At 37.3% G+C, this 72,089-nt stretch overlaps 1 protein-coding gene, 2 long non-coding RNA genes and 1 pseudogene across 3 annotated transcripts; 1 reads left to right on the forward strand and 3 right to left on the reverse strand.

Annotated features, from left to right (window-relative positions):
- Positions 1–22,143: 22,143 nt before the first annotated feature.
- Positions 22,144–23,421, reverse strand: LOC148790765 (putative long-chain-alcohol O-fatty-acyltransferase 1). The gene has a single exon (XM_088890509.1). It carries the CDS (start codon positions 23,353–23,355, stop codon positions 22,312–22,314), a length of 1,044 nt encoding a protein of 347 aa, XP_088746635.1. The 5' UTR covers positions 23,356–23,421; the 3' UTR covers positions 22,144–22,311.
- A 2,680-nt stretch (positions 23,422–26,101) lies between these two features.
- Positions 26,102–27,167, reverse strand: LOC148790766 (AT-hook motif nuclear-localized protein 17-like; annotated as a pseudogene).
- A 1,626-nt stretch (positions 27,168–28,793) lies between these two features.
- Positions 28,794–32,252, reverse strand: LOC104608774 (uncharacterized). Its single transcript, XR_737156.3, has 4 exons — positions 31,402–32,252; positions 30,605–30,709; positions 29,229–29,336; positions 28,794–29,061 (listed from the first exon to the last, which is right to left on the reverse strand). It is a non-coding gene; the product is annotated as an uncharacterized LOC104608774 (long non-coding RNA).
- An 8,795-nt stretch (positions 32,253–41,047) lies between these two features.
- Positions 41,048–46,809, forward strand: LOC104608773 (uncharacterized). Its single transcript, XR_002023284.2, has 3 exons — positions 41,048–41,422; positions 41,802–45,939; positions 46,013–46,809. It is a non-coding gene; the product is annotated as an uncharacterized LOC104608773 (long non-coding RNA).
- The last annotated feature ends 25,280 nt before the right edge of the window (positions 46,810–72,089 follow it).

The following is a 72,089-nucleotide window of genomic DNA, read 5'->3' on the forward strand; positions in this document are numbered from 1 at the left end:
TAAATAGTAATTCGAGATAGTTTAGGAGATAATCTCTCTACTAAATTAGAGATAAATAGGAGTTAGAGATAATTTTGGAGGAAGTGGGGGAAAGTAGTGCCACTTAGCTAAACATTAGAAAAGCAAATACCTCTTTCTTTATGGTTGTTAAAAATAGTTAAGCATATGCGATTTCCTTATTGGTTTAATGGGTAATTATGTGGAATTAAAAAAATAAAAAATTCAGAAAAACAGAAAATTAGGAAGGGGGTTTGAAGCAAGGAGAGGTATGGTGACGTGGACAGACCAATTTTAATATTATATATATATATATATATATATATATATAAAGCTAGAGAGAGAGAGAGTGAGAGAGAGAAGTGAGGAATGAGCTCTGTGACATTTGAAATTAAATGGTGTTCATCTAAGTCCAATTCAAGCATTATTATTATTTTTGTTATGTGTAGTTTATTCAATCATAATTAAAGTTGCACTTTAGTGAGAGTGGTTAATTTCTTATACTCTAGATAAATTTGTATTATTTTTTCTGTATCTTAATGCTAAATTTTTATTAATTTTTAAATTTTATTGGTTTGTAATAATTTTTGTATTATTCTTAGGTAAAATTATAAAATTCCCCTTATAACAATTGTATAAAACCAGCCATGTGTTTTGACTCCTATGGTTTTGAAAAAAACAGTGCAAATACCTCATTTCCATCAACTTTTCAATAATGAAGATATTGAAGTTACAAAAATACCCCTATCACCGATAAATTGTTACAATATACAATTTAAAGTTTCAACTTTATCCTTCACTAATTTATTTTACCGAACAACTTTCAAAATGCAAATCTCTCTATTCTTCTTGGATGAAATAAAGTAAAAAGGTTGAAGTGAAGTAAAATGAAGAAAATCTTTTTTAAGGTATTTTAGTAAATTTACATCTAAATGAAGTTGGTTAAGGGTAAACTTGATATTTAAAAAATAATGCATTACATCAACATTTTCTATTTTGAATGATAATGAAATGAAGGTATTTGTGCCTTTTTTCAAAACAATATGAGAGGTTTGAGTTAAGGTCAAAACATAAGGAAGGTTCATAGGATTCTTAGAAAACCCAAGGAGGCTTTTATAATTTTCCTTATTTTTAAATAGAATTTAAGTTGATTTTAAATCAATTAAACTTTATTTAATATTAATAGTTTTTTATTAATTATTATTTTTTATTAATCCTTATTGAATTTAATTAATTAATATTAAATTTTTATTTTTCAATGGAATTTAAGTTTCTTAGTAAAAATTAACTACAAAACTATAATAATTGTTAGATAATTTTGCATTAGTTTTATATCATATTTAAATGGATATTAGTTTTTAATTTATCTTATTACTTGTTACAAATTTATTTATTTTTATTATATTAATAAAAATATTTTAACAATACTAATTGATAATTATTTTTATTTTATTTAAGTAAATAAATTATTTTTACTGTGGTTAATTGATTTTTATTATTTTCAAATGCAATATAAATGGATTATAATTTTTATGATGTTTTATTCATAACTTTCAACTTGTAGTTAATTCAGACAATTAAACTATTCGAACCATCACTTGGCCTTATTTCTAATTCAGGATTTGCTAAAACCTATTATTTTGTCAAAAATCGTAGATTTGGTCAAAACTCGTTCAACCTAGGCAATTGATTTTTTTTTGGGTAACTTTTCGCGATCTTTGCAACCCAATCATACAAAAAAAGTCATTTTGTGGCATCAAATTTCAATTTTTGACTCTTTTTATTTATATCATATTATACATATACAAATGGATGATGTGTCATGGTTTGACTCATCTAGTAACTTGGATAATTGAACTATTGACTCGTGACCTAGAGGCAAAAACTATTTAGCTTCCAAGTTAGTTATTTAAAAGCTAGTTTTATTTGTTGAGTTAATTAACTAAGGTAATTTAAAATAAAAATTACTTAATTTATTAACTTAAAAATTAATTCTTTTTAATTGGAAGTAGATTACTTAGCTTAATAATATATCATTGAGTATCTTTATTTCAATATAGTTATTTTTATTAATAATTATAATTTAATATAAATATATCTAATTTATATAAAATTATAGTTAAAATTAAATGAATGTAGATATAGACAAAGTTAATGAATTTTAGGTAATTTAATGTTGTAATGAAGAGGGGAAAAAATTAGTGCCATGAGTTATAGAAAGAGAGGGTTAATGGCATAATTATTGAGAAGAGATAATTAAAGTAGTTAATGAGAGAGAGAGAATTAATGGTGACTTAATGAGGAGATAAAAGCATGATTGGCAACTTGAGTTTTTTTTTTATTTTAAAATTAGAAAATTTCAAAAAAGTGAAAGAAAAGATAAGTGCCTTTTACAAACAACCACAAAGTAGGAAATTGCTAACTTGGCACATTCAGTTTTAATATAAATATAGATTACTGATGCTACACAATTTGGTAGCTCCCTATTGGAGGATAGATCGGATGTCGGGATGGTGAGGTTGGCAAGCGAAGATGCAAGAGAACAGTTAGAGTACCCGGGGTGGGAACTCAAATGCTTAAGTCAACGGTGAGGGTAAAGAAAGCGTGAAATCTAGAAAGCAAGAGAATCTTGAGTGCACAATCACACGCACCTTCGGTGTTTGAAGGAGGTGCCTTTGTATAGGCATGGGTAGGCGTGGGTCTCATGTAGTGTGCCCAAGATCTCCGGAAAGATGTGGCTTATAGTCCCACCACCCTAAAAGGTGGTTTTAGTGGATAGCAATAAGGCTTATCTGATTATCTCTAAAGCGAACAACATAGAATTCAATTTTATCGATCACGCGACGTGATCCCAGAGGACATGGAGGTGATACATCACATGTAACAGAAGTTGGTCACCATGTCAAGTAACTCACTACCTCGGGCCTCGGTCAGGAGGGTAAGTGCTCAATGGGAGGTCGGCCCTCTTGCCGAGGTTGCAAATCCACTCCACCAAGGTGCATACGCCACATAAGACCATGCTCTCCTCGGCCCTTGTTGATCGAGGTGATGTCGGGCATTTGCTCTCAAGATGTCCGAGGTGTGTTTGAGGTGAATACGAGGTGATTCCAACTGACTTGGTAAGGACACATCACTGCCTACATGTCGCCAAGGTGTTATGCAATGGTTCAGAAGTGCCACGTGGTGCGATGTCACCAAAGGGTAAATTATCTCTCATCAATTGCCCCCCATTCCCTTTGTTGACGTCTTAAGAGCAAGCACCTAGTATCACTTCGGGTAGAGGAGGGAATGACCTTATGCAGTGTATGCACCTTGGTGAAGCGGACTAGCGACCTCGGCAAGAGCATACCTAGGACTTTGGTAGGAGGGCCGACCTCCTGTCAAGCACTTACCGACCTGATCGAGGCCCAAGGTAATGACTTATGTGACATGGTGACCAGCTTTCCATTACGTGCGACTTATCACCTTTGAGTCCTCCGGGATCACGTTGCCTGACCAATAGAATTGACTTTCGTGCCGTTCGCTTTGGAGGTAACCAGATAAGTCTTATCGCTATCTTCTAAAACCACCTAAAAGGGTGGCAGGCCAATAAGCCATGTCCTTCTGAAGATCTCGGACACGTTACGTGAGACCCATGTCTACCCATGCCTATATAAAGGCACTTCCTTCAAACATAGAAGGTACGTGCAATTGTGCACTCAAGACTCTCTTGCTTTCTAGCTCTATTACTTTCTTTACTCTCATAATTGACTTAAGCATCAGAGTGCCCACCTGGGTACTTTGATTGTTCTCTTGTAGCTCAACCTACCAACCTCACCATCCTGACGTTCAAGCTATCCTCCAACAAGGAGCTACCAAATCGTGCACCATTAATTGGCGCTATCTGTGGGAACTGCTACGAAAAGCCAAATTCTCACCTTCTTTCTTCTCAACAAGTAACAACAACAACAACAACAACAATGTCCAGATTGATAACACTTCAGCCGTGGGGCAGAATCTATCTACCTAGAATGCATTAAGCCAGAATGTCCAGATCAGGAAGATCTCCAACCCCGAGCATCTCAGCATTGCCCGCTTCGACTATGCCTCTCCCGTAGGTCAAGCCCTCAATGGTCCCCACCAAGGTCAACAGGTAGTAATTCTAGGAGTTAGTGCAGTACATCCACGCCATTGACTTACGGATGTAGAGTTAGGAATGTCACCTTGCCATAATGGCCTAGATGCAGCCCTAGTTTATGCCTTGGCTGCTGATGCTGCAGGTCCCTCAATAGTATATGCCCTTGGCCAGAATTCTACTCAAATGTGGTGGTGAACTAACAGCTCGACAACCAAAACCAGATCCACGAGCCACTCCATCAGTAGAACATCTATCCGATGAAACATGCAAGCAACATAGGCACTTTGGTTGTTCTCTTGCAGCTCAGCTTGCTGACCTCAGCATCCCGAGATCCGAGTTGTGCTACTAGATCACGCACCATCAAGATAGGTTTAAAAAAAAAATTGCAAGTATGCAAGTAGGATTGACCAAGGCGGGGTGGGGCAAATATGGGGATCCCCATTCCCTATGGGGATGGGAATGGATTGGGATTTTTAGTCTTGATAAATGTTCAGTTTCATTGTCGTGTATTAAACAAATATTTTGTACGACATCTTCCCTGATAATCAAGAAAAGTGGTTGAAAAACAGTTTTTAGTATTTTTTGACATTAGGCGCCATTATGCGCCACATAAGTTGAATAGTGAAAAAACACAATTAGGCATTTCTCACACAATCCGAGAAAAAGCATTTATTTGATAAATGGTTTAACTAAACAACAATTCAAGCTCCATTGGGGGAAACATCTATATAGTACTCAGATGATGCCATTTTCAGATAAATGACAATGGAACCAAACACCATCTAAGTCAGCCCATGTAGGCATTTTTTTCCTCTCCTCTAGTTTTTCTTATTTGTTTTAATGTTTTTAAGCGTTTTTAAACAATTTCAAGTAACACTAATACCTTGGATTCTGTGCAAGTAATTTTTTAAAAAACATCAAAATGACATTTTTTTAATAAAGAAAATGTTTTTTTTTTTCATTTTTGCTTATGTAGCATTCAATGACACAATGACACCTAGTTGGCACCAAATAACATTTAAAAATGTGCATAGAACCCAAAGTGCTCTCTCGAATTTCAAGTCATTGTTGTTGCCTGAGAAACTTGCATTGATATCATACATGGTCAAGATATTTTCATATCCAAATTTAATTCTTTAATATTCAAATTCCAGTTGGATCTTATCCATTGGATTTAGATAAGACTTGGGTGGGTTTCAGATATCTAATATCATTAATAAATTAAATAAAAATAAAGAGAGTGTTATCTACCATTATAAAAAACTAAAATTGACTTTATTGTTGTCATGAATAAAATGATTTTTGGAAATAATTTCTAATTTTCTACTAGAAGAACTCTTTAATACATATAAATCCAACGTCATTTACTAATATATTCATCAGTTTTTAAAGCACACACATTTAAGGCCCATTTGGTTCACTGGAATATGGTCCTGGAATCGGAATTAGATGATCCATTCCAATTTCAACTGTTTGGTTGAGGCCTTGAAGGGAATTGGAATCTCATTCCCATTTTAGGTGGAATGGTATTCCTCAATTTGAAAGAATGTTCATTCCCTTTTCTCTTGTGAATGAAATTTCATACCAACTTATTCCAATTTTCATTCAAATTCCTGTTTAGAGCAAAGTCTATCGGAATAGATCATTTCAATTTCCGATTCCAATAACGAATCAAATGGACCCTTAAATTTTACAGCATGAAGATGTAAATGGATTCACTTTTGTAAATATATGGAACTTGAATCATCTTAATCGGATTGGATTCAAATTCTGATTCGGGGTAAATAGATCGCTTGAAACCCTAATATCTCTCTCTCATATATATATATATATAGGGTGATGAGTTATTAAATAATATTGCTTTGTTTACCATCTAGTTTCTACAGTTTAAAATGTGCTTTTGGTGAGGGAAAATGTTAAAAGTAGGTTTGATGAGAAAATAAAAATGAAAGGAAAGTTGGATAGGAGCATGCAGAGTGTTTGGACCTAAACGGTAATGGATGTAAAGAAGGTGCACAAAATATGGAAGAAGGTACAATGGCTACCAGAAATATTTAACTCATTAAAGTTCAATAGCATCCGTATATTTTCAAAAGATTGTACATGCATATAATTGGGGCCACCATAATTGTCCATGCTTTGAAGATGCTCTACTCTGGACTCTCCACCAAGGTCTGTAGTCTGTAGTGTAGGATTATTTTTTTGACATTTTCCACTGCCCAAAGTTGAGTTAAAGTAATGATAAAATAATGCCCAAAACTGTCAAATTGTACAAGCATAAATACCATCATCCATGAGTTTCTAGGATGATATGTTATTACTAAAAAGTTTAAGAGTATGGATTGATTCAGGGACATTGTGAATGAACCCTTTTAATTTCTATGGAATTCTAAGCTTACAAGGGGAAAATGATCAGATTTCCTGGGCTAGCTATATACACATTCTTTCAAAGTTGGTAACCAACTTTGGGTAAGAACTATTGATATTTTGATGCTTGTTCCACCTTGAATCTTCATGAACCATCTTATGGAAAATTGATTTATTAATGTTAGGATGATGGGTCAATTAATTCAGTCAATCATTAAACTCATTTTGTGGATTCAAGGAAGTTAATCAAAAGCTTGAAGAATCCAATGAACATGAACTATAGGTAGTACCTACCAAACAGGTCCAATCAGTCAATCTTCATAGATACACTCTTTAACGCATAAATCTTAGGTCTCCGATTGATCACTAATTTAAGGCATAGGCAATACTCTGCACGAGAATTCAATCCATTACTCAGTCCTCCTGGCTATCCGGATTCAGGACTGGACTTGTGGCAATTTAAAATAACGTAGACATAGACTTACTTCATAGGAGCTGCATCCTATCCTGCACATAAGAAGCTAGAACAATCTATCGGTCTAGGTATCCTAGACCCAAGGCAATCGTTGGTGTATTAAACTTAATTTCATTGGTTAGCAGCTTTTGGATTGTTAATGGGTTTTGGTAAATATGTATGCCTTTGTTTTCAATAGCTGCCACATTATTAGCAAAATAAAAGTTTTTATCTCTTTTACTCAACCTCTTATGTATATATACCTTTTTTTTCTTATTTTGAATTTAGTTTTTCTTTAAATAATTTTAAGGGTAAATTTTTTAAATTATCCTTATGGTTTAGTTAATTGACTAAGTGTATCTTTACTGTTTGAAAATTGACTAAGGCTACCCCTATTATTTCTGACAATTGATTAAGACTTTTCTTACTGTTAGTGCCCCTTAACAGAAGACTATTTTACCCTTTATTTTTTTTTCCAAATTTTTAAAATTAAACAAGAAAAAGAAGAAAGAAACGCTGATTCATCAAAACCCAGCGATCACTAACCTTCCGTCGCCCTCCTCTTTAAAAATTTACCTTATACATTACCTATGGAGACTTGAATCACCCGAAATTTTGTTTGTGAAGGTTGAAGAGGGATGCACCCCGCATCCAATTTTTCTTCTGTCCACACCTGAACTCCGACGGTGTTCTACACGGTGACCGCAATAATGACAGTGGAGCAATACACTCCAAGCGCCCCACATGCCTTAAGATCAGTTTGAATTCTAACACCAGTTCCAGAGCCGGAGCCGACGATGGTTTCTATTAAATGTTACAGTTACAACAATCTGAACTATGGAGCTTAATCTTAATCGGTGGCAACTAATGGAGGATGAATTTATTATTATTTTTGTTAGGAAGACAGTTTTAAATGCCAATGACTGCACGGCCTTGGATGTTTTAGCAAAAAGCTTGGGAGATGCAAAATACACCATAATCTAAGCAGATATTGGAAGGCATCGGGGCTCTGTCTTACGGTCTTACAGATCAAGCCCTCGGTGACTTGAACACTGAGCAGCATGAATCCACCGGTGGATTCAAAAGCGGCCACAACTTCGGAGCAGGTATGGGAGTTGTGCCCGTTGTTTCCGCACTGCGAGCCGCTGTATGGCTGCAACATCCTGGTTGGCGGATGATAGGGGTTTTGGTTTTTGAGATCTCCTGCTGCTTGCTCTTTCTTTCTGTAATTGTTCTCCTTCTGCTTTCTCAAAAAGCGAGGAAGAAGAATTTCAGACCGTACAACAAAGTCTGAAGTCCATAATGAAGAAAACCTTTGATGATGCTGGAACTGAGATCTCTTTGCCAGAACTAAGATCAACATATCTGCTCCTAGGTTTTCGTTTAAAACGGATAAAGAAGTAATGAAGAAGAAAAAGCCTTTGAGGATGTTGGAATTGAGATCTCTTCCTCGGAATTAAGATCTATTCCGCATGCTAGTTACGTCGAAAGCCTTTGAATCTCAAAATGTTGGAATAATGAAGAAGAAAGCCTCCCTACGAGATTGAGACGAAGACCTAAGGATAAGATAGAAAGGTTTTAGGATGGTATTTTAGGAAAAGAGGTCCTTCTCAGCAATGAAAGAGAAAATCTCTTTTTGACTTTCCTAAAATATCTTTTCTTACTGATTCTCTTCGGCAAGACGAAGAGCACGGTGAAACACTGAAACCCCTCGTATTGGTGAAACCCTTCCTTTCACTTTGTGCCTGAACCCAATAGGAAAAAGAAGGGGAGAGAGAGAGAGAAAGAGAGGGAGGGAGGTGGAGGGTAAAATTAGGTTTTAAAAAAATATATCTCACGTGAGAATGAGTTTTGACGGATAAATTACATTCCTTCTATGGGGTCAGAGCTTCCCCATACAATACCGGATTCGTTTCTCAGCACCAAGTTTCCGGTGTCGAGCATGGTAGTAGAAGTAACATCAGCACCATTACTGGGTTTCAGATTCCAAATCTCCTGGCCCTGGCCGTCCCTGAGATCAATTCCTCCATTAGTTAACTCAAGTCCAGACCCTCCCGGCACCGGCTGACCTTTATTTCCTGTCCAAACAATGGTTTTTTCTGGTACTTTATCAAACCAGATTGCCAGCAAGAAGCTATCTCCTCCGGTGAGGGACTGGAACCCAAATGCGAAATCACCAGAAGGTGAAGACCAAAAGGATTTTTGTTAAGGGTGGACAGAGAAGTTCCCTAGGTTATGTTACCATTGGTTTGTGCAGAAGTTGAAACAAGGATAAGCAGAAGAAAGAGACAGAGAAGAGGAAGCATGGAAGCCATAAGGAGAAGAAATATCGTAAGCTGAACTGATAGGAATTGAAGAAGGTTTGGGAGTAAGAATTGCAAACTCTAATTTTTTTAAAGGCGAATTGCAGTTGCAGCTCTAATTGAATGTAACAAAGGAAAACATATCATATATCGTAGTGAGTATTAATGAGGTTGCTATGATTAGTATATGTTGAGTGGCTTAATATTGCTCTTAATTAGATACTCTGTAGAGACGCCAGATCTTCTTCACATTGCAAGATGACTTGTGATCAAGTCCTACGGTGAAACAAGACATATCTGAGAGAACATTTGCTGCGTTTAGACTTGGCAATTGGGTTGGGTGGGTCGGGTTTGGGTTCGGGCAATACACTTGACGGGTCGGATTGAATTTCTGGTTAGGTTGCCAAATCCTAGACCCTAACCCTAAATGTTCGGGTTAGGGTTGACCCATGGATCAATTTGGGTCATCCCAAAAAACAACTGAATTAAAAAAAAATAAAGAAAAACTATATGAAAATGCCAAATTTTAAAAAATTAACCTTAAAAATTTTAAATATAAAATAAAAAAAAATTGAACATTTAAATAATAAAGACTAAATAAACAAAATTAAAGAGTGAAAACTTTTAACAATGCATAAATAATCCCAATTAAACTTGACAATCGGATCCACGGCTTGACTATGATTCAACCCAACTCAACCCAGTCTTTTCCAGATTATATCGGATCAGGTCATTCTCACAATCGAATAGCTAAATATGAGACCCTAACCCTATTTTTTAGGGTTGAGTCAACTTTTTGCCAGATTTAACTGCGTTCCAATAAAACACAGACACACTTCTGATGCTGTGGAGTTGACTGGGGTCAAGGTCATTGATCATATGGATCGGAGTTTGATTTTCCACATTCAGCGTTCAAAGCACAGCGCTAATTGCGCGGAAATTTCTGCTCTCCGGCCTCCGGGCCACGAAGACCAACGAAGTCTCCTTTATGTAGAAATTTCTGCAATGACTTAGGCCCTGTTTGGATCACGGAAATAGGGGTCTGGAATCGAATCGGATGGGCTATTCCAATTCCAACTATTTGATTGGATGGAATTGGAATCCCATTCCCATTCTTGTTAGAATGGCGAATGAATGATTATTCCTTGCCTCCTTTTTGGAAATGAAATCCTATTCCTGCTGATTTTAATTCCCATTCTCATTCCTGTTTAAATCAAACAGACTATATGGATGGTTCGGATTCTAATTCCAAAAGATTCCGATTCTAGCTATGACCCAGTAATGGTCGACATGGTCACTCTTCGTCCCTTCCAAATGGGAGGCGGTGGGTCAAACCAGCAACTCTCCGTAGTATGGCCAGGGCGATGTACTATGTAATACCAGAAAATATAAAAATACAAAGGGAATTTTGGGCTTAGACCCAGCAGTAGCTAAACGGTTTTGTGTCCAGTCCAACAACATTGGGTAACAAACTATGGTACCGGAGACTTGGGAAAAGCTTTCTCCATCCCTACGAATCTGTAGAAATGGCTTTCATGTCCTAGAAATCCAATCCCCTCTAATATTTTGATAGAATTAATTCTACTGGAATTCTAATTCTACCACAACCTCCAACTCCAAGCATGCTTGACTAGAAAGGCCTTATTGACAATGGAGGTATCTCTTAGGCCAAGACCTCCATAGTTTTTGTTGGTTTTATAACATGACTCCAACCGACATGATGATAAGGTTTCCTATTGTTCATTGTTCTTCATAGAAACTGTTAGAGGATTCGTTAACATTAGACACATTCATGGGCTGGGCCGGGCAGGCTCGGGCTGAGCTTTTACTCATCACTAATGGAAATACTCTAAGTCCGAGCCCGAGCCCGGCCCGACCAACGGGCCTATAACTTGGGCCCGAGCCCAGCCTTGATAAAAAGCTCAAAGCCCGAGCTCGAGCCCGAATCCCGACCTAATAAAAAAATTACAATTTTCCCTATTCAAATTAGAATTAAAAATTCAGATGATTTTTTTTCCTATTTAAATGAACAATGGGCCTACAAGATGGTTTTTTTCCCTTTCTTTTATGTTTTGAAACACAGTTTTACATTCTTAAATCAAAAAATTTATTCAAATGGACATAATCATATAACCCTTTTTAAGTCTAATTTTAGGTCGGGCCGAGCCGGGCTATTTTGACAAAACCCAAGCCTGAGTGAATTTATTTCGGGCCGGGATTTTTGGCCCGAGTTTAAGCCCGCGGGCCTATAAACATGTTCAAGCCCGTCCGGGGGCCGGGCCGGCCCATCGGGCCACCCGGCCCATGAACAGGTCTAGTGAACATTCAAGAGAGTTCCTTGCCAACTGGAGTCGGTTACCCCAACAGTTGGAGTTAGTTACAAGACTTCATTCCACGTGTATTGAATCTGTCTATATATCTGTAATTAATCACTGAATTCATTCTTGTCTTCTTGATCATCGAATACCATTTTACATGGTATCAAAGCTGGTGAGTCCCAACCGTCACTTCCCCTGTTTTTCCTTTTCTTTTTTTTTTTGCCTCATCTGTTTCTTCCTAATCGTCGACACTTTCACCAGAAATTCAATCGTCTGCCCCCATGGAAACCAGAGAGAATTCTCCATACTACTTACCTGCATCTAAGGTTCAAAGTATCGATACGATACGAGTTTCGGTCGTATCGCATCGGTACTTAGAAACGGCCGATACATACTTTTTTTTAGTTTTTTTTCAAAGTTTAGTTTTTTAGAAAGCTTATAAGATATTTTTTTATTATTAAAAAAATTGGGGATCCGGAACACCTGGAAATAGGTGTTTCAGACCATATCTTTTTCAAAAGATACGATACGATACACCTCGTATCGGGCGTATTGTATCGATACTTTGAACCATGCCTGCGTCTGATACTCCAGGAGCGGTTCTTGTTTCTTGCCTCCTCAATGGTGACAACTTTCCAATGTGGCAACGAGCTATGACCAATTCACTGTGGCAAAGAACAAATTCTCTTTCATTAATGGTTTGCTGCCCAAACCAGTAACTAGTTCTCCATATCTGAATTCATGGATCAAATGCAACTTGATGGTAGTTGCATGGATCTTCAACTCACTGACAAGAGAGGTTTATTATAGCGTAGCCTTCATAGAATCAGCCGCAAAAATTTGGAGAGAGCTTCAAGAAAGATTTTCGTAGGGAAACATCCCCTGAATATATCAACTAAAGCGAGATTTAGCCTTGTTGCAACAAGGTGATCTTTCTGTGAGCAGCTACTTTACAAGTCTGAAGACATTATGGGACAAACTCAGCACTATTACAGTATGTCTTGAATGCACTTGTGGAACGGCCAGGGTTTTCTTGGCAGAACGAGACAGAGAAAAGCTTCATCAGTTTCTATTGGGCTTGAACGAATCTTTTAACATAATTCATTCAAGCATCCTCGAATCGGAGCCCCTTTCGTCCCTGAACAAAGTGTATGCTCTCATCATACAAGAAGAACGTCACCAACAACTCTCAACTGTTTGATCTTTGCAACTTGAAGCGGCAGCATTAGCAATAGATGCATCTAAGGATAAAAGCATGGGAGCTCCTGATCCAAGCTTCGATGTGATCACTACAAGCGCACCGGCCATACGAAGGATAGGTACTATGCCCTTGTAGGTTATCCACCTAATTGGAATCATCGCCAGAATAACAAAGCTTCACCCTCTACCGATGACTCTTCAAAGAATACAGGAGCAGCTTCTTGTGTTTCCACAGACACCAAGGAATTTGTACCTTTCACTGATCACATTTCTTCAGTGGCATGCCTCACCATGCATCAGTATACGCAGTTGATCTCTCTCCTAAGTTGTGAACCATTTGAATTTGCAGCCACCGACTCAGCTGGTAAGCCTTCTTCCTCTAATCCCATAGAGTGGATCATTGGCATTGGCACTTCGGACCATATGGTGTCAAATGGTTCTCTGTTAAGCACACCCACCACTGTTACAACTACATCCATTCGACTCCCAAATGGATCCCTTACTTGCACCAATCATAGAGGCACAATCACCATTGGATCCCACATTCTTGATAATGTTCTACATGTTCTTTCCTTTAACTGCAATCTTTTATCAGTCAGCAAAATCACACAACAATTGAACTGTGTGGCAATTTTTTTCCATCCTTTTGTATTCTTTAGGACCCACACTTCAAGACTGTGATTGGGACGGGTGAGCTCCGAAATGGACTGTATTACTTCACTTTCCATTCCAACGCCAATCACTCATAAACTGCTCATCATTCCACCTCTGCCATTAGTTCCACACTTTGGCATATACGCTTAGGCCACGCCTCACAAGGTCGGCTTGCTCTCATTCCTGGAGTCAATACAGCTGACTTGGACAATTGTTGTGACATTTGTCACAAAGTTAAACAAGCTCACCTACCATTTTCAGTCAGCAATACCCATAGTAACTCACCTTTCTCCTTGATACATTGTGACATACGGGGCGGTTATAAGACCCTCTCTCATTCAGGAGAAAGATACTTCTTGACTATAGTAGATGAACACACGAGATGTATGTGGGTTTACCTCCTAAGAAATAAATCTGAGGCTGGTAATTTTCTTGTATCTTTCTGTGCTATGGTGAACAAACAATTCAATACTAATGTGAATCAAATATGTTCTGACAATGGTTTGGAGTTTCTTTCAGTGCTTGTTCAACAATATTTTTCACAACAATGTATTTTACATTAGACCTCATGTGTAGATACACCCCAACAAAATGGAGTGGCAGAATGTAAACACTGCCATTTACTAGAAGTGGCCCGGGCCTTGAGATTTCAAGTTTCCCTTCCTCTTCACTTTTGGGGGCAATGCATTCTTACAACCACATATATAATAAACTTACTACCCACTCCCTCACTTTCCAACATTTCCCCTTATGAAGCCCTTTTCCACCAACCACCCTCCTATTATCACTTAAGAGCCTTTGGATGCCTATGTTATGCTCAAATTCGTCCTCGGCCTCATGACAAATTTGCACCTCGGGCTACCCCTTGCATTTTTGTAGGTTATCCACATGGCCAAAAGGGGTACTAGGTTTACTCTCTTGACACACAAAATATTTACTAGTCATGAAATCATATTCTATGAGGACCACTTCCCCTTCCAGCATGGCCTCTCAATCATCTTCCCACATCATCAATCTGTTCTTCCTTTATCTACCTTTGATGATTGTGACTATCCTAGCCCAACCCAATCACCCACTCAGCACAATAATCCACTAACTAGCCCGCACATCTTCAAGACTACATTTGCCAACTTCCCCTTCCATCTCCCAGTCAAACCAAGCCTCCATTGAAGTTGAGCCCAAATCCTATTCTCAAGTTGCCCAAGACCCACGTTGGTGTCAAGCTATGGTGGATGAAATTGCAGCACTTGAACACAATAATACTTGGATTGTCACCCCTCTACCTCCTGGCAAACGATCCATAGGAGCTAAATGGGTTTATCGCATCAAATATAAGGCTGATGGAACCATAGAGTGCTTTAAAGTGCGACTTGTTGTGAAAGGCTACACCCAGGTTGAAGGCCTCGATTACCATGATACTTTCGCCCCAGTGGCCAAACTCTCCACTGTTCGTTGCTTACTGGCAGTAGCTGACATTAAGGGTTAGGATCTCCATCAATTGGACGTGAATAATGCCTTTCTTCATGGTGATCTCCATGAAGAAGTATACATGAGTATTCCCCAAGGTTTTGACTCAGCAAATCCCACTCGTGTTTGCAAACTACAGAAGTCCCTCTATGGCCTCAAACAGGCATCTCGCATGTGGTTCGAGAAATTTACTCAAGCACTTCTTTCTTTGGGATACTGTCAATCTTCTTTGGATTATTCCCTATTCACATACAGTTCTGGGAATTCTTTTGTTGTTGTTCTTGTATATGTCGATGATGTCATTCTCATAGGAAATGAAAATGTGTGCATTCTCTGTCTCAAGAAACACCTTGATGATCATTTTGGCATAAAGGACTTGGGTTCACTCAAATTTTTTCTTGGATAAGAAGTATCTCAATCAACTTCTGGAATTTTTCTCAATCAGCACAAGTATGTGCTTAACATTCGTCGAGACACCGGTATGACTGAATTAAAACCTTGCTCCACACCCATGGAGCAACAAAATCATTTTGTTGATAGTTCTAGTGCTCCATACTCCGATCCAGCTCAATATAGAAGACTTGTTGGATGGCTTGTGTACTTAATAGGCGCTCATCCAGACCTTAGCTTTGCTATCAATTGCTTGAGTCAATTTATGCATGCTCCCAAGCAAGAACATTACAATGCTGCCCTTTGAGTGGTGCGTTACATCAAAGGCACAATATCTCATAGCATCTTCTTCTCAGCTTCTAGTTCACCACAGCTCCATGGTTTCTACGACTCTGATTGGGCGAATTGCCCCCTCACTCGCCGCTCCACCACAGGTTACTTAACTTTACTAGGAGACTCCCCCATCACTTGGAAAACCAAGAAGCAACATACAATTTTCCGTTCATTTGCTGAAGCTGAATATCGAGCCATGGCCATCACAACAGCTGAACCCATCTGGCTAAAACGTCTCCTTGCTGAATTGACAATTACTTTATTTGAAGCCCCAACACTCCACTGTGACAGCAAGGCCGCCTTGCACATAGAAGCCAACCCTGTGTTCTACGAGCGAACAAAACACATTGAAGTTGATTGTCACTTTGTTCGTGACTACATACAACGCGGTGATTTCATGACTGCTCATATCTCCAGTGCCTCTCAACCAACAGACCTCTTCACTAAGGTTATCTCCACATATTACTTTCTATACCATTTACCCAGATTGGGCATCTGAGATGCTCCAACTTGAGGGGAGTACTAAGGATTCGTAAACATTCAAGAGAGTTCCTTACCAGTTGGAATCGGTTACCCCAACAGCTGGAGTTAGTTATAAGATTTCATTGCACGTGTATGAATTTGTATATATATCAATGAATTCATTCTTGTCTTCTTGATCATCGAATGCCATTTTACAGAAATCTTTCTTATATCTATTTATTTTATATGACACTGCCTTAGGAACCAGGAATAGTTGAGTTACATGATTAGGAATTCCCTCCATCACACTTTGGATCAGAGTGTGTCTACTAGCAATAGATCAAGAATCAATCTTCCATGAGCATAGTTTTGATCTGATTAGTGATAAATAAGTTAAACAGTTAGCCCCAAAACTTTTGATGAATTAATCAAAACTGATTTTTCTAAATTCACGGTCTCCCCCGCTTGAAGACAAAATTCATTTACAATATTTAAAACACTCTAGCTTAATTTGGTTATTAGAATAAGGTGAAAAGATTATCGGCAAAAAGAATGTGAGATAATGGGGGAGAATTTCTAACCAATTTACATGGCTTTAATTTTCTTTTTCTAAGGCTCTATAGATCATTACTGAAAGAGTTTACCCCTAGTTGGATAAAAGGAATGTAAAACCTCTACATTTATTATTAATTGGAAAAAGGAATAAGTAATACATGACATAATAAGATCAATCCATTGTCTTGAGATACCTAGGTGATTTATCATAAGCTGTAGTGAAATAACATCTAATTTTTCACATGTTTTTTTTTTCTAGATCAATCATTATGTCTAGGGGTGTCAACGGTCCAGTCCAATGTGAGTCCATTACAAATGGACTTGGTCCAATCCAGTCCAATAAATATTTTGGATCGGTCCAGAGACTGTCTAATCTGTTCAAATTCCTGTTAATTTAGGCTGATTTTAATTCAAACCTGGTCCATTGACACCTATGTTCTTATTTTCTATCAATGGACCAGATATTGGCTCAATCCAATATAAATTCATTATGGACGGATCAGGTCCAATCCAATATGTCATATTGGTCTCTTCAGTCTGTCCAAATTCATGTCTTATTGGTTTGTCCAACCTGTCCAAATGGATTTTGATTTGGACGGAGTCCAATCCAAAACTGGTCATTGACACCCCTAATTAGGCCGGCATATACATATTCTCCCCTACCTTTTTTCTTTTTGAAAGAATGAACAACTCCATGCATTATTCCAATGTTATCTTGAATATTATGCCCAGGAATAAAAGCCTTTGACGTTGTGTAATGATCAAAAAAATTGATTTAATATAAGTAATAGCAAGCAAATTCAAAAGTTTCCTTCCTGGGGTTATACATGCCACCCAAATGGCTTTTATCACCTCAGGAAGTATCCTGTATTTTGGGTCTGGTGATATTTTGGTCCCCGAACTTTAAAATGTGACAATTCAATATTTGAATTTTTAAAATATGTCAATCCAGTACCTACCATTTACCGGTTGTTAACTAACTGTAAAGTGGTATTTGAAAAGACACAAATACCCTTCGAGTGTTATCTAATTTTCTCGATCAGCCATCCAAACATTGACAAAAATTTAACAATCCCAAATTCTTGCTTCTATTCAATAATGTTGAGGTCACTAGAATGGCCACTAAGATGTGATGCTAACTTAAATAGAAGAGGCAAAGATTTGTGATTGTTAACTTAAATTAAAGGGTATTTATGTCTTTTTCAAATGCCACTTAACGAATGATTAACAACTGGTTAACTACAAATACTAGATTGACACATTTTAAAAGTTCGAGTGCTAAATTGTCGCATTTTAAAATTCGGGAACCAAAGTGACATTAGATCCAAAGTACATAATACTAATACTAATCATAAATTTTCCCAATAAACAATAACTATAACCCAAGGAAGGAAGTTCCCTACTACAAATTTGACTTACCACATTGGATTTTAGATGATTCTCACTATTCAGTTTTACTTTAACAATTTGTTTTTGTCTTCGTGTTGGGTTCTCCATGCCGGTCCCACCCATCGGACATGGGAGAGGTTATCCTAACCTCTTCTCTCTCCCTTCCAAGTCTTACCCAGTCTGATTCAGTATACTATAACCCCAGTTTCTGTCCAACCCATCGGACATTAGCAATTCATCAATTTCAGCAAACTAAACATTCACTTTCAATAGCAAAACTTCAACGATCCACCACATACTACTCAACAATAAATTTCCATGATACATTCATTTCTACAATAATATTTACTTCAAAAGCTTTCAACAAGCACATTAGCTTTGTTAAATCCTGTTGCTGGAAAATATCATGAAATATTAAATATATGTATATGCTACTAACACTTCTACCTCAAACGTTACTAATTTAGTCCTGCCTGAGGGTGTAACCTCTATGCGGTGTTGCATAGGATTCTGTTACTATTTCAGCCTTGCCCGAGAGAGTTACCCCCTCCACGGCGGCACTACACAGGGCCTTGTTGCCTAAAGGTGTTAACCCTCCACGGCGTTGCACAGGAATCCATTACTTCTTCAGCCCTGCCCGAGGGTGTTACCCTTCTGTGACACTACACAAGGCCTTACTACATGATTCTTACTCCTCAGCGACCTTACATATTTTATAAGGCCACCAAGATAACAAAGACCTAGTACTCTGATGGGGGCTCCGACTCAATGGTAATCCTGCAGGCATTGTTTATCAAAAGGCACTAAGCTGCCAAAGGCACCAAGCTGTTAAAAGATTTAGTAACTCCAGGGGGCTTTGGCTCAATGGTAATGGTAACCAAATGGTATATAGATGTGGGCCCCATTCTTTTAGATGAAATCTAACTTAAACACTTGTTTACTCTAGCTACTTTCCCTAATTATCTTTTTCTCCCTTTTTCTAATATATGAAAAATTTCTTACATTTTTCATATTTTGAATTGTTTTTAAAAAGGAGGTTAAAAATCATAGTTGGCCACGTTAGTTCATTTTACATGGGAAATTCCACTCGTTATTAATCACATTTGAGAACATTTGGCCATTAAATAGAGAATTCATTCTTTATTTTCCCTACCGAACAACCCATTTTTCTACAAAGGTTATGCAAATTGGCCATTCTAGATTACATCGTTCGTTCTCTCCATTGTAGATTATGTCTTCCATTCTCTCTATTCTCTCCATACTTGTGGATATATGATGCTATTTGGTTAATGGATCGTGACTCTTTTCCCTTTTTTTTGAACATCTTAATATTGTTTTCTTCTTCAACTTTACCCCATATATTAATGTTGATCGAAGGATCCTTCAACAGAATATCCACAATTAGGGGATCAAGAACTACTAGACTAGAAAAGGACCCGAACTCAATGCCAATATAGAACCAAAAGTAGGGTTTTTGTTTGGTTTCCCAGGTGGCTCCCCCATTGGAGTGAATATAGTTTTATATAATATTATTATATATTAATATTTACTAATCTATATATAATAACATATAAAATATAAGTATTTAGGCCTGATACATACAGCTTGAGCCCATAGGCCTCAAATTTATGCTTAAGCGTGAACCCGCAGCCAAGACCATTAGACTACTTGTCCCATTAATAGGTCTAATTAACTTTAACTTCAATATATAAATCACTATTATTAATTCAAAGTGGTGGTGATCTCCTGACTACTAAAAAGATCTACACAAATTGTAATTCTTCCATCATCTCTCATGGTTATAAGAATCATAAAACCCTCAACAACCTTAGGATCATAGCTCTCTTTTATTTCCTTATAATATCCTCTCGCGGTACAATTTGTGTCAACAACGTTAGATTTGGAGGGTTTGATATTAAAGGCAAGAATCAAAACCTTAATGAAGAGACTAATTGCATTCTCATTGAGATTTGATTTGACCTTGATGATATTGTTGAGATTGAGATCAATCTAAATATTACCTACACCCTTAGCTCCAAGTCAATGTTTGAAATTCCTCTATTTACTATTTTATTCATTATTTGATTATTGTATTAGTCATTGATCATTTTAATTATATAATCAATTTTTAATGGTTTCATCATTTTCATCTCTATTTTTTTTTCTTGTAAACAATTCATATTATTTTCATTTTCATTTCTATTATTAATCTAAGTTAATTACTTTTAGTTTATTAGGTTAACTATATAGTCATTTTAACAATTAGTTTTTAACTATTTGAACAATTTATATTCCTTTTATCCATTTATTAATTATTTGTACATTTTTTAATATTTAACCATTTTATTACCTATTTAATTATCTTAAAATTTAATCAATTAATTTTGAATAGGAGTGGAATGAACTTCGACAAGTCTAACTCGAGCTTAGAATGGCCTAATCCACATTTTTTCATGGATTGGCTTGGATTTTTGGTCCTTGGATTGGGCTTAGGCCCAAAACCTCAAGCCCAAGCCTAGCTCGAATCCAACCTGATACAGACCCAACCACACACTTGCATACATACACATTGATACATATATGCCCGCACACACACAAACATATAGGCGTGCATGCATATACTCAAAATAGAGACAACTCCTAAATAGCTTTATGGAACTTTTTAGTGCATTGGGCTAGATAGGCTCACTTGAGCTAACTTGACCAATCCGAATCCAGACCCAACCCGAGTACGTCAATTTTCAGTTTGTGTTGGACATGGGTTGGAAAGGTTGAGTTTGACCTCGGGCCCGGTCTAGATTCAGAGTTGGGCCTAGGTTTACCTTAAGAGAAAATTTAGGCGGGGTGTAGGAGAGAAAATAGAGCCTGTGGAAATATTTTAGAAGAGAGAAATGCGTGTAATCAAGGTGGGTTTAGGAGTGTAAAATATTTTAGGAGAGAGATTTTAGCAGTACTTTCAAGTAACTTGGTTGGGAATAATTAAGATCTTATATGTGTTTGAACCATTCAGCCTAGAAATTGGCCAGGCAATTAGTTCTATTTTACCATTGAGTGGTCAGAAAAGCACTCACCCAGACGGTTGAACTTATAAACCATTTGACTGGTGAATTTTATTTCTTATTTTAAATATGTTCTAACATAATCCATTCAAAACGGACAATTAAACCATTGACCCAAAAACCAGACACTTCAACAGTTCAGTCTATGGATTTGTTTTTAGGGTCATTTACTATAACATCTTGTATAGTTTTACGGATTTATTTAAATTTACTTTATAGTTTATATTTTACTAAAATATCTTTTTATAGATTTATAGTTTGCATCCTATTTACTTAATTGACTTTTTATTAAGAATTTCTTATAAACTAAATGAAAAATGTTCAAGAGTAGGGGTGCAACTTGGACAGGCCCAGCCTGAACCCGAACCGGCCTAATCCGGAATTTTACATGGGCTGGGCTTGGATTTTCAGTCCTCGGACTGGGCTCAGGCCCAAGAGATTGGGCTTTTTTATTTTACGGGTTGGGCTCGGGCCTAACCCTTAGGTAGCCCGAACCCGGCCCGAGCCCAAAATGTTGCATATATATTTACATATATACATACATATTTGTATATATAACATTTGTATAGATATTTTGCATACATATTTACATATATATATATATGCATAAATACATTTATATATGTATAATTTTAGAGTGGATTCATTGACCAACCCGAGCCCGAGCCCAACCCAAGTGCATCAAATTACAGGGCAGACTGGGCTTGGGTTGAAAAAATTGGGCTTGACCTCGGGCTCGGGCTGAGTTCGGGCCTTAAGCCCAAATTTTAGGGCTGGGCATGGGTCGACCATAAACCTGACCCAACCCGCCCGACTTGCACCCCTATTCAAGGGTATAGAACCATGGTTGTTTATTTTAAAAATATTCCTAATACTTTTCTTAGGAAAAAACAAAATTGACCAAATAGAAAAAAATAGAATGATTGTCCATGTTTTATTTGGAACAAAAATGATATTCTTGTTTTTAGTTTCTTTCTATTAAATTTATTTAAACGGATACTAATATTAAAACCGTCATTTTCCACTTTCATCTAGCGAAAGGTTGATTAAATAAATTAATTGCAAACTATCGGGAATATTTTAATAAATGATCCTTGTCATTCTACATCATTCTTTAAAGAATAAAAATTTAGAAAATTCAAAAACAAGAAAAAAAAAAGAAAAGAATGAAGATTTTGAAGAAAAACATGCTACGTGAACTGTCAAGTGGTTTAACATTTTTATTATAGTAATAAATGACATACCCTTACAAAGTAATAGATGATATCTCTCCCAACTTTTCTTTCACATAAGCGATTGCAACAAGATTCTCCCCAATGAGCCTAGCGTCCGCACCATTCCTCAGGGGCGGGGGGAAGAACAGCCACATGGCAGTAACCACCACAAAACCGACCGTTAACAGCCCCGAAATCGCCCGGTGCAACCGCAACCTGCCGTTGACCGTCTTCTTCACAACGACCTCCATCGCCGTGCACACCCCGTGGAGTAGAAAGAAGCACGTGACTTCCCACGTCGGAGTCACATGGGTGATGTAATAGAAAATTAGTTCGTGCATCAGACCTGATACCAAGAAAGCGGCCAGAACGCCTGCCAGTGGAGACAATTCCCTCCCCACAACACGCTCCGAAATGGACCTTACGGGATTGTATACGGTTGGCCGTAGAATGCCTGTGACCATTAGATTCCATCTCCTTCCCCAGAAGTCTTGCAGGGAGGTCGAGAGGTAGGGCTCGTCCGACTGCGGCTCGAGATCTTGGCCCAGCAGAAGCCGAGCTAGGAAGGCCCCGAGAGCTAGAATGAATTCGAGGAGAAGAAAAGCATGGCAACAATAGAGGAGTATGACCACTTTTCTCTGTAGATATTGCTTGTAGTCATAGATACGGATGAGAAGGGCAAAAAGAAAGGCTTTAATGGCGAGATTATTCAGAGGTGATTTGGTTTCGTTTCTGATGAATTGGGGAGATGGGTTTTGTTTGATTTTGATGGGGAGAGAAGCTATGGATATGAATCTGAGAAATGATTTTGGGGGGTGGGACGATAAGGGCCCTTGATCGAAAGCGAAGAGGAGGAGCTTGAAATTGGCTAACCAGGTGATAAAGAAGCTTGTGGTACCTGTCAGATGAACGGTAGATAGAAGTAGTGGGAGGAAAGTGAAAATGGAGAAGACAGGGAGGAGAGAAAGGAGCCTAAGTTTGCCTTTGGGGATCTTTGAAGCTACGAAATAGCAGTAAGTTAGAGACGAAAGAACTGATAATAAAACCTTGATAAAGCTTTGCAGCTCACCGTTCATCCTCTCTCTCTCTCTCTCCCAGTCTCCCCCTGTCTTTGCCTTTCGGGTTATGTTTGGTCTACTGGTTTCTCATAACTCTAAATCATTCATTAATTTATAGAATAAAAAGATTCGATAAGTTGCTTTTTTACGCAACTGGCTAAGATGGTTATTTTTCCAACCAAAAGTAAAACAATGAAAGGTGTGATGGATCTGCTGACAAACTGTCCCAACACAATCCCAACTTAATCTACATCCGCACATCTTACCGTGAGACTGAGACCCACTAGTACTATTCATATGATGTGTGGTCAGATTTTGTTGTGAGCAGATCCAGTTCCATATTAGGTCTGTCTGTAAGGGCCATTCCACAATAACTCTACCCACACTGTCCAACAGAAATGTTCTCAATGTACGAACTGCATTGCATTGTGTGGGTAGTACTAGTACATTAGTGCGCCAAGGGTTAAATTCGAGTTCACATCTCCGCCCCACAACGCCGCACAGCACATCCCCGTCATGTATTAAAATATGTTTTCAATATATGGCAGGAATGTGCTGTTGGGCGTTGTGGGAAGGAGATGTGAACTCATGCAATTCTGGAAAAGTGGGCTTAATCCAACACTTGGTTAAGTCCAAAGGTGGGTTTTGCCTAACCCTTGGTTAAGTCCAAGTTTATCAACCCAAACTCAACACAAGCTCAATCCAATACAATCCAAATTGGGCTTGAGCTGGGCCGGGTCATTTTATTCAAGTTTGGGTGAGTTGATCTGGCCTGAAAGAATTTATGTATATGTTTTTATATATCCATCTTTTACTGGGTTTTATGACCTAATTTCAGAATAGAATCAATTAAAAATATATATAAATTTAATTTACAAATGTACATGTACATATTTTATACATATGCATATATATACATAATTGAAAGAAAAAGATATTTTATATAAATATAATAAAAACATGTATGCATATTTTTTTGGCGGGCTCAGTTGGGTTGGGCTGGGATTTTCCGGTCATAGGCTACCTGAGGCCGAAACCAAAGCCCAACCCTAACCCAAATTTAGGCCAGGCCCTAGTTTCCCTCTCAGGCCCAACTCATAGCCCAAAACTCGTGTCCAATCCATACAAAAACTCAGGTTGGACTCGGGTTGAACTCGCCCAAATTGCACCCCTAAATATTTTTCTTTCAAACTTTGTTGTTATTTTCTAATTAAGAAAAACTATTTTTTAGTAAAATTTTTCCTTATTTGCTCCTTTTGTTTTCAAAATTCCATAACTGCGTCGAATTGATCAAACCAAACCAGTCTAATTCAGTATGAATTGGACCAATTGGTAATTGAAGCTAGCGGACAGATGGTTTTGGGGTATTCAAATTATCAAACCCTACTCTCTTTGTTTTGAAAATTGCATAACGGGATTGAAATGGTAAAACTAGATTGGTCTAGTTTGTTATGGATTGGCAATTGAAGTTAGTGGGTTGGATCGTTTTTGGGTATTCAAATAACCTGACCCATGAACTTCATCTTCTTCATGCGTAGTGCTTTTTAGGCTCTTAGTTCATTTCTTCTTCTGCCTTCTTCTCCTAGGAAACTGATAAACCTGGGGAGCTGATTGACAAAGTAATGGAGCTATAAACCAAAGGAGACAATTCATGTCCACAAAAAATATTTTTAGAAAATGAGGAGGGAAAATTTCACATAATTTATAAAAAAATGTTTAGTGAACTTTTAAAAGAAATTTTATTAAAATACAATAGAAAAATATTTTATTGAAAAATTTAGTTAATAGTTAAATTAATACTTTAACAAAACAATGCTACTTAATAGTGTTGCTAATATTAATTTTCAAGATATATTTTCTAAAAATTTATAAAATAGATTTGGCAAAACAAATTAGATCAATCAAAATCTGTTTGAATCAGTAACTAAATAAAATGGGACAATCACTTTTTGGGATTATGAAATGATCCAATCCATTTGAGTCATCATATTGACCCATCTTCTTATAACAATGTATGTTCGGTGAACACAAAAGGGTTTCAATGTAAATACATGGGTCCCAAAACGTCCTATAGAGAGAGAGAGAGAAGTTTTATAACTAAAATATTAAAATATTATTTATAACTATAATGATAATTTTAATTAACTATTAAATTTTATTAATTGTATTATTTGTCTCATTGCCTTATTTATTTTTTTCTCTTATTTTAGATACTTTTTACTTGCATTATTTCAATATTTAAGTTTTAACTTAAACATCAATATTTTAATATATTGATAAAAAATTAAATTCATGGATATGGAAGATGGAGAGAAATAGTGATAGATAGAAATAGGAGAAGGGGAAAAAGACATTAGAATGGCATTTAAGAGGGGAGATGGTTTAGGTGATTGAGAGAGAGAGTGTGTTTAGAAAGAGGTAGGAAAGGGGAAAGGGGAAAGGGGAAAAGGAGAAAGGATGATATGGACAATCTTACTTTATATATATAGTACAGATGCTCTCTAATGGCATTTGAGTAGTATAGCTTTCTTTTATTCTATAAAATCCAAGAGCAAAGAAACCTTAAATCCTGACAAACTTGCTTAGGCCTCATCTTGACTTGAGTAGGTTCAGCTATATTAGGATTAAATTTTGGCTAATTAATTCTTGAATTTAAACCTCAAGCCAGGCTCGAACCAAGATCTTGAGTGGAAGATGTGATACATGCCCGGACCTGCTAACCAGGGATAAAACAACCATTTAATCGTTTGAGTGGAAAATGTGATACATGCCAATGAACGTGTTGTTCAATTTAGAAACCTTATCCATATTTTTGTTTTCCAAAACAATGAAAGAAAAAGAATTAAACCTTAGCCTTAGGGAAGCCAAAATTTGGTCATTTTCTATTTGACAATAAAAGGCAAGAAGCTAAAAAGACCGAGCTCGCATTCTGTGCACCCGTGGGTGCAATGGACGAGTGCACTCGTGAATGGGTGATCGATACGTCGACCAGGCCAATGTTAACGTGCGTTTGGTCTGGTCCGGTTCACATGGAAACGAACCAGTTAGCATGAATACAAACCGGTCGATTATCCATCAAAAAGCCCCTTTTCCTTTCGATTCTTCTTCTTTCAGTTCTTTCTTTCGTTTCTCTCCACCGAATCCTACCCATACAACAGAGTAACCCTTGTTCATCAGCGGCGACAGAGCTCCGGCGTTGACGACAACGAATCAACGGTGACAAAGCTCCGGCGGCGGCGATGTATCTTTCTTCTCTTCTTCTTCGACTTCTCCAATGGTAGGTCCGATCTGAAGGACAAACAGGGTTGCAACCACCTTCCATTCCTCTCTTTTTCTGTTGTTTTCCTTTCTGGTATTCACGGTTCTCAGTATGGAGGACATGAGGTGGGAGGCCACAACAAGACTTCAGGGGGGATCTGGAAATTCTAAGGGCTCAGAACTGCAACACTGTAAACAGACATGGACATGCTACTCGTGCAAGAATCGCTTCCACCCACCATGTTACCAGCTTTAACGTCCTCACTTTCTTCATCTTAACCAGGAAGACAGTGGAAAGTAGGGTTAATAAAAGATGCTGCAACTAGAATTACGGTGCTCCCAGCGATGAATGACCCTGCAACAGTCCCTCCAAACGCCTACCTGTGACGTCCTGCAAGAGAGATAGTAAACAGAGACGACTTCGCAGAGGAAGATGAAACGGTGACCTCCTACAAAAATCCCTCCAAACATGGCACAGTCATTGTCTTGTTAATAACGATTGGTGGCTTGGGTTTGTTCTTCGACCCAGGTGGTCGACCTCTCGGTTTCCAAACAACTTCCGCTCGTCGTTGTCAAGTGCATTCGGTGGAGGAGAGTCAATAATAGCCGGCTCAATTAGATTATTTAGTGATTTAAATACTAAAACCAAAACCTCCAAATATACGTGATACCCATCATTCTATTTCTAACATCCATGCCCAACTTTTTTTCGGTTTAATAATAAATAAATAATATTCCTGAATTCTCCTCTCTCTCTCTAGATCTATCTCTTTTATTTTCAATAATCCTTCAAGTTGTGAGTTGTTTTTTGGTAGAAACCTTCTCATTATAAGTTAGCACGGCAAAAAATGACACTTTTTTATGTAATTTATAAATCATTCTGTATAGAGGTACTTAAGAAAGGAAAAACCTTCCCTATTAGTTATCTATAGCCCCAAGAAGCAGGTGGCCCCCCTTGGAACCTTTCAACGATAATTGATGTGTGTCCTGAAGCTGAATGTGTTTCTGGATTGTGGCCTTTTCTATCGCCATGTTTATCAAGAAGCAAACAAAGCAGCGGATTGGTTGATTTATGCAGCTTTTAATAATATTTTTCCTACCCCTTTCCCCTTCATCTTCTCTAGCTTTTATTTGTTTCTTTTGACTTCATTTTCTATTCTAACCCACCACCCCCCCCCCCCCCCCCCCCCCCCCCCCCCCCCCCCCCCCCCCCCCCCCTCCAATTCAAATCAGCCTTCCAGATTGTCCCCACAAGGTTTTACATCACATTTCCGTCGTGTATTGAAAACATCTCCCAATAATGATGTCATCATTTTTAGTATTATTATGGAAGATATTTCTAATACACGGCGGAATATGCTGTGGGACATTATATACACGGCAGGGATATGTTATGGGACGTTGTAAAGGCTGATTTGATCTCACCCACCCCGTTGTATACCGATTTATGCAGCTTTTAATAATATTTTTTCTACCCCTTTCACTTCCATCTCCTCTAGCTTTTATTTGTTTCTTTGACTTTTTACTTCACCTTCTATTCTACCCCCACCCCACCCAACTTTAAATCAGTCCCCCACAACGTCCTACATCATATTCCCGCGGTGTATTGGAAATATCACAAGAAATATGACCTTTAGCTACGGAAAACCGTGGCTAAAGGTCAATAAAACTATAGCTATAGACTATAATTACAGTTTAGTTATGGAGAAAACCTTAGCCTATTTTTGCGTGACTATAACCTATGGCTACGGTTCAATTAATCCATGGTTATAGCCCATTTATAGCTACAGTTTCTATCCATAGTTAAAGGACGAACACATAGGCTGAATTGTAACTAAAAGATGCATATAGTTACAGTTTTTATATTATCGGTAGTTATATATCCAAATCTATAACCACGGGTTTTTACAAAACTATAACTATAATTCTTCTATTTATAGCTACAGTTTGCTACAAAACCGTAGCTAAATGTACTAACCTATAACCACTCTTTTTTGCTAAAACTGAAGTTAAATACTCTAACCTATAGCTAGGTTTTTTGACAAACCATGGCTAAAAGTTGCAATATATGCCCAAAATATTTTGGAAAACCGTAGCTAATTGCTTCAATCTATGGAAAAACTGTGACTATATTCCAAATAAAATAATAAAATAATGACAATTAAGAATGCCACCATAAAGCAATACCTATTTTATTCATACAACACATGAAAATTATATAATAACTTCTAGCCAATACTTATATTGTCATAATAATTCAATATATGCCATATATAATTTGAATACATACATTGTTCTACCAAAAAAATTACATCCATTCTTTAAAATGTATTACAAATATCAAATTTTCCTCAATACATATTAAAATCTACATGACTTTCAAAAAAAAATAGAGAAATTTTAAATATAAAAGAATTATCCATTGTCTTCCACTATGCTTCAAGAGTCACTCGTTGCATCTTTAACCTACAAAGAAAAACAAAAAAAAAAAAGTTAGAACAATGATTACTTTGATGATCTAATTAAATATGCAATTACAATGAAAAAATGTGAAGAAAGATAAGTAACAAAATCCATTTGTTTAATGCAAGATAAATTTTGAAATTCTAATCAACATGCAAAAAATGTCTTACAAGTGTCAATTTGTCTTATTACATATAATAAATCATAATAAAAATGAAAAACGTTGATCTCAATCACTTCATCCATGTATGTTGTTATTCCTTAAATATGCATCCAACCTGAAAAGCAAAATAAAATAAAAATTAATATTTTGCATTAATATATATGAAAATCTATAATATAAATTAGAAAAATTACATAAATCATTGGTCATACAATACCGGTTAGCTTGTTAATAATCCATCCTATGAAAATACCATCCACCCAAATGGTTTAGAATAATTTAAAATAACACATGGTTTAGATTAGTACAAATCTCTCAAAGGCAAATCTTGTTAAACATCAAGAGTCCTAAATAGTTGATTGTTCTACAAGTGCCTACATACCAAAAACAAATACATTATATTGCAATCACATGGAAATAAGAACTTTTATCAAAATAGCCAACCTAGTAGGTAGTTAAAGATGACAAGTTTTCCATTGAGGAAGGCATTTGACTACTCAAATTGTTATTAAAGAGTTCACTACAACAAAAGAAATTATTAGTATACTAACAACTAAAAACCTACATTCTAATCATGGAAAGGAAATGGCACTTAAACTCAATAGAGAACCCTTAAATATTTGTAAATAGAGTAAGACCTTGAAATGCATTTGGTACTTGTCCAATTAAAAGAAACCTAAGAGAAGTAAGCCATTAAATTTATAATAAAATGATAAAATGTAACAACACCAACATGTATACCTCAAGATAAATATGTGTAAGTGTAACAGCACCTACAAATTACCAATCAAGTCCTTTTTAGCCATTAAAAACTTAAATCTTCACTATAACAAGGGAAAAATTAATATCTCAAATACCAAGTATTAGTAGAACATATTCTTAAAGCTCTACCATTAAAGCACCTTATTAAAATGGAACCATAGGCTTTTCTGCAGAACCAAAATTGGTTTCCAGCATCTTTGTGCATTTCTTCTACTGAATAGCACTTTTAGGTTTTCTAATGCAATTCAACATGAAGACGTCTTTCAAATAGGGACTATCCTAAAGGAGAGCAAGATGGAGTTAAAAGCTAAAAAATACTAGTTTTGCAATTCCAAATGTGTACAAACAAAAAATCACTTTGCTTCAAAATCCAAGAAGAAGAAAGTTTCTTATTAAAAAATATATAAACAAGAAGGTATTCATATTGTAATTGTTACAACACAAATTGTTTTGGTTCAATTTATTGGAGAAACAGAAGCACATTATAATGGTTGACTCAATTATTTCAAAATGCAATATTCAAATCCATACAAGATAGAAACCACTATATCCAAGGATAAAAGCAAATTTCACCTCTATTAGTATCCAAATTCAGAAAAATATAATAGAAAATAAACTTACAAGAAACATCTACTACAAAATCCTTGTCGCTGCCTTTGATGCTTATCCACATTCTTTCCCCATCTCCAAACTTCACAAGCACATTCTAAACCGTTTCCATTGTCTCTGTTCATTATGAACCCAAAAAGGGTTGGGAAGTAATCAAATGACTGTTAATTGGTCTTAACCGCTTATACCCGTGTTATTAAAAAAATCAGCTTCCGAGAGTATCAATTAATTCAAAGCTAACTCCAATCATATACCACTACTAAAAGGATGAAAACTAAAGAAATTAATACGAGCTAGATGGGCTTAGTACAGAGTGGGCTGAACAATAGCAAATACATCCAAAGACATAGGCCATGTCACTACCTCCTTCGAGCAACAAAATGTGAACATGAGGACTAGTCATCATAACCATGATTTCTTGGATTATCCAACAATAAAGAATTACACAAAATAGGAATTAATGAACTAATATTATCCATTAGAAATCAACCAAATATCTAAACCGAACTTAATCTCCAAGTAGAAGCTAAACAAAATAGAATGAAATAAACAACGATATCATTAGTGATATAATTAGAGAAGAGAAAAAACAACAATTAAAATAAAACCAATAAACAAGCCATTTCTTTTAAGAACTATCAAGCTAATGTCTTCTTTCAAGGGGTTTTAAGGTACAGAGCATGCACAAGAACGCAAGAAAACCACAGCAAGGGGGACAAACTAGACGGGACTGGGTTGGTGTTTAAAAGAAAAGAAAAGAAAAAAGGTAAAATGTTAAGGAAGACAAAGAAAACGAGAATAAAACTAACCTCGTTAATTGGATTTCAGCATTAATATGATCAACGTTGCAATAGGGGATATCACAGCCCGTTTCGATCTCTTTCTCTAAACTGAGATGATGACTAACAACTGGTCGGGCTTCGACTTTGGCTTGATCGATGGAATAAGGAGGTCCCAATCAGTTTCGGTCTGACTTGTCTTCAAACAACAGAGGTGCTTGTAGGTTGTGACCAGGAAGTTGGTGAGGATGGAAACGCTTGTCGTTCGAAGCTAAAAGGGGGATGTGGTCTTAAACAGTGAAATGCCATTACCAGTTCCGAAGTTCTGATTAACCCGCGGAAAAGACAGAGAGCAAAAGTTTGGGGGATGATTAGGGAACCGAAGAATGGTGACAAGGGGGTGAGGAATTAAAATAAAAGTTATCAAGAATTGATGGAGCACTGATTGGTTGTGAGTGGAAGTGGGAAACGTCACCGCTGAGAGCTCCCTGTTCTCGTCAGGAAGACGACGAACAGTGGACAAGCGACAGAAAGGATGGTAGGGACTAGGGAAGAATAGAGGAAGAGAAAGAGGGAGGGAAAGATCGAAGGAAGAGAGAAAATGAGAGAAAGAGAGAGGCTAGAGGTGCAAGGGGGACGCCGCTATGTCGAGAGATCCTTCTCACTGCCGCGGCCGCTCTGGTTTTGGGTTCGAAGGAAGACGCCGATGAATAGTGCTGAATGAGGGTCGTTCGCCACCGATGGATTCGCCGCTTTGCGATGAAGATGAACAGTTCGAAGAGGGGAGACGATACACCGGAGCTGGACAAGGTTACCGAACTGAGAACTGCCACCGCTCTGGTTCTCTATCGAAGGAGATGAATAGCGTCTGAAAAACGAATTCCGCGCGCTTTCCTTTCGAATGAAAGAAAGTGTAAATATTAGGTTTAAATGGCATTTTAGTAATTTTTGGAAAAACCCGATGACGGTTTTTGAAAATTTTGAAAGACTGGGTCAAACTGGCTCCAGAGGGTTAAACCTGGTCTTCTGGTTCAATGGTGGGGATTTTTGGGCCAAAGATGGGGGGTTGAGATGGGTTTGACAGGGGAGTGGGGTCGTGCATGTACAGGCCAGTGAGATTGGCCAAAATGGAATCTGTTTAGATGGAAGGATAAATGATGGTATTCTTGGCTGAAATTTTACAGGGTGGGGTTTTCGGACAGTCTGATGTGATTGGTGGGATCAAATTGGCCCAAATGGGCCCAGATTGGTCATATGTGGAAAGGGTTTGATTTGGTTAATTTGGAACATTGAAATGGAATCTTTATATAATTGAGGGGCAAACGAGGTCTATTTTGGGTGAAATTTCACAGAGTATGGTTTTTGGTCAATCTGAGGTGATTGGTAAGGTTAGATTGGGACAACTGGGCCCGGATCGAATGGACTTAGAATCGGGTCAATCTAGAGCCTTGAAATAGAATCTTGGCATGATTGAGGGTAAATGAAGGTGCTTTGGGTTGAAATTTTATAGGTGGAGGGTATTCGAGATCCGATGGTAATGTCTGATTGGTTGAGGGGGGTCACGATCGTAGGAATTTAGGTCAACGGAATGTTTTGGAACGGAATCTTGGTTTGATTGAAGGGCAAGTAGGAAAATCTAGGGATAAAATTTTATAAGCAAGTGTTATGGTATATCCAGAGTCTAAAGGTGTGGTATGATCGGTTTGGATATGTCAAGATCAAGGTAATCTGGGTTCTGAGTGTTTAAGCTAACAAGAGAGATCAAAATGGAATCTTTATTTGATGAGGAGATAAATAAGGGAATCTTGAGTTGAAATTTTACGGGTAGGTGTTTTGAGAGGTCTTGGGTTTGATGGTTGTGTTTGATTTAGTGGTTGAAGTGTAAATGGGGGTTGATCGGGGTCATCAGATCAGTATCAAAGAGGTTTAATGGTGGATTTGGGGGGCTTTTGGGCTGAAAGTTGGGATTTTTGGGTTTTAAGGTGTTTTAGAGACATCGGGAGTGTCTGATCGAGAATTTTGGGTACATTGGAGGTTCAGGTAGCAGACTAAGCAAAAATCAAGTGCTGACAACTACCCCTCTTTGTTGTAAGGTAGGAAACTATAATTAGCACGTAGAGATTTTTGCAAAGGGTAGGCTTGGAAGAGGGGCTAGAAGAGGAAGGAGGATTGAGACGAAAAGGAGTTCCCGTGCAGCATCGTTTCATCATGTTCAGGCCATTTTATTCTTGGCAAAGTAACCCTTCCAAGGTATCAAGAACCTTCGAAATCAGGGTACATTTGTCATAAAATAAATAAAACAAATGGGAAATAATAATGAAAGCAACTTATCATATGAAAACCAATTACTTTTGGGAAAGTAACCCCTCCTAGGTATTAGAGAACTTCCGGAATCAGGGCACATTTGTCGTAAAGAAAAGTAAACAAGTAGAAAACTGTGATGAGAGCAACTTATCATGTGAGAACCAATTACTTTTGGTAAAGTGAATAGAGAAGGAAAGGGTTTCTTGTGCGCGAGAGAGAGTTCGCATCAATTATTTTAGCGGTCTTTCAAATTTTTTACTTCCATTCAATCTTAACCGTTTAACTGAATTCAATCTCAACCATTTATAAAGAAAAATTAAATTTATTTAATATAGTCATACTAAGCCACTAGTGTTTTAGTCATTTAATTATATTAATGTATTATTAGTTCGTTAATCATTTATCATGGTTATTATATTATTTCAGTAATATTTAATAGTTTTTGTTAATTATTTAATTATTTGATCATTCAATCATTTAGTTATTTAAAAATTTCATTGAATATTTTATTTTATTATTTAATTATATTTTAAATATTTTAAATATTTAATAATTTTTACTAGTTATTTAATAAAAATTTTTAACTACAAATTTCTAGTGGTTTTCATTTAGTTGGTTTGATTCAATTCGGTTAGAACTAAGAACCTAACATTTAAAAAAAAAAAAAAAAAAAACTAAGAACCTAACTAGCATTTCAATTTATCCATTCTTATGAACCGGATTGAACCAAACTAGATGTCATAAGCAAAATGAAACACCAAATATGCCATGACCCATGCCTTTGGTTGTAGTGTGTTTGTTGTCTCTATGTCATTAGTGAACAAAGGTAAATGGGGATGTTTGGTCATTAGTGTTATAGACTAAACATTGGATTTTGATCACTATGATGTGAATAAGATAATGTCACAACACAAAAAGGTTTGACTAAGAGGGGAGGAGAAGAAATCTAACTATTGGGTCGGGTTTGAATCGGTTCAGGAATAGGTGGAATCGGTTACAAATCGATAATAATCAGGACAATATATCTGGAACTAGAGTCAACTCATCGGTTCCGATTCCTAGAACCATAACCAACCTAATTAGTTCATGAACATTGGGTTCGTCGGGTCGAACCTGACCCATTGAATGCCATATTTCTATATAATATAAAATATTATATTATCTATAATATACATATAGTTAAATATATGTGGGTTAAGTTAAGCCCAAGGCGGATTTAAAGTATTAGGCCTATGCCCAACCCTAAAATTTGGGGCTCTAATGAGGGCCCGAGCCTTGACTAGGGCTTAAACACAAATTTAGGTCCAAGAGTGAAATTTTCCAACTCACTAAAATGATCACCCTTATTTTATGGCAAAAATAGCATGATAAGGTGCCTTTAGTACTTTAAAACACATAGGTAGCAAAAAAGTTATGCAAGACCAATCCGTTAGCTCTTAGGTTAGACCAGTTTGGTGGATGGTTTTGGCTTTTTTTTTGTTTTTTTTTTAGTAAATAGGATTAGGTGTATGATCGAATTGGTTAAGGGTTGGGTCATGGTTTAATAATAATCTGACTAGCTGGTCTCGTCCAATTTTCTAAACATTAGTTAGTGTTATAACTTATAAGTTTGATTATATATAGAATAAATAACACTATTTTGAACTATGTAGATTATATATATATTGATTTATTTATATTTTATTTTAGTTTTTCATCTTTCACAAATAAAAAAAGTTAAAAATTACACTTTGAGGCAAAAAAAATTGGTAAAGTGGTTGAAAAAATTTATTAAATAAATTATTAGATATTATTTAATTAATAATTATTTATTTATATTTTATAACTATTACTATATTAATAATTTTGTTATGAATTTAAATAATTTACTTGAATTGTCAATATTATTTTCATTCATAGCTAATTAATTAATTTACTATTAGTGGTTTTCATATTTAGTTTATTATTTTCTATTAATTATTAATTTACTTAAATAATTAAATTAATTTTTGATGATTAGTTTTAATTAATCAAATAATAATTAATACTTATTTATTTCTATTTTAGAAATTATTTTCTTTTTATTAATGTACTTATGAAATTATTAATAATTTAATTTTCTAGTTTAATTGTTATTAAATAGAAGTCATTAATTATTATTGTTATGCAATAGTAATGAGCTAATAATTTGTTAATTATTAATTATTAATTATATTCATTTACTTTAATAAATTCTTAATTATTAATTTACTATAAAAATGTAATTAATAAATAATAAATATTTTAAATGAATATTATATGATTATTATTCATGAAATAGAAATAAAATAATTGTAGCTAAAGATGATTAACTTTTAGCCACGGACAAAATATCCGTAGCTAAAGCACAACTTCTGCTTTTGTAACTTATAGCCACAAATACATTATAACCGTGGCTATAAATATCTTTTAACCACGGACAAAATAAATTTTAACTACGGACAGATTACATTATAACCATGGTTATAAATATCTTTTAGCCACGGACAGAATAACTTTTAACTACAGACAAATTGCCCGTAGCTAAAGCTTAACTTTGTTTTTGTAACTTATAGCCACAGATACTTTATAACCATGGTTATAAATATCTTTTAGCCACGGACAGAATAACTTAACCACGGACAAATTGTCCGTAGCTAAAGCTCAACTTTTAACTATGGACTAATTGTTCGTAGCTAAAGCTCAACTTCTGCCTTTGTAACTTATAGCCACGGATACATTATAATCATGGCTATATAATCTTTTAGCCACGGACAGAATAACTTTTAACCACAGACAAAATATCCGTAGCTAAAACCCAACTTTTTGCCATGGACATCAAATTATCCCTATTATATCCCATGTTTTAGATATGGTTTTTTTTTATCATAGCTAAAGTTCCCTAACTATAACCCCATTTTCCTGTAGTTTATTCTTCAATGATGAAATCATTATTTTTGGTATTATTATCGAAGATATTTCCAAAAACACTACGGGGATATAGTGTGGGTGTGGGACGTTGTGGGGCTGATTTGATCTCACCCACCCCAAAAAAGTAACAAATAAAAATAAAAAGTTAAACAAAAAAATATTGAATCAATTAACAAGTGCTAGACTAGGGGTGATCATTTCAGCCTGGTCCGGCTCGGAAATATGCATGATGTCATGTAATATATAGATATTTAATGTTTTATATATGAGTGACATTGGCCCGAAATCAGGCCCGGTTCGTATAAATTTGAGATAGGATTTATGTTTCAGGTCCGGAATCTTGGGCCGGGCCGGGCCTGGGCCTAAGCTATAGCCCTTATCATAAGTGCAAAGCCCGGCTCGGCCCGGTCCATGATTGCCCCTATGCTAGATAGATAGAATCCTGCTCACGTCCACCTGCCCGAGTCCGGATCTCCTGCCCACGAGAACTCTATCCACGCCTACCCACAATACACTACCCCCGTGAATTGGAAACATCTCCCCTTGCATAATACTATGCATAGGATGAGATGTTCTCCATGTGTGGCTGCGATAAACGTGAACAGAGTTCTTGTGAGCAGGAGATTAGTAAGATAAAGATGAAAAAACTACTTATTTAACAAAAAAAAAAATTTTACAAAAATATTGTTCTAACGAGATTGGTAGAGAGACCATAACACAACGCGGATTTGGTCCTAAAAAATGGGTAATGGGTCCATTCCATATAATACTCTCTCTAGAGCATACTTGCCTATGAACTAACTCACAAGAAAAAAAATAATAAAAAAGAAAGAAAAAAGGAAAAAAAAAAAGAAAGGAGGCTTAATTCTCAAGGCGAAAAATAAGGCTGAGACCCATATCTAGAAAGATATTTCCTTCTCGTTTGTAAGAGTTACAAGGTACAGTCATGGTTTGGTGAAATAACCCAGCTGGAAGTCTGGAACTACTACCAGCAATCTTCCGATTGAATGAACGGTGCAATTCAGTTTGCACGTATTTCTATGTTGGTCTCTTTGATGTTCATGTGGATTAATGCTAATTCAATTAACAAAATTGGCAAAATAGCCATCCCCTACTTGAGATTTTTGAAGGTTCTTTTGTCAGTTTCAAAAATAAATCAAAATAATCTAGTTTGAACATTAATTGATTATTAAAACAGAAACACAGAAAACATGTCTTCATATAATAATCCTTTGTCATGTTTCATAGATCGTATAACCCATTTGGGAAGGTTTCAACTGTTTGGACTGAACTGCTTTGAAGAGATGAGAGTGTGGGTAGTCCTGTAGACAGGAAATCTGGACCCTTGTAGAACGTCTCCTAAGATAGAATGAAGTGATTTACAGGTGGTTTTATATGGTCCATGTATGCATCATTGGATTCTTCATTAAATAATTTTGTACATTCTGGACTGACTGGCATGTGGGTCATCTGGTCCTGTTTTTAACAGAGATAGCAGGTTTGCTTGGTAATGGTATGCATGGTTACTCACATGCAGACCAGACGTACTCCCTTGTGTTCTCTTGCAACATGAGGGCCGCTGATTTGAGGGAACGTCCCCCTCCTTTTCATAAACAGGGTGTCTCTGCTCTGATTGTCTCCTCCTCTTAAATACACAGTACTAGCCCCTCGTATCATATACCATGGTTTTTTAAAATCGAACCGGACAATGAACAAGTCAGAGGTCCGGTTCTTAGGTTGAATGGTCTGGTTGTTCGAATCAAACAGATGGCCTATTTTAACAAAAAAAAAATTAAAATAAAAAATGACCAAATCGTTGAATGGTTCGAACGGTTCGATCGCCTGAGTCAGCAGTTTGCTGACCAAATTAACAGTTTTTGGCGAAATAACGGTTTTGAGGTAAAATGGAACCAGTCACCTGAACGGTTCTCATTTTTTCCAGTTCGACCATTCGATTCGGTCCAGCCTGGTTTTGAAAACTAATGAGGGCGCATTTGGCCTTCCAATGACATCATGACACATGGCATCTCAGAACAGCTAGATGACACCCCGACACCACCTAGGGAATGACTTGCCTTAGCCAAAATGATGGAGTCCGACATGGAAACCTACCTCTGCCGTCGACCTGGTGACCTACCTCCGCCGATCCGGTGGAAATCTAGCTGGTGACCTCGTCCACAACTCAGGGTAGTTTGCAGCATCTTATCCAAGGCCAACCTGTGGTACCTCGTCAATACGACCGAAGTGACCTCGATGAGGAGAGACCTCCCTCGAGAGCTTGCTGACCTGATTGAGGTACAGGTGGCGACCTGCGAGACGTGCTTGCTAACCAATTCTGCATGCATCCCGTCACTCCTGGGTCTCTCGGAAGTTGGTTCCCGCATCAAATGTTTCAGAGGAAACTAAATAAGGCGCAAAGATTGGTCTACGTGCATGACTACTTCGAGGAGTTTGGACCGGTTAGGCACGTCCTCTCGGAGACCTCGGATGCAATGCATGAAGCCCACACCAAACAACGCCTATACAAAGGCACCAACCCTAATGATACAAGGGTAAGCCATCCCAGGTCCTTTGAGCATCCCTTGTCTTGCAGTTCGACTAGCCAACAGAGTAGACCGATGTCCAAGCTGCCCTCCAGCTAGGAGCTTCTAGATCGCGCACCATCAAAAACCATGTCACATACATCAAAGAGACTACCTTGTTCTTGCTAGTTTTCATTTCTCTATTGCATAGCAAGGTCCAAAGTATCGACACATATCAGTTGATACATATCATGCTAACTGCTTCTCAATATGCCCCTTCAGGGATTGTATCGGGCTAGACCATGGTTCGGAAGGTAGTCGAGACTTAAACCAAACCCTCTGAACTAGTTTTGAAAAAAATAAAATAAAACATAAAAAAAACACCAATACAGGCCGATACTTTGAACCTTGCTGCATAGGCATGGGGTAATTCTCAAATCAGAGGAGTAAACTTTTGTGTCAGGTTCAAAATCTTCTTCAAGCAAAAACTGACCTGAAAAGCTAGGTGGTAATTTGGCAAGGTTTTAAAAACCCGCTTTGGTTATTGGTTTTTTGGATCAGTGGTTCAACCGTCCGGTCTGAATGGATTTGTCTGTGATATTTTGAAAAATAAAAATAAATAAAAAAAATTAAAACAATGAAGTGATGCAAAGTTATCCACTGGGTCAAATGGTTTAGTGGTTCAACTGTCTGGATCAACGGTTCACAGGAAAATCAATGGTGTTTTGGAAACTTCAGGGTCAGCTATAAAATGGAACTGGACAATTGACCGATTTCCTGGGCCAAATGGTCTGACCGTCCGGTCTGATCTGATTTTCAAAACAGTAAATTGGGCAATAACCTGATAAACCCGTCAAAAACCAATGGCCCAGTTAACTGTGACCATCGATCCAACCACCTGGATCAGCTACAGTTTAAAATCATGGAGAAAGTAGGGTTGATAAGTTTTGGAAAGAGTAGTCCAGTGGTAATCTTCGGAAACACAGAAAATGTCCAGTGATAAGTTTTGAACGCCTCTGATTGTGTGGTACAAAATGACTTCTATCTCCACCTACTTCAGGACTAACAATTAGTGTTGAGCGAGTGAGCGTGAGGGAAGAAAGCAAAATTGTATTGGAGAAAGGAATGCGATTCAATTCAGTAGTTTACCACATCGAATTGACTGATTTACCTGATCAACCGGTTCAACCATTCACTTCAATAGTTTTCATTCAGATTGTCAGTCAAACTTGGCCCACTTACGACTTACTATACTATTCTCATGTCAAATGGCGTACATCGAATTACTGTTACAACTAATATATTAGGGTGTAAACGGAACCTTAAGGTCAAATCCAACACCCATGCATAACCAGATAAAAATGGCTGATCTTGGTTCTGTCACGGTCGAAGATGATAAACTCCGGCGACTTTGTGCTAAGTCGTTTTCAAAAGCTAAAGCCTTGAAGAGAGTACAGCCAATTATGGAAGTCATAAAGGGGAAACCAACACGTCTGAGATTGGTTCCTTTCACACGCCATGACCATGACAAGACATACTCGCACATAGCTTTCTCCATATAATAATTTGTAGCTGGTCTCGTTTCTATCGGATTGAGCTTCTTTCAAATGGAACTTCTATTCATTTGGTGGAATTAGATGTACTTGGACCTTGTATATTGGCAAATACATTACCCACTTAATTAGTTAGTATAGGTAAAAAGAAGAAGCGTTCAAAGGATTTATTTTTTTTCCTTTTATTTCAAGTTAATTAATTATACATTACGGCCCACTTAAACAGTTAAAGATCCGGTGTGGGATGGTTAAGTGTATATTTAATTTTCTTTTGCAACTTTGATTTCGGATTAACTTTACCGGTTGAACCGGATGTCCCCTGAAATAAAGTGCCTATGACAGTTGAGCTTGAAGGAAGAGGTAGTCTTTGGTCAAGCTAATCACTTGATTCATCAATGATTTTAAAACCCTTTCTTGTACTGGGAACCAGCTAACTAGTATTGGAGTTACAACCATTTTTTATAGGATTTGGACTCATAAACTGTTAGGGTCTGTTTGTTGACTGAGAAAGAGATGAGAAAAGGGAATATTCCTGAATGATTCTTCATTTTCTGTGTTTTTTTGTTGGTAAATAGTGTTTTGGGATAAAAAACGAGAGGGATGCAGGATCCCAAAATGAAGTGAGCAGGACCGCACCAAAACAGTGCGACCACAGTGGGAAAAGAAAAAGCTAAGAAAATTTAGCGGGCTTTGTTAGAGCAAGAAGCATATCTCCGGCAGCTTCTCTGTCCATCTCTCTGAAAGGTAACACAAGATCCATGAATATCTCTTTCTAGCGGTCTTGTTCTACCCTTTTTTGTTGTTTTTCAATCCATGGTTCCTTCTTCCCCAACCCCATGTTTTTCCCCTTAGTGGCTGAAAGCTCAACCATTTTCTTCATCGTCTCCGGCAAAGGTTTTGTCAAAATAAAATCACACTCTCCACAAGCATGCATCCATGTCTAAATCTAACATTTTAGCCACATTTGTGTACATCACTGAGAGTGTGAGGTTTGAAACTTCGAATCCAATAGGCTTTCTTTCTGTCATTACTCACTCTTTTTCTCTCTCATTTTTGTAAGAAGTGAAATGCTGAAGAATGAAATTGGTTTCACTGATTTACTATTTTTTTTTTCGAGTTTCAGCCTTGAGGAGAGATTTACGAAGAATCCAAGTTTCTCACTCTCATCGGGTATAGGATACAAAAGGAGCCAGTTTTCCTCCTAGGTGAAGAAGCTTCCACTTCCGCTCCAGCTTTGGACAACGCTTTCTGTCTGTAGTAAGAAAATTTTGACATTGAAGTTTTCCTCTTTTCAATTTTCTTTTGCAAAACAAAATTCATAAATCATCTTTTGAAAACATGAACTGCATTTGTTTTGTCTTGAATAAAGTGCTCATGATGGGGTTATTCTAGTTCCAAAAAAATGTGTTATGTATAAGACACCAGATGACATGCAACCTCAGCTTTTGCTTTCTCTGTGAAGCACTCCCCTTTCCGTTTCTCCCCTTCACTGTATCACTTACCATTAGCCACCTCTGCTCCTCTTGATCTCTGAAAAAATGGCCTCAGGTATAGCCTCATTTATCAGAAAACACACAGATATAAGTTCAAGAAAGCTGTGGGAAAACATGGGTTGATACAAAAACAAAAACAAAAATACTGGTTGTTACAGTTTGGATTATTTCTCCTCTCTTATTTCAATTGTTATTTTCTTTTGTAATGCAGTGTTATACTGTGTGGTGTGATACAGGGCCTTGTTCTTCCTTCAATAGACATTTTTTATGTTTATATTTCTACATAATTTTAGTGCTTATTATGTTTTCTTGGATCTTAACCTGTAAGCATAAGTTTACCCATCAAAACAACACACACACACAAAGAAGATAAAGATCTTAGTAAAGCTTTTAGAGCTTCAGATTTTTATGGGGGCTACAGAAAAATTAGTTTCAGAAGAGCAGATGAAGTGATTCAGAAAGTATAAATGTCAATGTTGATATGCCTGTCCCTCCTGATCCAGTTATCCTCAACCTGTGGTGGTGTTCTCCAAAATTACACTGTTCCAATGATCTATTGGGGTTACTCTCCCTGAAAATGAAAGCAAAGTCTTGCTCTCTAATCTGTCCTCCCCGTGGAAAGCTGGAAACTCCCTTCTTTCTCACACAAAAATGTTAAATATAGCTCATGAACAAAAATACCATACATGAATTCTGAAATGAGACTCATTCTTTATCATGCATATGAGTATGCATGCATCATTATGATGATTTGGCTATCAAAAAAGAAAAAAAAAAGTGTAATGTGTGCTTTCATGTAGCTTTGATTAATAACAGTGAAGGAAGTAAAGGAAAAGGACAAACAGGTCACTTACATTTACAAGCTTAATAATATTCGAGTCAATGCCTTGATATCATTAGTAAGCATTTAGATGGATATGGAATTTGGGAGTTAATGACTTCAAGAAGGGTGAGTTTTACTTGAGTTATTATAGCAGTTTTTTTTTCTAATCCTATTAGGCTCAGGCCAAGCATGCATCAACCATCAATATGACTTCTATTTTTATTGACATTATCTGATATGTGATTTGTGAGCTTATTTTCTTAGTTGGAGGCTACCCATGCAGCGCCTTACATGTATTAGACAGCAGATGACATTCTAAACAATTTGTAGTTGAGTTTCTTTTAAACACTTGTACAAGTCTACATGAGATAAATATATACTTGCAACCTGAAATCAATATTCATATGCAATAAATCCAAGATAATATTACCATAGAAAAGCCAGTGTATGACTTTTTGGATGAAATAGGTTATTTAATGCAAATTCTTTGATGTACCAACAGGTCAAATAATGGAGCAATTTTATTTCCTAGTAGTTTCTTTTATGAATGCAAGCACATGTTTTTTATGGATAAATACATTGAATAGACCTATGAACAAATTCTATGATGAATGAGCAAGTCCAAATAATGAAGCATTTCTTACTCTTAGTAAAATTTTTTCTATGATGAATGAGCAAGTCCAAATAATGAAGCATTTCTTACTCTTAGTAAAATTTTTTCTATGATGAATGAGCAAGTCCAAATAATGAAGCATTTCTTACTCTTAGTAAAATTTTTGAATGAGCAAGTTTAATAATACTATCATGCCACATGGCAAGTTTAATCGCACGTGTCATACATTTGAGTGATGCAAGTTGTCATAGAAGTAAATTATATGCATTTTTATAATTGAACATGATTTTTCTCATATAAATTTTTTTGCAAAACAAACACTGGAAAGTGGATTTTCTCACAAAAAATTTATCAGTAAACAAACGCATTACATCTAAATGAGAAAATAATTTTTCCTCTTCTCATCCCAACCTTTCTCATCCCATCCTTTCTCAGCCCAATTTTCCCAGCAATCAAACAGACCCTTAGTGTTAGTGAAAGAATTTCTCTTTTCAATGTATTAGAGAATTCTACCAGAAAAAAAATGTATTGGAGAAGAAAACTGTATTAGAGGTCCATGCCACCATGTGGCTTAGAATGGACGTTAAAGAAATTTGTCGATGACCCGAATGTTGGGATCAATGGCCTTATCTAAGAGGGGCCGAATTGTGTTGAATTCTAAAAAAGAAATATTTGAATTCAAATTTGAATTCTTTGATTATGAATCAATGGAGTTCAAAACCCTTTTCACTGAAACTAAGCCCTCTTGATAATAAAATCAAGATGTAATAGAATAGAAGCTTAATCAATTTAGTTCAGTAGTTAATCAGGTGGTTACTTTTTTATTAACACAACTGTTGAACAAAAAATCTACAGCTACCAAAACAAACAAGCAATATGATCACATGAGCGACAAGGGTTAGCAATCAACAAATACAAACAATAATATAATGGAGACTGCTAACAAGATGATAGCGGGTAATGATAAATGAAAACAATATAAATCTACAACCTACTATTCAGTCAAGTGGTTCTATAATTAATTTAGAGGACTTGTTATAATATGATGCATGAGACGAGAACTAGCTATCCAAGTATAATTAACTTAAGATTTTGATGGTGCTCAGATCGCCTATGCTCCTGTTAGATGACAGCTCGGACAAAGAGATGTTGAGGTCAGGAGACGATCTGCAAGACAGATGAAGTCAGAGTACCTGAGAGTTTGGACCCAAGCTGGGCACTACAAAGCTTAAGTTAGTAGAACTGATGTTCACCCAAAACCAGGGCTAGGCACTACTTAGGAATGGTAAGGTTCCCATAAGGAACTTCAACCACCTGATGTCCACCCAAAACCAGGTCAGAGTTTGGTCCACAGAGTTAATAGTCAAGGACATCCTTGAGCTCATAGCTCGGTATAGGATTTACACTTCACCCCCAAGTATCCTTAGGAACATGAAAAGGGGGAAGTCTGTGTCTTCAAGGAGGCTTTGAAGGCTAGATTCAAATTTACTCTTCACCCCTTCATTCCCGAGGTCTTAAACTATTATGATATCTCCTTTGCTCAGCTTCATCTGAAATCCATCAGGACCATGGTCGGCAACATCTCCTTTTGTCATGACGTCAATTTCCCCTTGACCATCTAAAACTTTGTTGGCCTCTGCTAGTTGAAGAGGAACCCCAACAAAAAATATAGTTATTACCTGTCCTACCACTCCAACTATAAGTTGTTAGGTGGTTTCCCTTCCATGGTGTCGACCTTGAAGAGGAAATACTTCTTCCTAGAATGTGACAGCGGGTGGCCCTTCACCTCAGAGTGGAAGATGGACCTTAGGGATGTTGGTGAGGAAACCTTGAGTGAGCATTTGCAGCTGAGGGTACAGGTCCTGGTCAACAGGTCGTGGTACTTTTCTTGTTAATTTTGCACTTTGGTAATTCAGCTCAGTTCAATTTACTTGTGTAGGAGACATGTCGGGAGTACCAACCTCGAGGCTCTTCCAGGCCATGAAAAAAAAGAAGAGGAAGATAGTCCCCAATGAGACTCCTCAGGTTACAACCAATGAGTAGGTCAAGCAAGTTGTTGCCGAGGTCATTAACATCATCGAGGATGAATAGCAAGAGGCCGCCACTATGGAATCTAGCAGCGTCCGAGCTCCTAAGGAGAGTCACCCACCTCCTAAAGTCGAGGAAACCAACACTTTGGAGGCTAGCTCTAGGGCATGGCACTCAAATGATCCTAGACCCAATGACAACGCTGGAAATGAGTAAGGCTGCTATCATCCCAGAGGAGGTGGAGACATAGGCTACGTGGAGGCTTGCTTAGGTCGGTGACAGGATACATCACCACCTCATTGTGGTAAGTAGTCTTAAGACCCTAATGTTCATTGTGTGCTTTTCCCCTTCTAATCCTCTTGGGGTTTTCTTTGCAGGCGAACTCCTTAGCACACACATTGATGGGTTAGGTCAAGTAAGGTTACTATAGCGCGAGGCCTTGACGAAGGACCTGGAGGAGTCCCGAGGTTGCTTGGAATGGGCCTCCACACTTGTCTTTGAGCTGAAACACGACTTGGAAGAGGAGAAGGTGAAGGCGACCTTGCTAGTGAAGAAGGTTGTTAAGAAGGCCACTAAGCCAAAGCAAAAGGAGACTGAGCTCACAGAGCGAAGGTTGAAGTTCTCCAAGGAGATCTGTGCCACGAAGGCCAAAGGCGTTGCTGAGTACCATGCCTCTCAAGAATTTCATAAAGAGATGGTGGACTTTGGTGCTAGTGCATTCCGTCAAGTCTTCAAGCCGTGTCATATGCTTGTAGCAACTCTAAGCCTAGAGTTTGACCTGGAAAAGTTGAGGAGCTCGGCCTGCAGTGCCGAGATGATGGGCCAAGTTAACCAGAACCCGATTCCAAGGAGGAAGAAGGAGAAGACAACGTAGACAAAGAAGCTGTTGACATCGAGGAGATACAGACCGGGGGTGATGATGTGCTTTGAAATGATGAATGATCATTGTCTCTTTTCTTGAACCCCCGTACATACATCATGTATCCTGAGCCTTCGAGCTCAATTTTCTACTTTGTTGTTTTTGTTCTTTCTTCTTCTTCCTTTTTTATAATAGTGATGTACCTTCTCTTTTTTCACTAAGTTGTGAAAGTTTGCCTTCTACCCCATGTGCCAAAGTGTTTTCCTTTCTTGCACCTTTACATTTCCTAAGTTGGTAAAACATTCTATAAATTTAGGGCCGACACCTTGATCTAGATTGGAATAACAACCTCTATCCCAAATGTCAGGTTGAATGGCGTTTCGCCAGTGGTCGTTATACTCGTTGTACAATATGCCCAGAGAACTCTATGGAGCTCATCAACCTATAGACCCTTGTCTCAGGAGAGTTAGGCCTCCAAGCTCGCAAGATGGCCCTATTTACTACCTTGGCTTGCCCATTTTCCTAGAGGTGCACGACCGACATGAAATTCTGTTTAATCCCCATCTTGTCACACCAATCCTAAAACCTGGTGTCTTCAAACTGCTTCTCATTGTTCGATATCAGCACCTAAGGTAGTTTGTATTGACATATGATACTCTTGCAAAAGTTTTGTACATTTCAAGCCATGATGGTCACTAGTGGCTCGACCTCCACCCACTTAGTGAAGTATTCCATTGCCATGACCAAGTACCTCCTCTGCCTAGTTGCCGAGGGAAGGGTCCAAGAATGCTTATCCCCCACTAGGCAAATGGCCATGGGCTGGTGAGGTACTGCATGTCGGTTGTGGGCTGTTGAGGTATGTTGGTGTGCCTCTAGCACCTATCACAGCGCTGCACGAACTAGACCACTTTGGTCTTCATGGTTGGCCAAAAGTAGCCTTGTTGGAGGGCTTTATGAACTAGCATCCTACCCCCAAGTGTTCACTACAAAGACCTTCATGGATCTCGTGGAGTACATATTCTGCCTCGCTAGGTCAAAGGCAATGCAAGTAGTGAAGAGTGAATGGCTTCTTATACAACTACTTGCAAATATGACGTAGCGAGCCGCCTTGTGCTCGATCTCCCAAACTGTATTTTTGATTTGATGGTAGTGCTCCACTACACAGATATTTGAAGATTGAGTCCATCTAGCTTGGTTCTGTGATTTGCATATGAGTGACTTCCTCTTTTGTCGGCCTCTCTATGCTGGGGTGTAGCAAATCTTCTATGTGGACCATCCACCTCGAGTTGTCCATAATGCTAACCAGCTTTGAAAGTGCACCAGCTTGGGCATTCTCAGACCTTGGTATCTGGTGGATGGAGAACAAATCAAACTACCTAATGAACTCTCAAATCTTTACTAAATACTTGATAGTTGCAGTCTCCTAAGCTTTGTAGTGGTCGTTCACCTGGTTCACCTCAAGCTAGGCGTCACTGCATGCCTTTAAATTCTTCGAGACGACTTCCTATACAAGTGACAAGCTGGAAATTAACACCTCATACTCAGCTTCGTTATTCGATGGCTGAAATCCAAAGTAAAGGCCATATTATCACCTCGTCAGGCCCCAACAAAATCAGCCCAACTCTGCTGCCTCTTTGGTTGGACGAGCCATCTACATGCAAGATCTAGGGTGTAGGAAACTGTGGACCCTACATTAAGAGTAGTCATGTGACACTCTAAGATGTACTTAGATTCAATTGATTAGGATCAGCTTTCCTAGTAGGATAAGCTTTATTCTATCTTATCTTGGATTAGTAGATTTAATTGATTTGGATCAGCTTTCCTAGTAGGATAAGTTTTATTCTATCTTATCTAGGATTAGTTTTATTTTAATCTTATCTTTTATTGCCATGTAAGTATTAAAGTTCTTTTACAATTAGGAAACTATGTATATAAATTAAGGAGTGGGGTGACTGTTTTAAGCACTCCAACCATTCTCTTCTTTCAAAGCTTCTCCTACGAGTGCTCCTTCTCTATCTCTCTTATTCTCTTTTATTCTGTTCAAAACCTAAAGAGTCTCTATAGTCTTGTACGACTACTTGGTATCAGAGCCAAATTTAGGGCTTCTCATGTGAGTTTGATCCAGCCGACCACATGAGAACTGCCTAGAGCTAGAAGAATAGAGAAAACTCCCTTCGGCTGATTCTTGGAGGTTATCTACAACAATAGTCCAAAGATTGGATCAGATCTTTGATAACCAGGAAGAATCAGAGGAAGAGAAGAGGATCAAGTCAAGTCTTGATCAAGACTACAGGTGGTGATCAAAGTTTTAGAAGAATTCTGGTTCAAGATCGGTTTCTTCTATTCAAGACTGGAGCTGATTATCACGATTAAAGCTTCTCAGAATTTTCTGGTAAGTTTTCAAGCCTTACAAAAATCAGCCAGCAGCAAGGATCTCTTGATATAAGAGGTATGGTTAAGAAAAAAACCCTTCCTTTCTGCATTTTTTTAGGGTTTAAGGGAAAACCCTCAAGTTTCTGGGCTACTATTGCTTCAGGGAGGTAATCAGATTTGTCTCCCTTGTTTTTTCCTGTGCTCTTTGGAAGATCTAGTAGTTCTTTTTTAACAGGATTGATACAATTCAGCCTCAATAGGTTGACTGTCACAAAATTAGGGTTTTTGAATCAGAACCCTCCTGTTATCTGCTATAGACCCAATAGGCCGATTGGTATAGTAATTAGGAAGCATTCTAATGGAGTTTAAAAGCCAAGGGGAGGGTGTTTTTGGGGCTGGTTCAGGTAGCATGGTTGAAAACACATTCCATATTATAATTGTAAAGTTTGATGGTTCAAACTCCTTAGAGTGGGCCCAATCAGCCATGATGGCCATTGGGGGAAGAGGAAAGCTAAACTATTTGTTGGGAGATGTGAAGGAACCAACCAAGGAGGATCCCACTTATACTAAGTGGATTCAGGAAAATTATTTGGTGATGATATGGCTATGCAACTCTATGCAACCACACATCAGCCGAAATTACTTATGGGCAAAAGCAACTAAAGAAATTTGGGATGTTGTGAAAGAAACCTACTCTCATCCCCTTAATGTTGATAGGGCTTATGAGCTGAAATGTGATGTCAAAAATCTCAAAAAAGGGGAGAAACATGTCTCTATTTATTTTTCAACCCTAAAATCCCCGTGGCATGAGATTGACCACTTTGAGACAATTGAATGGGAGAGTCAGAAAGATGCACAGACTTACAAAAAGCAGATTGAAACTAACAAAGTTTTTGAGTTCTTTGCTGGTCTAAATTCTGAATACGATATTGTAAGACAACAACTATTGACAAGAGAAAGTGTGACTCTATCTCAAGCCTATTCCCTAGTGCATAGTGAAGAGACTAGGAGAAAGGTTAGGTTACAGTAACAACCTTTTGAATCTGCCCTGTCAGCAGTTAAACCCAAGCCAAGGGGAGATAAGGAAAGGGATATGAAGAAATAGGCTAAAAAGGACATAATTTGTGAACATTGCAAGAAACCTAAACACACTAAAGACACTTGTTGGAAGTTGCATTAACATCTAGTTTTAGCAAAACTCAGAAAACAAAAAGGGTAATGCCAATATGCCTGTCAACACTAATAGTGTAGCCTCAACGACTTCAAGAGGTACCCCTCTTGATACCCTAGCTGCTCTGACACAATTAGAAAGTGAAGTTAGTAATTCAGTATCATATCCTCAGCCATCATTAGCTCCTTCAACCTCATATTTTTCTCAAATAAGTAATCGGGCCTTAGCTTATCATGCTTCAGCTCCAGGTAATATAGAACATTATTGGATAATAAATCCAGGAGCATTTGACCATATGACTGGCTTGCCATCACTATTCTCTACCTATCGTTTATCTTCTGGTAAAGACAAAGTGTCCATTGCTGATGGATCCCTTGTTCCTATTTTTGGCAAAGAAGACATCAAGTTGTTTAATGCAATTTCCTTATCCTCTATCCTGCATGTTCCTAAGCTTAATACTAACTTGCTCTCAGTTAGTAGCATTACAAAAGGGCAAAATTGTTCAGTAACATTTTTTCCTAATCGATGTGTTTTTCATGATTTGGAAACAAGGAAGGTGATTGGGACTGACCGTGAGACAAATGGAATCTACCTACTTGAAGGAAGTGCTCATCAGGAAGATAGTGAAACTAAGAAATCCTTTGTTTCTCAATCTGTTGATTAGGTGATGCTTTGGCATAATAGATTGGGCCATTTATCCTTTCAGGCTTTGAAAAGTTTGTTTCCCAGTATTTTTGAATCTGTCCAGATGATTAGTTTGAAATGTGAAAGTTGTGAGCTTGCAAAACATTATAGGACTACCTATTCATTAAGTAATAACAGAAACAATATTCCTTTTGAAATTGTGCATACTGATGTTTGGGGACCCTATCATACCACTGCCATGGGGAGTACAAATATTTCCTATTATTTGTTGAAGATTACACTCGATTTTTTTGGGTTTACCTTATACGTTCTCGAGATGAGGTTCCAGCATTAACCCAGATATTTCATCAAATGATTTTAACCCAATTTGCGGTCAAAATTAAAATTTTTAGATTAGATAATGCAAAAGAATATTTTGCAAATCCATTAGCCTCCTACATGCTTGATCATGGGATTATTCATCAGAGTACCTGCCCACATATACCACAGCAGAATGGGGTTTCTGAAAAAAAGAATAGACACATATTGGAGGTAGCCAGAGGCATTGTGTTTACCTCAAATGTGCCTATACATTTCTAGGGGAATGCTGTTCTTACAGCTGTTTATTTCATCAATCGGATTTCCTCACGGGTTCTTGACATGAAAACTCCATTTACCCTTTTATACCCTGATAAAGAATTGTTTACCATTCCCTTCAAAACTTTTGGTTGCACTTGTTTCATTCAAATCCTAGGCCCTCATCATTCCAAATTTGATCCCATGGCTTCCAAATGTATTTTCCTTGGTTATGCCCAAAATCAAAAGGGATATTGTTGTTATGAACCGATTTCTAGAAAAAGATTTATCTTAATGGATGTCACATTCTTTGAGGATAAATCTTATTATCCAAGGGTTTCTCCTTAGGGGGAGAATAGTGAAGCCGGGAGTAACTCATCGAAAGTTCCTTTTCCAATCCCATTAAGTGAAGAATGATGTAATGGGGAAGGATGTCAAAGGTGCAAGGATGTAAGAGTCTATCACAGACGATGGAGACAGGTCGATTTTGGACATTAGTAGTGTAGGCCAGTCCCAGTCCCCGCTACAGATCTAGATCCCGGTACCACAGTAGCCCCAATTCCTTTTGTAGATCCAGATCCAGATACCACAGTAGCCCCAGTTCCTTCTACAGATCCAGATCCAGGTACCACATATACTACAGATGAGATACATTCAACCATGGAGCCTTCACCTTCATTCAATGCCTTGATCTCCCCATAGCAGTCTGTAAAGGCAAACGCCGTTGCACCACAACTCACTGTATTTCTCAGTTCCTATCCTGTGATCATTTGTCTCCCTCCTACAAGTCTTTTCTTGCATCCATTGCTGATATTCCCATTCCCAGAACTATACAGGAAGCATTGGAAGTACCAGAATGGAAAGATGCAATAAAAGTAGAAATTGATGCCCTCATCAGAAACAATACCTGGGAGACAGTTGATCAACCTAAAGGAAAGAAACCGGTTGGATGTAGATGGGTATTCACTGTGAAACATAATGCTGATGGGTCTGTTGAAAGGTATAAGGCCCGATTAATTGCAAAAGGATTTACTCAGACATATGGTATTGACTACTTAGAAACTTTTGCACCAGTAGCAAAGATAACCACTATTAGAGTACTATTATCTCTTGCAGCTAGTTACTCTTGGCCATTGTATCAAATGGATGTTAAAAATGCCTTTCTCAATAGAGACTTGTAGGAAGAAGTTTACATGCAGTTGTCTCTAGGATTTTATGGTACGGAGATAGGAAATGTTTATCGGTCGAACAAAGCTCTATATGGACTAAAATAGTCCTCCAGAGCATGGTTTGACAGATTAAGATGAGCCCTTGATAGGTTCGGATATGTGCAGGCTCAGTCAGACCACACCTTGTTTATTAAGAGAGTGGGTTCCTCTATAACCTTGCTTGCCGTGTATGTGGACGATATTGTAGTAACCGGGAGTGATACTAGTGAAATTGAGTCTCTTAAGCAACTCCTTCATCAAGAGTTTGAGGTAAAAGATCTGGGGGAACTACGATACTTCTTGGGCATTGAGGTAGCTAGATCCAAGCATGGGATTTTTGTCTCTCAACAAAAGTATGTTCTTGATCTGCTAGAAGAAACAGGAAAATTGGGAGTTAAGCCTGCGGACACACCTATTAAACAGAACCACATGATTAGTGCAGAGGGTGGAGAGCCTATTGAAGATAAAGCTATGTTTCAACTGTTAGTTGGAAAGCTTTTCTATCTTTTCCTTACAAGACTTGGCATTAGTTATGCAGTCAGTGTAGTTAGTTAGTATATGCACTCTCCTAGAACTACTCACCTCCTTGCGGTTGAAAGGATATTAGCATATTTGAAGAGGTCCCCAGGCAGATACATTTTGTTTCAAAAAAATGACCACATGAAGATAGAAATCTACATAGATGCTGATTGGGCTGGGAGTGTTGATGACCGAAGATCTACCTATGGATATTGTGCCTTTGTTGGAGGTAATCTGGTCTTTTGGAAGAATAAGAAACAAAGTGTTGTTTCTCGTTCAAGTGCTAAATCTGAATATAGGTCCATGGCAAATGGTGTGGGTGAGATTTTATGGTTGAGATCATTACTTGAGGAATTGGGTATTGTTTATGAAAAACCCCTAATGTTGTACTGTGATAATCAGGTTGTCATCAATATAGCCCATAATCCAGTACAACATGACAGAACTAAGCATATCGAAGCGGACCGACATTTTATCAGAGAAATTATTACATCTCAAGAAGTATGCCTTTCCCTACATCACCTCCAACATGCAGCTTGCAGACCTTCTCACCAAGGTTGTTTCAAGAAAGAAGTTAGAAGAAAATCTTTGCAAGTTGGGAATGACAAATATCTACTACCCAACTTGAGGGGGAGTGTAGGAAACTGATAAGAACGAAAAATATCATATATTTTCTCCTTTAATATTTAGTCTTTTATATTTATTTTATGCCCAAATGCACTTATTATTCTTTTATTTTGGTTTAGGGCACGGAATGAGGCGTTAAGTGAAAAACAAGGCTAATCGGGTAATTTTACATAGTTTTGGTGCCGTGTAGTAGATTGAGCACAACTCTCTCATCCAGACTCCGATTGAGATTATTAAAGATGTGTTGGAAAGATAAGGAAAAGTTCTACAATTTTCATGTTTTGAGTTTTGATAGATTCGAATTGAATCGAGGTTAAAATCGGGCCCGAATTCTCTGCTACCTCATTGGTGATGTGTTGGAGACATTCCTTAGCCTTGAAGCTTTCATCTGCGAATTCACCACTCTCCCACTCACACAAGAACTTTGTTTTATCTTATTTTTGAGTCTTTTCTTGATAAGTCAGACATGGAGATTGATTACCTAGAGAAATTTTAGGAGATTTTGTAGGCTTCATTTGGGGGAAGTAGAGAGAAAGAAAAGAAGAGGAAAAACAAGAAGGAAGGCAATGAAACACAAGGCAGCCGAACCTCTCTTCTCTTCTCTTCTACTCTCTTCTCTATTCTCTGATTTTCTTAAGTTTTCGCCATGACCATGTGTGGCTAAACTCTCATACTTGGTTGAAGGAAACAGAAACCTCATACATGGAGATTGATTACCTAGAGAAATTTTAGGAGATTTTGTAGGCTTCTTTTGGGGGAAGTAGAGAGAAAGAAAAGAAGAGGAAAAACAAGAAGGAAGGCAATGAGACCCAAGGCAGCCGAACCTCTCTTCTCTTCTCTTCTACTCTCTTCTCTATTCTCTGATTTTCTTAAGTTTTCACAATGACCATGTGTGGCTAAACTCTCATACTTGGTCGAAGGAAACAGAAACCTTAGAATCCACCAAACTGTGAGATCTAATTTGATTTTTATTGTTTGATTCATGCTTTGAATGTCGAATGTTCTTCTATGTTTATGTCTATGATTGTTTCGTTTGATTGGTAGGAGGCCTACTAATTTATTATTTGTTACAATCTATTACTAGATTAGATATCAAATCTGTAATTGTTTGATCCATCTAATCTGCGAAGCAACTAGAGTTTAATGATTTGCTGCGTCAAAAATCGTTAGATCCCCTAGGAAGAACACTCGACTGAATTAATTGCAACCACTTGTGTTTGTGCTGTTTAACTTCATCGATCTCTAATGCTTAAGGCTTTTGCTGGATTAAATCTTTAACGCTTATTTAGGGGTTGTTTAGTAGTAAGGATTAAGAGGATCGCTTGTTTTCTGATTAACTATGATAGGGAGATGTAGGAAACTAATTCCTACGATGAATATTCGAAGTCTGAATTGATTAATTTTTGCATCGATGAGCAGTAGTGAAATTCTGATGGTGGATGTTATCCTATACCAAGATTCGCTCTTTTGGTTAGTTTCAACATTCTAAATTGCCTTGCTTCTCATTTAAATTTTGTTATTTTTAATTATGTTTTTCTTTCTTTTAATTCTGGTTTTCGTTACATACACCCCCTCTCCATCTTTGATTCACATAGCACATAATTTAGGTTAGATACTCTTTGTGGGAACAATCCTTACTCGCACTACTGCATTTTATTTTTATGAGTATAGGTTTTATTTTTGGGTGCCTATGACAGCACGCCAGAAACTATGGACCCCACATTAAGAGTAGTCGTGTGACACCTTGAGATGCACTTATGTTTAATTGATTAGGATCAACTTTCCTAGTAGGATAAGTTTTATTCTATCTTATCTAGGATTAGTTTTATTTTAATCTTATCTTTTATTACCATGTAAGCATTAAAGTTCTTTTACAATTAGGAAACTATGTATATAAATTAAGGAGTGGGGTGGCTGTTTTAAGCAGTCCAACCATTCTCTTCTTTCAAAGCTTCTCCCACGAGTGCTCCTTCTCTATCTCTCTTCTTCTCTTCTTCTCTTTTTTTTCTTCTCTTTTATTCTTTTCAAAACCTAAAGAGTCTCTGTAGTCTTGTACAACTACTTAGGGCTCTTCTTCCCAGTTAGAAAAAGGTTTCACACTATTAAATGTCTCCAAATTGACCTTTGGCTCACTTCGTCAATGTTCCCAAGACCTCAAGCTTTTGTAGCGCTTGTTAAAAGGGTCGATCAGTGAGGACGACGATAGTATAAGCTTGGAAGTAAGGCCTCAGCTTTCGATCTGAGATGATCAAGGCGAAGGCGAGCTTCTTGATGTCCAAGTATCTAGTCTCGGCCGCATGCAAGACCTTGCTCACATATTAAATAGGTCACTAGGTTTTATCAACATTTTTGACTAGTACCAAGCTGACTACCTCATCGCTTGTGAAGTGATACAATAGAAGTTCACCAGACCTAGGCCTTGTCAATAATGGTGGTGAACTGGGGTACTATTTAAGCTCAGCGAAAGTGAGCTAGCACTCTTTCGAAATCTTTGTTCTTTTTAATGGCCTTAAAGAAAGTTAGGCACCGCTCAACCGAGATGGGCATAAATCGGCTAAGGGAGGCTATCTGGCCTGTTAATTTCTAGTCTTCTTTGGTGGACCTCAGAGGTTGCATGTTTGAAATAGTTTGAATTTTCTCAGGGTAGGCTTCGACGTCACGTTGGGTCACCATATAACACAATTTTTTACCCGACATGACACCAAAAATCCATTTTTTCAAGTTAAGCATTAAGTTTTATTTTCTTAAAATTATAAAAACCTTAGTTAAATTAGAAATAAGAGAGTTTGTCGACCTACTTTTTGCAACCATATCATCAACATAAACTTCAATTTTATTTCCAATTAAACTAGAAAAAATCTTGTTTACAAGTCATTGGTAGGTCGCCCCAGCATTCTTCAAGCCAAAGGTCATGACCTCATAACAGTACAGGCCGGTCTCAGTTACAAAAGAAGTTTTTTCTTGGTCTTCAAGATCCATTTAGATCTGGTTATACCAGGAGTAGGCAACCATGAAGCTCAATAGCTCGAGCCCTGAGGCGACGCCTATCAGTCTATCTTTTTTGGGTAGAGGGAATATATCCTTTGGGTAGGCTCGATTCAAGTTAGTGTAGTCGACGCACATATGCCACTTCTCATTTGCTTTTTTTACGAGCATCACATTCACTAACCAGATCGGGTACTCTACTTTATAATAAATTCAGCATTGAGGAGCATGCCAACCTCCTCGCCAAAGGTCCACTTCTCTGGGGTGAAGTTCCATTTTCTTTGCCTTACAAGTCTAACTAAGGGATTCATGTTAACCCTATGTGTAATAGCATAAGGGTCTATGTCGGGCATGTCGGCAGCCGACCAAACAAAAACATCTATGCTAGGATGTAAAAAACCTACAAGCTCAGAGCATAGATGTTCCTAGTTGTTACTTGATCTGGACCATCTTCTTGGGGTCGGTGTTTGAGATCGACACCAGGATGACATCTTCAATTGGACAAGCTTGGTCCTCATCGAGCTTTGGGAGCAGCTCCAAGTCTACCGCTATTAACTACTTGCCCTCCCCTTTGAGAGCTTCCATGCAACACTATCTAGACTCCAACTAGTCCCCTCAAACTACTTTGAACCCATAATCGATTGGGAACCTCATTGCGAGGTGGCATGTGGATCCCACGACTCGGAGGGCATGCAAGATTGGGTGGCCTAGGATGGCATTATAAGGTGGATTGGTACTAACCATAAGAAAGTCATGATTAAAACTTACTTGATTCAGCACGACCCCCGCTGTTACTGATAGGTTGATTCTCTCTAATGGACGAATTACTTCCCTATTGAAGCCAACTAGGGGGAGGTTGGTGGGGATGAGGTCTTTCTTCTCCAAGTCCATTTTCTCGAAGGCTTTCAGGAACCAGATATCTTCCAAGCTGCCTTTGTCCACCAAGATGCATTTGGATTCGTAGTTTTGGATTATTAGTTTCACTACGGAGGCATTATCATGCAGGTAATGCACTCCATGTACATCTTCTCTGAAGAAGATTGCATGTTTAATTGTCATCCTCTTCAATAGGTTCTCCGCATCAAATAGGTCTTGGATGGCGGCCTTCCTAGCCGATGAACTATAGCCGACCATGATGGACCCGCCAGTGATTACATTGATTACTCTGTGGAGTGGCAGATCAGGCTCTTGGTTCCATTTCCTTGGGGTGTCCCTTGGCTGGTTCTTTGGCTACCTTCTAGGTTGCTCCCTTCTCTAGTTGATGGCTTGGTCTTCTCTTTTGATGAATTGCCTCAGGTATCCTCGACAAATCAACTCCTTGATCTCGTCTTTGAGATTGCAATAGTTCTCTGTGTTATGTCCTTGTTCCTTATGGAAATGACATTAGTGGTCTTGGTTCTGGTTGGCTGTGTTCCTCTTCTGGCGAAGTGGCTATCAACCAACTTGATCTCCATCAAGATATCCACTCTCCTCACATTCAATGGTGTATAGTTCTGGTACCTTACTGGGCGAGTTCAGTATCAGTGGGACGATGACTCTTGGATGACCTACTGTCTTGTTGTCACCTCTTTCTACTTCTTTCATTGCAGTCCTCACCTCGATCATCCTCGGTTCTCCTTCTTTTCCCACTTAGTTCACTCCGGGTGTTGACTGACTCCTCGGCCTTTATGTACTTGTTGGCCCGATCAAGAAAATCCTCCATCGTCATAGGAGGGGTCTTTTCGATAAACCAACATAGGTCAAGATGTCGGCTGCCATTGATTTCTAAGGTTAGTTAGATGGCAGGGTCGAGGTTCAACACCTGTAGACACTCTAGATTGTATCTCTTGATGTAATCATAGAGTGATTCATTGCAATGGTAAGTGACATTCATAAAGCTCATCGCAGATTTGGGGTAGTGCCTACTAGTGGCGGAGTGAGTAGTGAAAAGATCGAAGATTTGGTTTCAGGTCTTGGTAGAGCTTGGGGTAAACCCTAAATACCACATCTGAGTTATTCCTCAGAAGGTGGTTTGGAATGCCATGGATAGGCTGGACTCATTTGCTTCAAGGAGCTACATGAGGGCCGTGAAGCTCTCCACATGATCAATAGGATCTCTGGAACCATCATAGGACTCTAGGTTAGGGGACTTGAAGTCCTTGGGTCGAGGCGCTGCAAGGATCTTGGATGAGAGAGGTAACACTCTAGTGACTATGGATACATCAGAAGCATTGTGTTGACAAGCTCCTCACTCTAGTTGGTGGACTTCGCGATCCTTGGGTGGGTTGGTGAGTTGGTTTCCTTCCTTGGGGGTGAACCTGCTTCGGCTGGGTTCACATCTAGATCACCTCCTATGCCTGCTCCGCTTGGATCCCTCAGCAGCCTAATTCTGTAACCTCATCAAGGAGGTTGCGTGGCTTGTCTCTTCATTGGGGACATAGGTAAGGTCCTATTGCTCCAAGGTGTGTGTCATGACTTGGTCATTAAGGGCACCACGAGGTTTATGGTAATCGTTTGGCAGGGGAACTTGGTGGTTTATCTATTGGTCCTGAGTTGGGTTCGAGTTCTACATTGGGTTTTGGTTTTGTGACGGCAACTACACGGGTCCCATGAGTTGGGGATGCATTGACTAAAGGGAAACCATGTGCTGCTCCCAGGACTGCATATGTAGGTCCATGCTCCTTATGTAGTTCATGAGCTCAATGAACTATTGCATTCTAATGCTAATGGGAACAACAAAAGGCTCAACCACCGAAGTTCCCCCTTAGATGAACTTGTGTTGACTTGGGTGTCCTTGTTTTGTGGAGAAGACATCACTGATAAATGCTTGAAGAGAGAGAGAGCTAGCTTTTCGCTCGTGTTCCCATAGACGACACCAATCGGTGGTGCTCAAATCACCCACGTTCTTGCTAGATGACAACTTAGACAAAGAGATGTTGAGGTCAGTAGACCGATCTGCAAGATAGATGATGTTAGAGTACCTAGGGGTTTGGACCCAAGCTGGGAACTCTGAAGCTTAAGTTAGCCGAGATGATTGCAAGAAAGTAGGGAATTTGAGAGCAAGAAAGTAAAGTTTGCTTGCACTTAATCGTACATACCTTGGGAAGGAATGAAGGAGCCTTTATATAGGATTTGCGGGTCCAAGATCCATGTCATAGATATCCGGGAGTGAAAGGCCTTATCAGCATGTTATCTTTGAGGCGAGCTGCACTGGTGTTGGCGATAATCCTTATCTAGTCTCTCCGAAGCGTGGGGGGACCAAGGTCATCCCTGCTAGGTAGGTGACATGTTGTTGTCAGTTTCAAAACTGATAGGTATGCTAACCAGATAAGGACAACTCACCACGTAGGTCGGTACCCCAGAGGTCGGCTGGCTACTTGATTCGTTGGCTTCCCAAGTCGGGGATGTCGAGCCAACATCCAAAGTCATCAGTTTGTTCTCCTAGGGTGATGGACTCCGCTCAGCTAAGGGGTGACCTGTGTCCCCACATGGTGCCGATGTCAGTAGACGGTTCGGATTAGCCACATGTCCTGTCGTGATAGGTCAGCCAAATCACCCCTCATCGGACTCAATTAGTGGCTACCAAAATCTTATGTACAAATCCAAATGCTAAAATTTAAAAACTATTGAATAATAAATGAACAACAAAGATAAGAAACAATAAAAAGTAAATGCAAAGCAGTTATAATAAATAATTATTAGTTAAAAAAGATCAGAAGATTAAGCCCAAACTACTAAACTAGAGAGCTAGTGCAGTTATTAAGGTTAATAAGATCTTAGTAATTGCACTAAATGACCTTGTGTCTTTGTAGACAAAACAAAGAAAGACAAAAGAAAAACAAGATTTGCAAGATCTCAAGGAATCAAGTTATTGCAATTATGAGAATGTTAGCAAAGAAAAATAAATTGCATAACTTGAAAGAAAAGAAAAGCAAACACACAAGGCACACTGGATTTTATTGAGGGTTTGGCTAAACCTACTTGCATCCTCTACCTCAGATCACCATTGAGGATTTCCATTAACCGACTAGACTTCTCGGACACCAGCTAAGCCTTTACAACTAGAAAGACTTCACAGGTGCCTACAATGCTTGAAACCAGTTGGACTTCATGGGCTCCAACACAACTTGAACCAGTAGAGCTTTCAAGAGCTTGCAATGCCTTATAGTTGGGATTAATAGAGGTTCTATCAAGAACTTAATGGTGTTCAACAAGTTGAACACCTACTTGTTCAAGGATATTACTTTCTTTATCTTAGGAGCATGTTTACAAGAAAGAGAAGATTCTTGATAGATAAACATAAGCAATACAAGCTCAAACTAAACTCAATTGTTAGAGTTCTCGAAAGATGCTCAAATCAATGAAAAGACTTCCAATAAATGGGTGAGATTGTACAAGCTCAAAAGGTTCTCCACTTTGCTCAACTCTAACACTATTGAAGCTTAGGAATGAAAGTTATGGCAAGCACAAGTTTGGATTTTTGAGCTTGTACAAAATTCAAACAGGAGAAAAGAAAGATCACATACGAGAAAACAATCTTTTATCCTTAAGATAGATTTTGGGATTTGAATAGATCAAATTAGATCCAAAAACAACTGAAAATTTAGAACTTTACCTGATAGAAGAGTCCTCACAAGTGCAAGAATAGCTGTGATGTTCATGCCCAAGAAACCAGTCTCCTCTCTCTAGCAATCCAATCAAGATGAAGATGGTGCAACATTTGGTATTGGAGAGAAGAATTCTTTAAGATCACAATATTTGCATTACCAAATCACCTCTATTAATGGTGGATTTCTACTGTAGAAGATACCTAAAAATCCCCTCTTGAAGCTGGTCCAAAGTGGAGAACAATGGAGGACAAAATTACAATATCAACCCTAGAAGAACAATTAGGGTTTGGGACTGAATAGTGTGATATCTAATGCTTGGACGTGTAACTTCTATTTCTAGCCCCTAATTGATTATATAAAGACTTCTTTTAAGTTTCTAATAAACCATAGAAAAAGTCCCAATCAAATTGGTCTTCGAATAGTTCTAAATAGAGTTCTAATTCATCCTAACTTTGACTAGTCAAAAGTAGTCAAGTTTCTAGTCCAACTAGAAGTCTTGCAATTTTGTTCTAACCACTTATAATAGATGTTTAATTTCTCAGACACTCTTGTATTGCATGGGACCCACATATCAATTGGATCGAACCACTATTGGGCCCTCTCACTCACTTGAAGTGAGTTGGACCGATTAGATCGAATTTTCTCTAGTTAAAGTGTGAATGACCTAATACTTAATTATTAATATCAGATAACAATAACAATTACTTGGGCCTCAGCCACCTTATGAGTCTAAGTCTTAATGGTCCAATTCAATTATATGTCCATCAGGGTATTGGGCCTAATAAAACATTTGCTATGGGATCTTTTAGCTATTAATATATATCCACCATTGTGATTTAGGGAAGGACTTATTCCCTTAACACATAGAACAATGTCACACCCTCTCATTGTTAGTGGACCCCAAGAAAAATTTTGCAAATGCCTTTTCAAAATAAACTATTTATAAATATATATATGTATATATATAGTTTTTCAAAACGATTTCAACAATCTTTGAAATCGCTATTGATAGTTTCGATTATCCACTGAGGAGGGTATATTCACAGATATACTCTTTGTCTAACAAAGTGGCTGGTGGGAATGGCAATGGGGCGGGTATGAGTCAGGGCATCTCCTCCCTATCCTCGCATTGTGGCTAAAATCCCCTAACTCATTTTCGCCCCATCCCCATTATTGGGGCAAGGATTCAATACCATTCTCAGCCCCATCGGGCACAAGGAATCCCTAACATTTCCCTGCCCCGCAACCACTGAAACTAGGGATGGGGAATCCCCTACTTTTCCCGCGCCCGCAACCATGTATTAGACTTGTAAAAATTAATAATCATCTTAATTTCAGCTTTCAGCTTCATTATTAAAGAGCTCACGGCCTCTTTAGAAACTCATCCACTAAAAGGCAAAGAAATAAGTGATTCAACAAGTGCACACTTTTGCTGATTTTTTTTTTTTTTTAAATGGACCCATTTTCTTTTATTTAACTCATAACAAAGAAAAAAGATAGAGCCAAACACATTACAAGACTGCTATGAGGTTCAACGTCCAGGTTGATCCATTGACCCAGAACAGATTGTTGAATAGTTGATCCATTGAGGTTCAACCTCTAGGCCAGGTTTTAATACAGAGTCAAACCAGATTGAAAAGCTGAACTCACCAGTTGGTATAATCAACTACTAAATTAGATTCATTGAAACCTCATCAAGTTAGAAGTCAACAATAACAACAAATTGGCCACTATGCTTGGTGGTCTGACCACATTGAACATGGCCCTTAATAGAGTAAAATGGTTAGTAGCCCAAACATATATAGTTGGAATAACCTTTTCAAATTGAGTTGGATAGAATTCTACATGTATAATTTCAATGTAAGGTTTGTAATTTCGATTCACCATTAATTCTGACATTTGAGTTTTCTTGACTTAGTTGACAAATATGTGATATAGTTGGAAGGCATGTACTATGCGACAGCTCAGTAGTAAAGCAAATCCAAATGAACCTTTGAACTAGACTAAAGAAGCAACCAAATATAGAAAATGGATGCAAATATTTAGCAAGGGATTTACCGATTAACTACTGCCATGTGAAAATGAAATAATATGAGAGCTTAAATTGATTGTAAAGTAAAAGTGCATGCCCAAATATAGCAAGATTGTCACAAATGCCTCCTTTTTATTTTCAAAAGATTGATGCCCATCTGCATGAACATTGCATCTTACCACCATTAAGAATAAAAGATCGAAGCTAGCAAAATTTTGAATTATTAAAAGCTAGAATCCACTGCCTTTTGTAAAAGGAATCTTGTGTTTCATGTCAAGATGACCTGTGAAAACAAGAGATTTGATATATCAGTTTAAATGTTCTTGTTAATATACCAATTTAATATCATGACATAGATTAAAAGAAAGGGGGGGGGGGGGGGGGAGGGTCTAGGCATGCATCACACTAAATTACTTACAAAATATTATCCTCAATTGCATTCTTGTAGCAAATTACAATCTCACGTTAAAAGCTACCTGTATAAAATAAATAATCACTTAGGGCCCCTTGCTGACCCATTCAAAGGAATAGTACCAAATTAGAGAATATGTATTGGTACTTGATGGCTTCAGTTGATTTGAAGAGAGAGAATAATATATAATCAAGCATTTCCATATGTAGATAAATAAAAAATAAAAATAGTTTTATTTTGTAGAATTGGTCTAAAGTAATTTTTCTCAATAACATTGTCAAATATTTTTTTTATCTAAAGCTTCAACAACTCACAAAAACAAACCCTCCATCTTAATCAAACAATTTTTTACTTCAATCCATAGCCACACTTTCCGAAAACAATTAAAAAGCAAGAGTAAGTATATAGAGACTAAGTGAAAAATGATTTTGACTTGTGTATAAAATTTAATAATAACCCTTTTAAATCATATACCTCATTATCTACATCAGAATCATCGTTATTGATGGTGTCATAAGTGAAAGGATCGTCACCAAGAATAGCATCTACATAAAAGAAGTCAATTATAAAGGTGAAGTGATGAATATTCAATTTTTTTTTATATACAAAACTTCAACTTAAATACTTTAATTTTAAATGCCAACCAATTTTGAGCACACATCAATGCCTCAAATGTCTTGGCGTGAAGTCTACTACGATGTTGACTTACTAGTTCCCCTAGTGCTAAAGGTAGACGCTAAAGCAACTATGAAAATAGGAATAACTAGTACATCCTTGGTAATTGTTTGTAAGGTAGGACATTTAAGTCCATTTGACTTCCACCAAGATAAAATATCAAAGTTCTGATTTATAGGCAATAAATTTTCTTCCAAATAATGGTCCAACTCTGGTTTCACAATCACATTACTTGAACTCTTATTAACAAACAAGTCATAATTGGAAAATGGATATCTTGCTCTTCCATATCAAAACTTTTAAAGGTGCAGATTGGATTAACTAAAGTTTCACTACCATATCCAACTTCCTTATTCTTAAGTTTGGATTGATACTTATGAAGCAAGTCATAACATAGTTGACCAACCCTTTCAATCTTATCTAATGTTGCATCCCCATAAATCATAGAAAACTAATACTCCACCAACTTTGTCTTATATCTTGGAGACAATATTGATGCCACACCCAAAATGCCATTAATCGCATAATTTCTTTAACATTTTTAGTGCCATCTTCCTTACAATTTCACATAAACATCTAAGACACTGAGATAGTGCCATTATGATCTCACAAACATTGGAGAAATGTAAATTTGTTGTGGGGATACCTAGTCCTTGAGAATAACTTAGTCACATTGTAAAACAACTTTAACCTCCCACAAATTTCCTTTGCCAATCCCCACTCTTCTTCACTTGGCAAATATTTATATTATAATTCGCATTGTCTTAAGCAAGAAAAAATATCCTTATAAATAAAAGCAGTATGAAGCATTTCATATGTTGAATTCTATTTAGTTTTACAATTAAGAGACAACTTATTATTTTGAATTTGCAATTATTATGATGTTTCCTCAAATTTTTGCTCTCTTTTAGGAGTTGCTTTCCAATACACAATTCTATCACAAATTTTCTTAATGGCCTCTCCAATCACAACTAATTCATCTTGAACAATCAAATTTGATAATAATGTATATGCAAGAATCTCCCATTCAACATAAGTGAACTCATAAAAAGCTTATTCATAATATTGTTAAAAATAGAATCATTTGTAGTGTAATTATTAACAATAGTTGTATACAACTTTTTATAAATATTCCAATCTAAAATACATTTCACCAACATATCTACAAGAAAATCCATAACAATAGATAAAAAAAGAAAAAGAAAAGCTAAAGAACAATACTAAATATAAAAAATGGCACAACTTAAGGATACTAAATACTAGTAATGAATTATTATATTAAAAGGCATACCTTATAATTTAACTTTGTAGAATCCAATCAACATTAATGAAATGTATCATGACATCCATGAACCCTTTTCTTCTAATTATTAGCAATCCATATGTTAGTTTTGATGACTACTCTTTTCTCATTCTTTTCCAACAACTTAATTGCCTTATTTTCTTTCTCAAAAATCTTCAAAATATATTTTTTTAAATTGTGTTTCTCGAAACCATTGTAAAAGTAGGTCAAAGACTATGTTAATGCCTCTTAAATCCTATGTGGTTGACCATATAGAAAGAGGATACTCATGTAGAATAATCATAATAGTAAGTTTCCTCTTTGAGATTCTTAGATTAAATGTGGTGTATGTGACCTTAAACTTTTCGTCCTTCTTATTTTGACTTGTCCCCAAAGCATGCTGCCTTATATCCAATTGATTACACTTTGGCACCTTTGGTGATGGTCATGCAAATATTTAGTTCCACCGAGCTTCTTGATTTTTCCTTAAATAGTTACCTTTCTTAATTGATCCCATACAATAGATGTGACAATATTCTTAAATGGTTCCTCTAAAGTAGTGGTACTTGAACCTCTTTTGTCAAAATCATTCCCAAAGCTTAAAGATGAAATTGTCATAGTTGCATCATTTGGGGTTGAAGAAAGAAATGGGATAGAACTTTCGCTAGCTAGTAAAGAGTTTGCATTATCACCTTGTCCAAACATCAAGACTAACTTTAAAGAAAAACAAAATATTTTATAAGTGATTAAAGAAAGATAGACAAATAAAGAATAAGATAGAAAAATTTTAGAAATAGTAAACCACTAAATCTATCATTATAATATTTTTTTAAAACACATTAAATTTTAGCATAATAAACAACATCTAAGTAGGTTACATGGATCACTACAACAGAAAATGTAAAATATTCTTCATTAGAAAAACAGAAACACTAAGTTTTCAATTGTCCATCTATCAATAAACTATTTGTACACACATTATGGTATCACCTGTAGACCTGGAATTTGTATTTGTCTAACTCAATCCTAACCTCACTCAATACAGGTTTGGGACTTGGAATTTAGGATCTTAAATGCACTTGGGCCTAGAAACTTGGGCTTGAGTTGAGGCCTTTGATAGCCCCAAACCAACCAAACATACAAATATGGAAAATCATAGATGAAAATGTCTACAATGTTAGAGAAAAATAATTTATATAGGTTGATAATACATGGAAATTATATGATTGGTATGTAACCAATAAACCAAAATTAGAGAAAAGAAGAGAAATATGATAAATCTTAATAATTTTAAAGTAACTATTATCATGTGGTTGACATGAGTATGGAACAGAGACTTCAGGCTTAAATGGACCTCAGAAAATGAGATGCCCTTAGTGTGTGAAATGTGATCATAAAGTGATGTATAAGCTTATCACAATACTAGTATTGTATAAGCTCCATTCTTGATATTTAATCCCTTTCCATCAACTTGTGCCTGAAGGGAATGTTTCAAATTTACTAGATAAATAAAGATGAATTAGTGCCTAACAACAAATTCTTTTTGATATTAATGGAAGTAAGTTAATTTGGGATCTTGATTTGAACCAATGGTCTTTAACATGGAATTCAAGATGATGAAATGAATTGGTGAAACAATTATTTTCAATGACTCACTACTAAACAATTTTTAGGCTCTTTTAAACTTATAAGAGTTGTAGAAATATTTTAAATCCCTCTATTTATATTGATCCATGTATAAAAATATAAAATAAATCTCTAAACTTATAAGGCTTAAATACCATATGTAAAATTTTTTACTGTTAGAATGGAACCAGAGCCACCAATCCACCACTAGTGTTCTTCTCACTAATTGAATGGGAGTTTTTCTACAATCTAGTATAATCTAGACCTGCGATTCTATGAAATGTGAACTAAGAGAGAGGGTGGGGGGAGAAATAGAGAATGAATCAACAAATATATTCTCTCATTGCTGCTATGGCGGCCGAACTGAGAGGAGAACAAAGATATCAATCCACCGTCAGTGTTCTTCTCACTGTTTGAATGGGTTTGCGATCTAGCTACTAGAAGGGGTTGGATTGGGAGGGAAGCAAAACTACAACCTTTGAAGGACGGACAATGAACTAAAAGTTTGGAAGTGAGAAACCAAAAGTCCAAAACCTAAATTACACACACACACACACACACACACACATATATATATATATATATATATATACAAAAGGGTATTATTGTAATTTACCATTGGATTTTGGGGCAGGTTCGGGGATATGCACACCCCATCCCTGCCATGCCCCCAGTTTGTGGCAAAACAAAATCCCTAAACTAGACCCGTCTTCATTTAAGGTTGGGAAAATTCACCCCATTTGGGGCAAGTTAGATTGGGCCCTGATTTTGTGGGAAAAATTGCCATCCCTAGTAGTTGTTCCTATCACAACGATCACTTGCCCATACATCCATCACAATTGCTCCAACATACCTAGATATTAACCCAAATGGATTTCATTGGTTGGCATATCAAACGTAGCTTAACTGGATATCTATTGAGTACCACTATCAAGCCAGGGATCATAAATAATAATTCAATAATTCTACCTATCAAAAAGTGCAAGAATAATCTAAAAATAGGTTTGGTTCGATATTTCAAGTAAACATCCATTCTCACACTTTGGGTCACAACTTAGCAAATGAGATAGTTTGCTCCATCACTTAGGTAGTATGTGAATACCTTCTTAGGATTAAATTATCCAAATGTATCCACTAGTTGAGAGCTTAGACTACATGTTGAATATAGTGTCTTAAACATAATCCTATAATGTGGTTCAAGGGTTAATTGGTAGAAACAAATCACATGAAACATGAAATAATTACACTTTTATTCATAATAAATGTCAATTACAAACATTATTGGACCTAAGAGTATACACTGTCCAATAATCCGACTTGCACTCAGTTCCAATCAGGTAAAAAATATAGACCTATACTTCCCACATGTTCCTCAACACTTTCTACTATAACTGCATAGTCGATGGTTCTGCCAAATTTCTATTGATGCTACCTTTTGAATCTCCATATTCCCATGCTTTATGATCACACGAATGATATGATACTTACGCTCAATGTGTTTAGACTTTGAGTGCAGTTTGGGCACTTTGGATTGAGAAATTGCCCCTATATAGTCACACAACAAGAGAACTAGAAATGTGTCATTAGGAAGTACTCCTAGCTATTGAGTGAATTTTTTCATCCATATGACCTCTTTGGTAGCTTTGTTTGCAACAATGTAGTCAACATCGGCCATAGAATTCATTGTTGACCCTTACTTATTGCTTTTCAAATTTACAGCCATTGAACCTAACAAGAAAATAAATCCAAATGTTGACTTTCTATCTATTGAAAGGATTAGAAATCAGGTTTGACATTGCCAAACTAGGTTTGGTGGTTGGCCAAATTTAAAAAATTTTTCTAACCCAACCTGAGAACCGACTTCCTAGTGATTTTGAAATCTAAAATTTCATGATTGATCTTGCACTAAGCCGGACCAGATTTGAAACCCAAATTAAAACTGATCATACTTGATACAGAGAGCACAATGTACAACTCCCAGAGTGAGAGTTCATTCCCAATATCAGTTCCAAAATCAGCTTCCAACTGAAGGTGGTGTAGTGTGTATATGAAGCTAATTCAACAACACTATTTCAGCAAAAACTAGTTTCCAACTTTCTTAGATCGAAGTGGGTATGTGAACCTGATATACTCTGATATTTTTCTTGTAAAAACACAGTAGAGTACTAATAGAAATCAATCACAATCAAAGCTAGGTCGAATTAGGGTTTTTGGGAGACAAGGGAGAAGAGAAAAGAACAAGAGAATAGAGAGAGTTAGCTGAATTGGACTCTCCCCTCTTTCTCCTTTATATAGATCACTCTCCTAATCTAGTTAGGAGTTGATTCAAATCAAATTTGGATTAGGAGTTTATCTTAAATTGATAAGCATTATCTTCTTAAGAGGATAAGTGCTCCATACCTATATCCATGCCCCTTCAACCAAGTCACATGACAACTTGATCACTTAACTAATCATATTAGTAATGGGCCTTAGACCCATTTTCTTTAAGGTTTCACATCCCAAGGTGTTGCATGGCCACTTTGGGCCTAAATGTTGTATGAAGTCTAACTCATAAAGGTCTCACACAAGTCTATAAGGGTTCGACCCACCTCTAGTAGAGGTTAGGCCAAATTCACTACTCAGGGGCAATGAACCCTTGACCTAATCATCTTGGGCTCAACATTTACACATAAATGATCATTGGTTTCAGCCACCCTATCAAGACCCAAGGATAATGTACTTATGTAAGATAAAGACCCACAAGGAAGGACATCTTCCCTAACTACAAAATGTAGTGTCACATGCTCTACCCAGATGGATCCCAAGATTAAAACCTTTTTGCAAACATTTTTTTGTAAAATAATAATATAGCATATAAATACATTTTGAAAATCATATTTCAAATATAGTTGAAATCCACTACCGACAATTAAACTTTCCATCAGAGAGAGCGTAAACCCTGATATTCACTTTTTCTGACAAATGGGTCGATCCTATCACTATAATCATCCACTCAGGTAACTTTCTAAACTACCCCAACATGCCTAAATATTTGACCCTTGATGGGTTTCATCGGTTGGCACATTAAAGGTAGCTTAGTCCAATATGTAGTGTAATATCATAATCAAGTCCGGGGTCAAGTGCAACTGTCTAGTTTTGCCCATTTATCTCCAAGGTCTAGGGCATAACTAGAAATTGATTCGGGTTCAATGTTTATTCTAAACACCCACTAGTTGTGCTTGGGGTCTAACCCTAACAATTGACACAAATTGCTCTACTAGTTCGATAGCACACCAATGTCAACCTTCTCAAGATAAACTCTCCAAATCTATCCAATGGTTGAGAACATTCTAAACTAACATAAGTTTCATAAGTGTCCAATTTTAGGAGTAATTTACAAAAAAACACATTGATATGAACATGAAACAATAATGTACTTTATTCATCTACTAATAACTGTTTATGTACATCGATCTAATTGGAGCTAAGGGCATACACTATCTAACATTGTCATTTAGATCTCCCTAAAAATCAATATTTGTATAACCCACAACCTATAATGCATTACCCTTAAAGACAAGGCAATAATCCTTAGTTCTTTAAAGGTATTAAAGTATTTTTTTCACAGTAGTCTAATTTTCCCCTCTATGTATGGATTGGTATCTATTCACTACATTGACAACTTGTGCTATGTCAAGACGAGTGCACAACATTGCATACATGAGATTCCCTATTATAGAGGCATAAGAAAACTTCTTCATGTTCTCTACTTCCTTAAGAATCTTTGGTGACATGCGTTTGGAGAGACTAACTCCATGACTAAAAGGTATTAGATCCTTCTTAGAGTCTTGCATGATTCTTCAAGGTTATTCATAAAGAACTTTTGTGAAAGTCATACCTTAACTTCCATCAGCATTCCCACATCATTCTGAATGAGGAGAATGTCATTGACATAAAGTATGAGAAAAACTACCTTCTCTCCCACAAACTTCCTGTACACACAAGGTTTATCTTGGTTCTAATCAAACTCATACTTTTTGATTTTTGAATCAAACCTATTATTCAAACTTCTTGAAATTTGTTTCAATCCATATATGGATCTATTACGCTTACACACCATGTGTTCCTGACCCTTAGCAACAAAGCCTTTTGGTTGTTAAATGTAGATTCCTTCTATAAGATCTTCATTTAGGAATGTAGTTTTAACATCCATCTGTCATATTTAACAATCATAGCATGCAGCAACAAATAATAGAATCCTAATTGATTTTAGCATGGCCATAGGTGAGAAGGTTTCCTCATAGTCAATTCCTTCATTTTTAAGTGTAACCCTTCACCACAAGTCAAGCATTGTATGTATCAACCTTTCCATTAGGGTCATTCTTCCTCTTGAAGATCCATTTGCAACTGATTGCTTTTACCCCTTGGGGTGGATCTACAATAACGATTCTTGATCAAAGTCATATCTAAAGAAGGTCAGGACACTCAAGTAGATCTTCTCAGCTAGGGTGTAGGATCAACTAGACTTATAAATGTTTGGGACTCTCCCACTATGTTAGTGGTCTCCTCTTTAAGAACTATTTCTTGATGAGCGTAGTCACCGAGAATGTGGTCTTCCTCTATAAAGTAGGCATTTTTGCTAACAAAGACTCTTTGCTTAGTCGGATCATAGAATAGGTACCCAATAGACTTTTTGAGGTAGCCTACAAATAGACACTTCATTGTTCTAGATTTGATCTTGTCAATACTTATCTTTTTGACATATGTTGGACTACTCCAACTTTTTAAGTGTTAGAAACTTGGTTTCTTACCAGTCCAAAATTCATAGGAGTCTTTAAAATTGATTTAGTTGGAATCTAGTTCAACAAAATGTATAATCCTAATAGGGATTGAACCATATTTAATAGTGTCTAA

The sequence above is a fragment of the Nelumbo nucifera genome, chromosome 6 (assembly GCF_055504915.1).
Source record: "Nelumbo nucifera cultivar China Antique chromosome 6, China Antique-T2T, whole genome shotgun sequence".
Lineage (NCBI taxonomy): Eukaryota > Viridiplantae > Streptophyta > Magnoliopsida > Proteales > Nelumbonaceae > Nelumbo > Nelumbo nucifera.

Bases quoted from the DNA above. Each gene is read 5' to 3' on its own strand.
- LOC148790765 (XM_088890509.1), bottom strand. From the start codon at position 23,355: ATGAACGGTGAGCTGCAAAGCTTTATCAAGGTTTTATTATCAGTTCTT.